General features: G+C 38.9%; 1 protein-coding gene across 2 annotated transcripts; it reads right to left on the reverse strand.

Moving 5' to 3' along the window:
- Positions 1–10,987: 10,987 nt before the first annotated feature.
- WFDC1 (WAP four-disulfide core domain 1) lies at positions 10,988–55,206 on the reverse strand. 2 transcript variants are annotated; one of them, XM_074201965.1, is made up of 6 exons: positions 54,725–55,206; positions 34,499–34,694; positions 27,221–27,304; positions 22,152–22,289; positions 15,587–15,628; positions 10,988–12,723 (listed from the first exon to the last, which is right to left on the reverse strand). In XM_074201965.1, the coding sequence occupies exons 1-6, from the start codon at positions 54,878–54,880 to the stop codon at positions 12,665–12,667; spliced, it is 675 nt and encodes a 224-aa protein (XP_074058066.1). In that variant the 5' UTR covers positions 54,881–55,206; the 3' UTR covers positions 10,988–12,664. The 2 variants fall into 2 exon arrangements, with proteins under 2 accessions (XP_074058066.1, XP_074058064.1); XM_074201963.1 differs by having other exon boundaries at positions 10,991–12,723; positions 22,152–22,292; positions 54,725–55,204.
- Positions 55,207–72,089: the final 16,883 nt, after the last annotated feature.

Raw genomic sequence — 72,089 nt, forward strand, 5'->3', positions numbered from 1 at the left:
TCAGGGCAGTGCCTGTTCCCAAAGATGAAAGTATCTGAAGAGACTAAATGTGGAAGGAACTTAGAAAAGATCTAGTCCAATCTCATTTCACAAATGAGAAAGCTGAAGCCTAGAGAAAACTAGAAGTGATTTATCCAAGGTCATACAAATACTCTTGCCAGAATTACTTTACAGCTCTCATGGCTCCATGATCAGGTCTGTCTTGTGTGTATTGTTATTCAGTAGAACCTTCACTGACTTGGAGTCCAGGAAACATCTGATTTCACATCATAACCTGAGCATTCTTTTTGTGATTGCAAAAAAATGGAAATTGAATGGCTATCCATAAATTGGGGAATGGTGTGGAATATGATTGTGATGGAATAACATTGTTCTATAAGAAATGGCAAACAAGATGATTTCAATAAAATCTGAAGACATATTAATTGATGCAAAGTGAAGTGAACAGAACCAGAATAACATTGTCTACAGTAATAGTAATATTGTAACAATGATCAACTATGAAAGACTTCACTGCACTGATCAAGAGAGTGATCCAAGAAAATTCCAAAGTACCCAGGAGAAAAATGCTATCCACTTTCAAAGAGAGAGAACTGATTAATTCTAAGTACAAATTGAAGCAATACTTTTTAAACTTTATTAAACTTTATTTTTCTTGGAGTTGTTTTTTTTTTGGTCTGTTTTCTTTTGCCACCTAACTAATATGGAAATATGTTTTGTGTGACTTCAAATGTATAATCAATATCAAAATACTTGCCTTCTCAAAGAGATGGAAGGGATGGGAGGATAAAAATAATTTGAAGCTGAAAACTTGTGAAAACGGATGTTAAAATATTTTTTACATGTAATTGGCAAATATTTAACAAAATAAATAAAAATATCTTTGAAAAAATAACGAGTGTTTACAGTCTAATTTACTTACCCTTCTTGGAGCATCAGTTTCCTTTTCTGTAAATAGGGATAGTAATACTTCTATTTCCCACATTCTTCAAAAGGTTGTTTTGAGGAAAGGGTTGGTTTTATTTAAAATTAACATTCTATGTCAGAATTTTCATGCTTTAGGTATACTTCCTTTTGGAATTTTATTTTTCAGTTTGCTCTTTGCTGATAAAGGTTATACATGTATAGGTTTTAAGCTTTTTTTTTTTGCTTTTATTCTTTCCAATTACATTCAAAGATAGCTTTCAAAATTCATTCATTTGCAAGTTTATGAGTTTCACAGTTTTCTATCACTCTCTCTTCCCTCTCCCTCCCCATTGCATCTAACAATCTGGCAAAAGTTGTATATGTACCAGTGTGTTTAACAGTAAATATATTCTTTAAATTATACTGAAAACATTCATTATTAAAATTCCAAAATTTGCCAAAACATTTTAGAATAAAAATCCCAAGCCAAATATATCTGAAGAGAATTCATGAATCTTATACATGAGTTTTCTTTTGATTGACAAAGGCAGCTGTGGTATAGTAAAATTGCTCATATATTCAAGAGACCTGAATTTGACTACTTGTTCTGCCACTATTTCACTATGTGATCTTGGAAAATTGAATCACTCGTTCTCTCCACGACAGTTTCCTATTTGTAAAAGAGGGATAATAATGATTTTACTTGTAACTTAGGTTTATGAAAAACTTTTGTTTTGATTATCAATACTTTTGTCTTTTTGTCTAATAAATGTTTCATGTTTAAGAGATATTAATGTCATTGTGACTGATTTGTATAATGGGAATAACACTGGTTGGGGTTAAGAAGTTACAGTTTTTTTCTGCATATATGCCTTAGATCAGAATTAACTCTGGGAACCTGAGAGTGAGTTATAAGTCAAGTAAAAGCCATGACAGGGGTGGCTAGATGGTGCAGTGGATAAAGCACCAGGCCCTGGAGTCAGGAGTACCTGGGTTCAAATCCGAACTCAGACAGTTAATAATTACCTAGCTGTGTGGCCTTGGGCAAGCCACTTAACTGCATTTGCCTTACAAAAACCTAAAAAAAAAAAAAAAAAAGCCATGACAAAACCTTTCCAAAAAAGAAAATCTCCCATACTTAACATTTTGAGCATTTGAGTTTAGAGTGTCTAAATCAATCCATTAAAGAGAGAGAAAGGGAATATGAATGTCACACCTATTGTATAATGTTTTGGCTTATCTGGTATTTACTGAAGTGCCTTTTGCATTGGTTAGGGATTCATTGGAAAGATTCTCCACTCAAGATTTATTGATTACCCTACTATCACAAGGATCCATTAGAAGAAAAAAATTTTTTGAATTAAAAATAAAGGCTTTCCAGTGAATTTTCCTCTATAAATTGGATATTTTGGGTGATATAACTTGGATTATTTGAATATTTAAGTATTTATAACCTTTTTGAATACTCTCATTTACATCTCTTCTCTTCTCATTCCTGTGGTACAACTTTCATCTCTTTATAGCTGGACTATTGCAATACTCTGCTTGACTTTTTCCACTTAATCCATTCCTACTCAACTATCAAAGTCATTTTTTAAAATCATAAACCTGATCATGTCACTCTCTCCCCCCACCCAATAAATTTCATTGGTTCCACATCATTGGCCAAAATAAAATATAAAATATTCTATTTGGCAATTGACACATTTCAAAATCTCTTCCCTTCTTATCATTCCTGCCTTCTTAGTCTTTACTCCCCTTTATACACGATATGTTCTAGCAACATAGGTCTTTTTGCTGTTCCTCACACATGGCCATCCATTTCCTGATTCCTGAGGTGGTTAGGTGACACAATGGATAGAGTACTAAAATCAGGAATACATAAGTTAAAATTTGACCTCAGATACTTAATAGCTGTGTGACTCTGGGCAAGTCACTCAATCTTGTTGGCAAACCACTTCAATTTCTTTGCCAAGAAAACCGCAAATAGGGTCATAAGGGTCAGTCATAACTGGAACAACTGAACAAAGCCTCTTAAGCTTGATATAGTTTCCTTCCTCATCTCCACCTACTAGCTTCTTCTATTTCCTTCAAGATTTAATTCAATTACCATGTTTTATAGGAGGTTTCCCCCATTTGCTCTCCATTCCAGTGCCTTTCTCCTGAGATTACTTTACATCTTGCATGTACTTATCTGTACGTAGTTATTTGTCTTTTTTGGTATTCCCAATACAACATAATGCCTGTCATGTAATAGGCACTTAATAAATGTTTATTGACTGATCATCATGATTTGATCTACCTATTATTAAGGATGGAATCTATTATGGGTAATAACCAAGTAGCATCCCTAAAGCAATGGCAGCAACATACTGAGAATTTTTAGATAAGGGAATACCATCTGACCAAGGGATAAAAATATTTCCAATATTTTTAAAGAGGATAATGAAAATATAGCAAACTGTAAAATACAAGTAGGAAGCATGAGAGAAAAGCTAAAAATCCTATCCTTTTTTCTGTAAACTGCCTAAAGATGTTCAACATTCTAAAATAGGACTTTCAGAAAGTAATTGGAACCTGATTAGCGTGTCTTTCACAAAGGAGAAAAAGATACTACATAGTTAAATGCCAATTAATGAGGGAGTATCTAGAGATTAAATTATTATAATTAAATTGAAAGGAAAAACTACTTAAAACATTAGAAACCACTCTAGATGATAACTAGATGAGGAATAAGTGACTAAAGAAACAGCATCTCCTAAAGAGATTAGAGAAGCCAGGACACAGAAGGCAGAAGAACACTTTAACTTTCACAGAAGTGAGGCTGACCAGGAGGTGCTGCTGTTGAGGCAGAGAACTAATCTCATTGGAGCTCTGCTATTTAGAAGAAATGATTGGAAGAAGGATGAACCCTTTGTGAGGAATGAAGAGTTGACTCCTTGGTCTCTATCATCTTTAGTTTGGGTGAAGGGAAATCCCTCAAAGACTTGTCTCTTTTGTCATTTTCTGAATTCCGTGGTTTAAGAATAATTTTACAAATCACATGTGTAAAAAGTGCCCCCTTTTCCCTGAATGAAGGTCACACTCCCTCAGGAACTAGCTAAAGGAGTAGTTTTGGAAGCTCTGAAGACCTTAGTCCAAAGACTGCTATTAGCTAAAGAGTGTAGTGCTACTTTAGTGATGGAATAATAATAAAGAAGGGTCTTCAACTGTCAGACATGTCTTTCTTGTTTTGAGTTTGTCTTTTACCCATAGCCCCTCTGTTGAAATATACTTTTTTTGTCTGTCTTAGAAGGAGTACAATTCTCAAGGATGGGTTGATTGATAGATTGATTCATATGTGCCTCATAGTCATTTCATATGCACAGCCTCTGACCAAGTATACTCCCCTTTTCTGTCCCATTAGAAATACACTTCTCAAAAGTCATAAATAGCATTAAATTACAATCAATTTATGACACATCTCTTTTCAAATCTCATCTAGAGACATACAATTCTCATGAGTTAAAGAATCATATAAAACAAAATCACTTCATGAACCATTTATACCCTCCCCATCTACATATACTCCCTCTAATTCTAGCTAAAGTATCAAATAAGCAAAATTACTTCATTTATGTTCAGACCCTCTAAGAACACTGTTTCCCTCCAACCCTATATGGGCCCTCATTAACTAATTCTCATTAGCTAAAATATCAAGTACACTCACTCCAAGAGAAGTGGTCCTAACCAGGAGGGTATATATGGTGCAGGTTATTCCATAAAGATAAGTAGTCCCACAACCTAGAGTCCTATTAGAGTCTTGGCTTGTGGATTTCCCTATGCATGTTTCTTCCTGTTAGGCTTCTGTAAGTTTTGTCCACTTCCTCTCCCTGGCCCCCGACATTATGTGCATTGGTAGAAGAGTCTGACCCAGGTTTTTGGGGATAATGTTATCTTTGAGTAGTCTTTTTTTTCATTCTTTATTTTTTAAAAATTTAAATATTTTATTTATTTGCTTTTTCAACTACATGCAATGATAGTTTTGGGTTTTTTTTTGCAAGGCATTGGGGTTAAATGATTGCCTATGATCACACAACTAGGTAATTATTAAATATCTCAGGTGCTCCTGAGTCCAGGGCCAGTGCTCTATCCACTGCATTACCTAGCTGCCCCTCAATGATTTTGCCAATCATTTTTTATATGGTTTTAAATTTTGCAATTTTCTCCCTCCCTTCCTTTCCTCCCCCCTCCCCTGACAGAAAGCAATTTGATATAAGTTCTCTATATAAGTTAAAATTAGATTGATATTGAACATGTGGTGAGAGAAGAGTCAGATTCAAATAGAAGAAAATATTAGAGAGAAAAAAGCGACAATGCATAAGACAATTTTTAAAAACTGATGATAATATGGAGTGGCTAGGTGGTGCAGTGGATAGAGCACTGGCCCTGGAGTCAAGAGGACCTGAGTTCAAATCCGACCTCAGACACTTAATAATTACCTAGCTGTGTGGCCTTGGGCAAGCCACTTAACAAAAAAAACTAAAAAAACAAACAAACAAAATTGATGATAATAAACTTTGGTCTTCATTTAAACTCCCCAGTTCCTTATCTGGATATGAATGGTATTTTCCATTACAAGTCTTTTAGAATTGTCTTTGTTGTGCTGCTGCAATGAACAAGTTCGTCATGGTTGTTTTGAGTAGTCTTGATTTGGTTTTCTATTGTAATTTTCTATGATATCCTTGCTTTTCTTTCTTCATTTAGTAAATGTTTAATTTAAGTAAATGGGGGTTACACCCATGAGCATAAACATGTAATTCTTCCATGCCGGAATTATCCCTAAGACTGACCTCTAGAATGAATTGCATCTGTAAAGTGGCTATAGTATGTCTCCCCCCAGAAAAACCTTTTTATATCTGGCATCATAAGAGCAGGTTGGAGGGAGTGAGCCAATACAGAGAGTGTTCAGATGGGAATGTGAGCATCATCTTGTGTACTATATTTGGGTGACATGTGACCTACTTTATGGGGCACATTTTATAAACCTTTAAATTTTTAGGAATGTAGTTATTATTAGATGTGGGATTAATATTTCTTCCAAGTGATGTAATAGAGTTGAAAAACACTAGACTTTGTACCAGGGAATCTGGGCTCATAATATAATGGAAAGAGTAATAGATTTGGAATTATAGAAGTGAAAAGTGGCGGGGGGGAGCTCCTTGGAGGCCTCCAAGTTGAGACTGGACTGAATGATAACATGCTGGGTATGATATAGTGAAGATTCCTTTCATGTATGGTGTGCGTTAAATGGCAGCTGAGATGATGTCCAATTCTCTGTGAAGTTGAATGGGGTGGGAATTCCAGCTCTGTAAGTTACTTCTTATAGGGCTGGAAGAAGTCACTAGCTGACCACCCCATCAGACATATGGTAGTGGACAGGCATTCAGGAATGGCTTGGACCAGGTGACTCTTTTCTAGTTTTATAGTCTTTTCATTAGATGTTAATAACTAACCAGGAAAAAAACCCTCGATATCCAAGTGCTGTTGATTTTATTAAGATTTTAATAAGAGATATACAAAGAGGTGTTTTGATGCTCAATGTCAGACTCTTTCCCTTCAAGGTCAGAGTTGAAAGTGTCAGGAGATTTCATTCACTTTAATTATTTGGTCCTCGCCTTTCTTCAGAATAGTGGGGCAGGTGAGTCGATCATATATTCTGGTTTTGAAAATCCTAATCCCTTTGCCTTAAATGACTTCCTCTTGCTACATCAAGGGATATCAGAGAAGAGGAAAAATTAATGCCCCATTGTTCTCATCCTCATCCTTCTCATCCAAATCACACAAGAATCTCAGACTCTCTCTGTCTTGGAATCACCCTGAAGTTTGATCATTGAATTTTGCTTTTTTTTTCCAGAAACCAGACCTCTGGGTCACATCCAGGCCACCATTGCTGCCATATCTATGCCTTCACCTCTACCAATCAATTAATCAATCATTAAACATTTATTAAGCACCTAATATATTGCCAGACAAAAGACAGTTCCTATCCTCAAGGACCTGATAATCTAATGGGGGGGGAGACAATATGCAATCAAATATCTACAAAACAAGCTATAGGCAGTATAAAGAGGAAATAATTAACAGAGGAAAGGCACTAGAATTGAAGGGTTCAAAAAGGCTGCCTATAAAAGATGGGACTTGAGTTAGTACTTAAACAAAGGAAGAGAAATCAAAGGCAGAATTGAAGAGACAGAGGGTTGCAGACATGCAGAATCTGTCTCACAGATGTCATCCCTTTTCTGTACCCTTTACAGATTGTCTTCTCCCATTAAATTATAAAATCCTTGGGGGAAGGAACTATTTTTCTTTCTTGTATTTATATTCTCAAAACCTGGCAACTAGTCATTACTTAATAAATGTTCTATCAATATAATCAGCAGCAGCAGATTCATCCTTCAATTGCCTTCTATATGGAACTGTTCTACTTATTACACTACACTGTTGAGGGTCTTGATTCTTGGACAAGGGAGGATAAAGCCCCTTGCCTGAAGGCCCTGGTACTCTGGTTTGGTGTCCAGCCATGAGAGAACACATGTACAAACAAAGGACTCTCTGAAGCCAAGTCTTAATTATTTGATGGTATTTAGACAAGGGCTGATGTGAGACAGGCATCATAGGTTAAGCTGAAAGTCTGTCTTGGGAAGAAAAGGATGAGTTTAAATAGAAGGATCTGACACACACCACCCTGACCCATCCCCAGGTAACAGATGGCTAGATGGTAGGATATTTGATCTACTGCTTTCTCAGGGGGAAGAGTTGGGGAGAGTTGAGCTAAGGGACCAAGAGTTGCAGGTCAGACCAAAGGCAAGCAGGCAATTCTCATTTAGGGCTAGCCCAGGAATGAGGCAGGAACTCATAAAAAGAAAAACATCTTCAACTATGTAGGGGCCGACGGGAGGAATTCTTTCAGGGTTGCTCTTCCATATCACAAGGCTTTCCTCAAGCATACCTTATCACAAGGTCAAATGGGGAGGAAGGAATTTTCTCAAGCCTATGACTTAGACAGAGGGAAATTTTCCCCACATCTGTATTTCTATATCTCAAGGCATCTCTCAAATTATAGTTTACCCCATCAACAGTGTGCTTGACGTAGGAGTAGCATGAAAAAGAGGAAATAACTTTCTGGCCAATAAGATAACTCAATTCTAGCCCCGGCTCTGCTGTAAACCATCTGTGTGACTTTGGTCAAGTCACATCCCTCTTCTGGGCTTCACTTTCCCCATCTGTAATAGAGGTAGAGGGGTTGTACAAGATGCTTTCTGAAGTTCATTTTAGTTCTTACATTCTATATGGAGGAGGCATACTTGGGAGAGAGTTGATTAAAAAGAAAGAACTGGTTTTGTGCCTTTTTTTCTTTTTTGGTCAGTTTTAAATATCAGTAATAACTTTCTGCTGTTAACCAAATCAAGGAACTCAAAAATGGCTGTGTCCATGATTCTGTGATTCTGTGAGCTAGCTCTGTTCTGCATCTGAGAAAGAACTGAAGAGATCATGTAACAGGGATCAAAGAGAGTCTCTGGTATGGAGTAATGAAAGGAAGGTTGGGTCTAGCATTGCAGGACCTGGAGTTTAGATACCACTTCCACTATTATTTTTCCCTTACCTTCAGAAAGTAATTTCCATTTTCTCAATGAAAATTGAATTCTAAATGGAAATTCTGAGTTGGTCCTTCCATAAAGATAAAGGAAATTGAATTATGTATGGAAAGTCTGAGTTGGTTCTCCCATAAAGATAAAAGTATTTGATTAGATGGTGTTAGGACAGAGCCAGTGTAACAAAAAAAAAAGGCAGATTGAGAGATAAACTACACAGGGTGGTTTGAGAGGATCCATCTAGAAAGGATACCCCATCCTCAAAATATCTTCCCAGAGGTCTGGAATTCTATCATTCTAAATGCCTTATTAGGCCAAAACTCCAGAGAAAGGTTATTTGTTGTTTTTTAGTCATGTTCAATTCTTCATGACCCCTTTTTTGAGATTTTTTTTCTTGGCAAAGACACTAGAGTAGTGTGCCATTTCCTTCTCCAGCTCATTTTACAGATAAGGAAACTGAGGCAAACAGGATTAAGTAAAAGTTCATACTTGGGGAATAACACAGGAACAGACTGATAACTAGCTGACTGATGAGACTCAAGATGAGTAACAGGGAAGCCAGAGTTACTCATGGGGAAAATGAGACAGGAGGGAATGTTGTCTTCTTCACCATGATGTTGGGGGCCAACATTCAAAGTGGCATATAAGTATGTGTGAGCCTTAGGGCACAGCTACCTGAATGTTAAATTTAGGTATTCATGGATAGAAAGGCAGTTTGAATGTTGGATTTGGCGGGGGAGGTTCATGGAGGGGAGGAAATTTTCCAATTTTATGAATTCATTGTTTCTGTAAAAAAAGTCTGAGCTTCCCAAATACTCCTTTCTTTATGATGTACCCCTGCCTGGAATTCCCTCTTCTCTGTTTTCTACATATTGTAATCCTACTCATCCTTCAGGTTCAATTTAAACTCCCAATGCTCCATAAATCCTGGCCCAACTACCTCATTATCAGGAGCACTCTCCTATCTGTACTATACTTTGACACTTGTCACATCTGATTTTTTAATTTTGTTGTCTCTTCCCAAATTAGCTTCTGTAGTTCCCTAGATTACAAACTCCCTGAGGAATCCCTAGTTAGACTACAAACTTCCTGAGGGAAGATACTGCTGTTGCTGAGCCTCCAATGCTGACTGCAGAAGAAGCCTACATTCAACTGAGAAGAACATCTGAGCAAAAGAAAAGAGCACAGATCTGGAGTCTGGAGTCAAAGGAGCTGAGCTGATATTCTAGTTCTGCTATTTTCCATGTTTATGACCTTGGAAAAATGCAAAGATTTCTTCCTGTGAAAAATTTGGGAGGCTGAATTAATTCAAAATCTTATCATCTGATCTAATTGTTAGCTCTCTCATTGCCCTTGCTCACCCCCCCTGCCCTGCAATCCAACATTACCCTCTCAATCCACCTGCATTCCAAATTTTATTTAATATGAAATAAAATGTCAAAGTGGAAGAGGTAAACATGATATATATATATATATATATATATATATATATATATATATATATATATATATATAAATAGAGAGAGAGAGAGAGAGAGAGAGAGAGAGAGAGAGAGAGAGAGAGAGAGAGGTATAACAATCTTTTTTTGTCTTCATTTTTGGCCATTGTCTAAGTAGCCACAACTTAGAAACTCGATATTCTCAAATATTTGACCTTAGGAAAATCCAGTCTGGTATGGTTAGCTCTTCATTTTGTCAGAGAGAGCAACATTATCCTTAATAAATCATACTGGGTGGAGCAGGAGGGGGAGAGAACAAGTATTTATTAATTCTCTATTGTATGTGAAGTACTATAACAAAGACTTTGCAAATATTAGCACATTTGATGCCTGTGACAGTAGGGAGAGATAGGTGCTATTATGACTCTCATTTTACAGTTGAGGAAACTAAGGCAGACAGCAGTTAAATGATTTGCCCAAAGTTACACAGGTAGTACCCAAGATAGTTTCAGAGTTCAGGTCTGACTTCAGGTCCTTCCTTCCTTCCTTCCTTCCTTCCTTCCTTCCTTCCTTCCTTCCTTCCTTCCTTCCTTTCTTTCTTTCTTTCTTTCTTTTTCTTTCTTCTTCTTTCTTTCTATCCAGCCAGCCAGACAGGCAGCTAGCTATCTAATATTTATTTATGCAGTATATCTATCTATATAGCATATCTATATCTATACTATATCTACTGTATATTTATACACTATTTATCTATCACTATATTTTTATACATTCTGTCTATATATACTATTGACTATATATTTATATACTATAATATATATTATATTACTATTTATTCATATATCTCTCTATATATAGTATTTACTATATATGTATTATATCTATTAACTATATATTTATACACTCTATTTCTACTATACATTTATACACTATATCTAATATTTATTTATGCACACTATATCTATATATACTCTATCTCATTTATTTATACACTATCTATGCATTGTATCTATTTATACACCATATATACACTATATCTATCATATATCTTTACTCTATCAAATTATATTCATATACCATATCTATCTTTACACTATAAATATCTATATATTTATGCACAAGATCTAATTAACAATATATCTATAATTTTGGTGTTGTTGTTTGTCCTTCATTCTCTATTTTTTTTTTAGGTTTTTGCAAGGCAAATGGGGTTAAGTGGCTTGCCCAAGGCCACACAGCTGGATAGTTATTAAGTGTCGGAGACCAGATTTGAACCCAGGTACTCCTTACTCCAAGGCCGGTGCTTTATCCACTACACCACCTAGCCACCCCTTGTCCTTCATTCTTTTTTTTTAAGGTTTTTGCAAGGCAAATGGGGTTAAGTGGCTTGCCCAAGGCCACACAGCTGGATAGTTATTAAGTGTCGGAGACCAGATTTGAACCCAGGTACTCCTGACTCCAAGGCTGGTGCTTTATCCACTACGCCACCTAGCCACTCCTTGTCCTTCATTCTTGAAAAAGACCATGATGACATCGGGGAGGTGATGCCATAACAAGCATATGTATAGGATTTGAGTGAGCAGTTTCTGTGCTAAGTCACCAACCTCACTTTCTCCTCCAGAGTCATCTGAGTCCAGTGGCCAGATATGGATTAGGATGACTGGAAATGGCCCTGGATGGGAGGCAATCTAGGTTAAGTGACTTGCCCAGAGTCACACAGCTAGTGAGTGGCAAGTGTATGAAACCCAATGTGAACTCAGGTGTTCTTGATTCCAGGAACTATATGCTCTATCTATCTATTTATCTGTCTGTCTGTCTGTCTGTCTAGCTATATATCTATCTACCTGCCTATCTACCCACCATATATTGCTGTCTCCTGCTAGAAAGGAGATAAGAATTCTTATAATCTGGGTTTCCATTTACCCCAGAAGATGTGGGAAGCTTAGTAAAATGGAAAGAACTGGGAGTTCAAAGATTTAGAAGACTCTGGTTAAGATCTCAATTCATATTGAGTACATGACTATGGCCAAGTTATTTCCCCTCTCCTGTTCTCAGTCTTCTCAAGGACAAAATAAGAGGGTTGGATAAGATGGCCTTTAGAGTTGAAAGAACCTAAGAAAATGTCCTAATTTAGTCTACCCTTTTGATGGAAAAAAGAGATCAAGATTCAAAATGATAACTAAACTTGCCCAAGGATTGAAAACCAAGGTCTCATTCCAAATCCTTTGTTTTCTATCAGGTTTACCTGTATGAAAGTTGTCAGCTCATTTAGGAATCTCCAGAGTGATGACAGAATCTTCTATTACTCTATTGAACAACAAAGATTTTAGGTTTTCTCTCATTGGTCAAAATTTCTCCACAATGAAAATTTCTTCTTGATACTAAAATTCAAAGCTTTTGATTTTAAAATAATTTTATTGATACCTTTGTTTTTATATCATCTACATTCCCCATATGCCTTTCCCTCATAGTCATCCCTTAGAATAAAGAATTAAAAAGTGGGGAAAAAATAAATTTAGCAAAACTAACAAACAAAAGAATAAAGTTCAGTGTTGCATGATGTACTCCAAATTCAGTCTCCCACTTCTACAAAGCAAGGAGGGAATTGCATTTTCATATCTCTTCCTTAGGGCCAAGTTTGCAAAACTTTTCACTTGTTCACTCATTTTCAATTCAGCCGTTAGATTAGTGCAAATGCTTCTGTTGTTCTTTCTCATAGCCAACCACATAATTTGAATTACTTCCTGTAAAATAAACCATAGCTGCATCAAAATAATTGTATCAACATTCCTCTCCCTCTCTTTAGTCTCCCCTCAAATAAACAAAGCCTTCATTATCTTCCTCCTCCTCCTCCTCCTCCTCCTACTACTACTACAGAACAGGATAGTGGAAAGTTTGAAAGACCTATTTTTGAATTGAAGTTCTGATATTAGTTGTATGATTTTAAGCAAGTCACTTCATGGTTTTGTGACTCAGTTTTATTGTCTGAAACATAGACACTTTAGTGTAATAATAACAATAATAATTGTTAAGTTCCTGTTAGACTAACTGCTCAGGAAGTATTAGGTTCCTGCTGGCTAGCTCATCTTTACCCAGGTGAAGGCTGAAGGGGTGGGAGACAAGGATGACAAATTCTCCTGGGTCTCCTAGTTCTCCAAGTACTCCATTTATTGAACCAAATACAAGTGCTTAAATATCCTGGTCCACTCCCACTCCTGTGGCACTCTACAATCAACCAGTAAAACAATGCTCCTCAGGTGCTCGAGAACATCAGGTGATGAAAGTTTACAGTACTTCCAAACACACACAACAGTCCCTTACAAATAATAATAATAATAATAATAATAATAATAATAATAACCTTATTTACATAGCATTAAAGATTTACAGTGCACTTTATGTATATTAACCCTTTTGATCCACACCACAACCCATGATTTAGGGATTATTATTCATATTTAAAAGATGAATAGTGGATAGATTTCAGGAAAACCTGGGTTCTAAATATTCCTTCTGATATTTAGTAACTATGCAACCAACAAAAAGTCATTTTGTTAAAAATCTTTAAGCCTCAATTTCCTCATTCTAAAACTAGAATAATATCTGTTCTACCTACACTTCATAGGGTGGTGGTGAGGTTCAAATGAGAAAATGTATGTAAAGCATTTGAAAACTTTAAAATGATATACAAATATCAGATAATTATTATTACCAAACTCATGGGGTGGTGGTGAGAAAATTCCTTTTGTAAACTACAAAATATTACAGAAAGTGAGCTACTTTTACTACTATCACCAAAGTAACTCTTGAGCTTAACTTTCAATGCCTTCCTTGCCCTGCCCTCAATTTACCTTTTCTATTGCGCTTTATACTATATACAACCCAGTTTTTCTAGACTAATTACCATTTCCAAAACATTCCTTATTATTCCCCTTATTTTCATTCTCATTACTGGATTTCCATTCCAAATTTCTGCTTATCAAAACCTTCTGAGGCCAAGCTCAAATGCTATCACCTCCATGCAGTTTTATAGTTTGTGATACTTATAATAGACTTTATCACATTGTCTTGTACTTGTACTAATCTTGTGTTTTTTTCTCCTATTAGACTGTCTCAATATATCCCAGAAGTTCTAAGCTTCCAGAGTTCATTTCTAGTACCTATATTCTCTAACTGATGCACTGTTTGGAAATCATGAGACACCATGATCCCAGAGGAAATCAAATGATACAATGGACAGATAGGAATGTGGTACTTGGAAGTAGGAGGCAACCTGTCCCTAAGACTCATAGATCTAAAGTTAAAAGGGACTTCATCTGGTTGATGCCTTCATTCTACTGAGGCCAGCAGGTTAGGTGACTATTTCAAAGCATGTAGATACCAAGTAGCAGTGGGAAATTTTAACTCAAATCTTAAGTACTTGGTGGAAACAACATCCTGAAGGACAGGCATATCTGGGAAAGAAGACAAGATGACCATGTAGGGTCAGTCAGTCAAGGATAAGAAGACTGACAGCCCATATGCCATGCTGGTAACTGTGTTCTATTAAAGGAACCATTGGAATTCATTGTCTTATATCAGTCTCCAAGGAAGACTTGTGGAAAGGCATAGAGGAGAATCACTCATAGTAAGAAGACATGGAGGGGGGTAGCTAGGTGGCACAGTGGATAGAGCACTGTCCCAGGAGTCAGGAGCAAGTTCAAATCTGGCTTCAGACACTTAACAATTACCTAGCTGTGTGACTATGGGCAAGTCACTTAATCCCATTGCCTTGCAAAAAAAAAAAGACCTGGAGAAAGTCTGATTTGCATTTAAATAAATACTAGATTATTATGTTCTGAGAGGACCCTGTCTTAAACAACTTTAAATCCTGAACAGTGCCCAAGATAATGCCTTGAGCAAAGCTCAAATAATAGAGATAATGACTGAAAGAGTGAAAGGAAGGAAAAAAGGAATGGAGGTAGGGAAGGAGAGGAGGGAAGGTAGGAATGAGGGAAGGAAGAAAGGCAGGAAAAAATGATGGAAAGTAGGAATGAAAGAAGGAAGAGAAAAAGGAAGGGAAAAAGAGAAGTGAAGGGTGGGAGGGAGGGAGGAAGGGAGGGAGGGAGAAAGGAAGGATAACTAAAAGACACAAATGTAATTTAAAAGGTACTGTGGTACCTTTGGAGATGAACATTATCCTTGTTTATTCTTTTTTTTTTAAGGATTTTGCAATGCAAATGGGGTTAAGTGGCTTACCCAAGACCACACAGCTACATAATTATTAAGCATCAGAGGCCAGCCACTACCCCACCTAGCTGCCCCTCCTTGTTTATTCTTAAAACAACCCAATGAAGGAGGTTTTTTAAAATGTAACCACCACTTTATAAGTGGGTTAAAAAGGCTCAGAGAAATTCAGTGACTGTCTAGAAAACCAAAGCTAGTAAGAAAGAGAGCTGGGCATCACAATCAGGTCTTTTGGACTTCAAATTCTGGTTTTGTTCCACTTTGGCAATTGTCATTTCTTTCTCTAGGTAAAAAGAAAAACAAAAAAGAAAACACTCCCCCCCTCCTTTCATATGCTCACAATACAAGAATAAACAAAAGAAGATCACACTCTTGTCTTACCTACAACTTCCTTGAAAGATTTAGGTTTTAGGTTTTGTCCCTCTGAAAAATCAACAAGAAAGACTTCTGGTTAGAATAGTAATTTGAAAGGTTTTAAAGAAACCTAACTCCCCCCATAAACACCCCAGCAAAAATCTAAAAGGGCACTGATGGAATAATGATAATGGAGAACAAAGAGAAACATCAATAAACTCCCCCATGCAGTCTAAAAATGCTCACAAATATGGCCAAAAGCCAGCAGGCACTTGGAGAAGGGATGGAGAAGTGGCGGGTAGAAATGGGAATCCAGAGTGGGTACTGATACATAGGACCTAAGACCAGATGAAGAGTTTGGTGGGCGTGGGGTGGTGGGAAGGAAAGCACTTCACTTGGGGAAGGTGAGTTGGTGGAGGCGGCATGAAAACTAGGATAATCTTCCATAAACAGGGTCTTAAGCCCATGGGAACTTGACTCTGTCTTCTTGGAACCAGTCTCTAGTAGATTATTGTGCTGGTGTACATACTTTGGAGCACTCACAGCTATTAGGAGGAAGCAGAGAAAGTTCAATGAACAGGCACAAGCTCAGAAAGCCTGAGATCAGTAGAGTCTCTACTATCACAATGTAGTTTATCAGGACCATAGCAAGGGATGAAGCCCACTTTTGATAGCAGATTGTGCAAGGTTAGATAGAAAGAGACAGGTCAAAGCAGGCACCAGCCTTTGACCAAGAAGAGATAAAAGCAGATACATAGGATTAGAGCAGAGGGTGTTGCTCAGCCACCCAATCCAGGGCCAGAGTGGCAATTGCATCTAGACTAAGAGAGGCATCTACACTAGATGGACCTGACCATCATCTCTAAGAGCTTGGGACAGGGGAAGAGCCTGGGATTTCAACTCTGGGACCTGGAAATATGAGGAAGTAGAGTAAAAATTTCAAGTACACTGTAAAAATAATATGTATTAAGAGAAGTCTGAAAGGTAAACCAAGAAGAAAAGAAATTGGGAGCAGAGCCTCAGAGAAATGAAGAAGAGAAATTAGAAGAAATGAAACAAAAGAAAAAAATGAAATTAGAGTACTTAAGGGAAAAATTGGTAAGATAATAAAATGGTTTAGAAAAGAAGGCAGGAAAGTTTATCCAAGAAGTAGATTTCTTGAAAAATAGAATTGGAGTAATCAAAGCTCAGTGATTTCATGAGACAATTAAAAATATTAGAGGTCAAAAGATAGAAAGATTAGATGAAAATGCAGGGTATCTACTATTTAAAACAACTGACCTGTTAAAAAAAATTTCAAAGAAAGAAAATTTAAAAATTATTGTACACCCTGAAAACATGATCAAAGGGAGGGGAAAAACATGATAAACAGACATGTTTAAAAGAGGGAAGCTTATTATGGCTTAAGGCACCATAGGTAATAAAATAATATCAATTACATATATATATATATATGCATATATACATATGTATATGTGCTCCACACAGGGAATGGCACAAAACCTAATTGGATTATAGGGAGAAATAGCAAAGCTATGGTACTAACATGTTAAATTCAATATATACTTTAAATATATGTGTGTGTGTGTGTGTGTGTGTGTGTGTGTGTGTGTGTGTGTATGTATTTAGTTGGAGACATCATTGTACTTCTTTCAGATTCAGACAATTTGAACAAAAAGATAAGCAAGATCTGAAGGATTTTGAAAAGTTTGAAGGTATATTTAGATATGATAGAACTGGGGAAGGGGGAAAAAGAAAGGAAAGAATAAGCATTTATTATATTATTAATTAGGCAGTGTGACAAGCACTTTATAAATATTATCTCATTTGATTCTTATAGCAACCCCTGGGAGGTAGGTATTATTATTTTTCATTTTACAACTGAGGAAAACAAGGCAAAGGTTAAATGACTTACCTGGGATCACAAAACTAGAAAGCGATTGAGGCTGGATTTGAACTCAACCCTTCCCGATTCCAGGTCTAGCACTCTATTCAGTGTGCCACTTATTTGCCTCTAGCAAAGGAATGTGTGTGTGTGTGTGTGTGTGTGTGTGTGTGTGTGTGTGTGTGTGTGGCAAGTATTGAAAGAAATGTATACATTTTTCAGTAATACATGGCAAAAACTGACCATGTAAGAAAAGAATGAAAATAACTTAAAAATAAATAAAAGAGAGCAACAGAAAGTTCAGAAAGGGTCACACACAATCAGGGCAGTGATGGTACTAACATGTTAAATTCAATATATACTTTAAATTCTTAGGTTTTCCATTTCTTATGCAATCCTCTTTTTTTCTGATATTCTTTGTATATAGAAATGTTCATGTTTGTTTGAGGTTTGTCAAGTTCTACAAGGACTACATGACTAACTAGGAGAAGAGAAGAAAATAAAAAAATAAAATAAAAATTCTGGAGGAAAGAATTGGAAGGAAAATCCCTAGTTTAGAAGAGGAAATAGTAAATGTGAAATAAGAAATGAACTCCCTGAAAATCAGAATAGACTAAAAAGAATTCATTAACTCCATGATATAGCATTTTTAAAGACCAAAATTAAAAGAGAGAAAAATTTAAGGTCTAATATTAAAAAAAAATTGACCTAGAAAACTAGTCAAGGAGAATAATTTAAGAATGAGTGGATTTCCTGAAAACCATTTTTTAAAAAAAACTGGATGTTACATATCAAAAAAAATAGAAATGAAAATTGCCCAGATCTATTAGCGTCAAAGGCAAAGTGAAGGTAAAGATCCCTGATTGCTTCTTGTAAGGATCCAGGAACCAAGAACCAAGACCAGAACCATGAAAAAAGTCCTAGAAATGTCATAGCCAAAATCCAGAGGACTCACATTTTAAAAAATGCTGCTTACATCTTGAAATAAGCAATTCAAGTACCAAGGAACCACAGTCAGAATCCCTCAAGACCTGGGAACTTCTACTATAAAACAGAAGACATCTCATAATTCAATCTTCCAAAAAGCAAAAGACAGGTTTACAGCCAAGATTAATTTGCCCTGCAAAACTGAGTCTAATCCTATGAGAGTGGGGAGAAATGAATTTTTAGTGGAATAGAGAAATAGAGAATAGGAATAAGGAAAAACTAGGAAATAGAGAAAACATGTATGATGAAAGACCAGAGCTAAAGAGAAATTTTGAAATACAAATAGAAAGGGGCTTTAAAAAAATTGTACAAAGGGAATGGAACTGTATGATAATATATTCTTCAGTGGGCAACCAGAGAGTTAAATAAGAAAATTGGAAGTCCTAATGTTGTTCTGAGGATTTGAAGAGGAAAAAGAAGATAAGGCAGGGGCAAGGGGAAGGAATTTCTTAATACAGAAAGATGAAAGAAGGGGGTGGACTTTGTTATTTCTCATAATTGGGGCTATAAAAAGAAAAAATATATAACATGGAGTAAGGAGTGGGAGATGAATAAGCAAAGAGTGAACATACAGATAGACACATTCAAACAAACAGTTTAATATAGAAATACATCAATCTTAATAGAAAACACACAGGAATGAGGAAATGAACAAGAGGTAGACTAGTACCTAGTAGGGAGCAAAACAAACTTCCTGATCTTAAGGGAAGGATTATAAGGAAAAGAAAAGAACAAGAATCTAAGGAGGCGTCTTAGGTCATCTCTTAGACACCTGGGGAGTGGCTGAACAAATTTTACTTAATTAGTGTAATGGAATATTATTGCACCATGAAAAAGGATGAAAAAGATGATTTCAGAGAATTCTGGGTAGTATGAATTGGTATAGGGAAGTGATCAGAATCAGAAGAATTATTTATACAAGCACAGTAACATTCTAAAGAGTAAAACAACTTTTGAAAGACTTAAGAACTCCATCAAGGCAATGACCAGTCATGTCTGCTGAGGACCAGTAATGAAACATGTCATCCATTCCTTGATGGAGAGATGATGAACAGAAGGTACAGAAAGAGATCTATATTTTTGGACAGGGCTACTGTGTGGCATGATTATATTCTTTGTTACAAGGGATGTTTTTTAGTTTTTAGTTTTTAGCTGGAGAGGAGGGAGTTGAAGGATAAAAGGATTAGCAACAGTGATTTAAAAGGAGGGGCCATGGAATTATTTTTAAATGCATAGAAAAGAACAGAAGGAAATTAAGAAGGATGTATAAGTTTTGAAAGTTAGGCATGAAATTTATTATATGTTTTTTGAAAAAGCAAGTGGTAGAATGTTGACATTATGCTGTATGAATAAAAGTTCTCTTTTTTTTGGTGTTTAAGTTTCAATTTCAAAATTTTGAACCCCCCCCATTATCAATTATTTCTTAATTGTCCAACCTAGTGGTCTTTTTTTCATCTTCACCCTTCTTGGCCTTCAGCAGCATCTGACCCTGTGGACCAACCCTCTCCTCCTGTGTTTTAGCTCCTATCTGGTTTTTTGCACACTATTTTTTTAGGGTTTTTTTTTTTTTTTGCAGGGCAAATGGGGTTAAGTGGCTTGCCCAAGGCCACACAGCTAGGTAATTATTAAATGTCTGAGGTCAGATTTGAACCCAGGTACTCCTGACTCCAGGGCTGGTGCTTTATCCACTGCACCACCTAGCCACCCCGTGCACACTATTTTGTCTTGATTCTTCTCCTACTTGTTTGTCTGCTCCTGCCAATTATTCCGACTTTAGGGGAAGCTACCTAATGTACAGATGAGCTCCCCTCCCCTCCCCTCCCCTCCCCTCTCCTGCCCTCCCCTCCCCTCCCCTCCCCTCTCCTTCCCTCCCCTCCCTTTCTTATTTTTTTAAAGCCTCAGCTGGTAAAGTTACTTCCTTCTCCCCACTGGCTGTCCCTGTCAGTCCAGCTATTAGCCATCATGATGGAGAGGAGGAAGGAAGGGCAAGTGCCCCCATGCCCGGAGACACTTTGGAGTGCAGCAGAAATAAATAAGAAGAAACTGGATGGGGAAGCCCCTCTAGACTATGTTTTTAGATTTCTATTATTTCCCACAGCATCTAACACCCTTTAGTTAAGTATTTGATGAACAATTGGTCATTGGTTGTGATTGTTCTGTAGAACTCAGGAAACAAAAGCAAGCCTTAGGTTTTTAAAGACTGTATTATTTGAATATGTTTTCAATGAACTTTTATTCATTTTTAAAAGATTCCAATTTCTGAAGTATTATCATGGTTTTTCAGTGAAGTTATGGCAACAGAGGGGGAAATTTGAAGTCAGGAAGTCTTGAATTTAAGTCCTTCCCTAGATGCTGTACTAGTTGGGTAACCCTGAAAAAGTCATCCAATTGCTCTCATTGGTAAAACAGGGATGATGATAATAATAACAGCAACAGCAACATCTCAGGTTGTTGTGAGGATCAAGTGAGGTGACGCACGTCAAGCACTTTTGAACCCTTAAGGGGCTGTTGTTAATGATTATTAATGGTAATTAACAATAAATAAAATTAATTATTAATAATAGGAAAGTTGAATGATCTCTAATAGAAAATACAAGTAATAGGGAAGTATCTAGAAAGGTTCCTATAACACAGACTGTTGCAGTTGGAAGAAATTTTCTGACATCTGGATCAAATCCCCCATTTTACAGAGGAGGAAACCGAGGCCCAGAGAGGGGACATAATCTTCCCAAAGTCACATAGCAAGTGAGTGGTAGAGCTGGCACTAGAACCTATAGCACTTAATTCTGGTCCTGCCCTCCAAACACTTACAGTCTGTCTGGGAGGTGTTTGAGACCTAAAACAATTAGAGGAAGGGATTTGATCTTTGACTACAAGAGTTCAGGAATGTGAGGTGGAACAGAAGTGTTAGGGAACTCTTCACAGGAAAGATAGAAACCTAACTCCTTTTATCCTGTGAGTTCAAGAAAGCTGTGAAGGATGAAAGAATTGACAAGAAACAAAGGTTGGGGGGGGGTCTGCTAGGTGATGCCTTAGTGCATAAAGCACCAGCCCTGGAGTCAGGCCTCCGACACTTACCAGCTGAGTTACCTTGGACAAGTCACCTAACCTTGACTATGGAAGGAAGGAAGGAAGGAAGGAAGGAAGGAAGGAAGGAAGGAAGGAAGGAAGGAAGGAAGGGAGGGAGGGAGGAAGGAAGGGAGAAAGGGAGGAAGGAAGGGAGAAAGGGAGGAAGGAAGGAAGGGAGGAATGAAAGGAGGAAGGGTTTGAGCTATTGAATACTGGAATTAAAAAAAGACTGGAGAAGGACTAGATCAGTGTTTTCTGACCTGCTTTAAGAATTAAGACTTCGATAATGGTCAAGTAAAAGATCTTTGAAATTACTGCAGGAGAAATTAAACAGGTCACATTGAAGGTCTTCTCAGCTCCCCATCTTCTCCTTTTTCACCCAATACCATGCCTTTCCCAAGCTTTCCTTCCTGCATCCCTCTGTTCCTCCATGTTGCAATCCCTTCTGTTCTTAAAGGTTCAGCTCAGATGCTTTCCCATCCATCATGCCTTCTCCATTCCTCCCAGTGAGAGTGTTCTCCCCCATTTTCCTTTAACACTTTGTCTGGATCTTTCTGCCTCCCCCCCCCCCCATTTAGGGCAGGAATTGTTCCAGCTCTATCTCCTCTGTGCTGAGCTCAATGCCCCTCCATGTGATGTTAATGTACTGACCAGAAGCCTTCCGTTGCTTGATGCACTGTCCTCTGTTGGGGATGCCCTCTGCAGAGTTGCCAGGATTTATGATGTGGCACTCGTAGCCTGTCGGGCAGTGGAGAGGTTCTGCCCCATCCTCTGTGGTGCTGCAGGCCTCTGCTGGAAGAGACACAGAGAGAAGAGCCTACTTATTGCACAATGCAAGATGCTGATGAGGTCAGCCTTTCTCCCCTTTCTACAGAGTTGGCTTTCATGTCATTCAGTCAGTCCCTCAGGCTCCCAGGGGCAGGACACAAAATTGGAAGGATGCTGGGGATTAGCCAGACCAAAAGTTCTTAACTATTTTTTGTGTCTTGGTGAAACCTGCAAAAGCCCTTCTCAGAATCATGTTTTTCAAATATATAAAAGAAAATATGTGGAATTATCAGGAAAGTCAATTCTATTGAAATAAAGTTTTCAAAATATATTTTTAAAATTAACCTAAGTTCATAGATCTCAAGCTAAGGACTCATGATTTCTAATCCAAGTTATACCTAAGCAAGTATTCCCACCACAATATTCCAAAAAGAGGACATTTGGCTTCTACTTGAATGCCTCCAGTGATGGGGAACTCCTACCACCAAAGTAATACACATCATTTTTAGATAGCACTGAATGTTAGGAAGTTTTTCTTTGTTAAAAAAAAAAAAGCTAATGACCCCTTTCTGTTTCTACCCAGTATTCTTAGATCAGGTAGAACAAATTCGATTCCTTCTTTCCCATAAGAAGGTAGGGATTGGATTTATGATTTCAATATTACATATACAGAACACTCTAGATGAAAAAAATTCCCTTTGATCATGCAGATTGGTACCTTCTCTGCAATTTACAGGCTCAAGTTGTCTGGGGACACCAAGAGATTTGCCCAGGATCACACAGTCTGTGTCAAAGGCAGGTTTTGAACCCAGATCTTTCTGACTCTGAAGTCAGCTATCTAGCCACTGTGACCCATTAGCTTTCTTGAGAGCCTTTCAACTACTTGAAAGCATTTCTCATCTGCCTCCCTTGGCTTTCTTCAAGTCTCATCTGAAATTCTAACTTCTATAAGAAGACATTCCCTATTCCCTTTAATTTTTGAGTCTATCCTCTATCACTAATTATCCTATCAATATCTTGTTTATATGAAGTTGTTATACACATGTCGTCTCCCCATTAGGTTGTGAGCTCATCTTGGAAAGGGACTGCCTTTTGTTTTTCTTTGTATCACTAATGATTAGCATGGTGTCTAGCATACAGTTGGCTTTTCACAAATGCTCAGTGACTGTAAATTGCTACCATGAGAGCCTCATCTTCTGGCTTAAGATTTTGATCCCTATTGCAATGCAAGTGTCTCCAGCTCCTCTCCTCCCAGGATTTTTCCCCCTTTGAGTTGTTCTCATCCATCTCTACCATTCAGGTAATGAATTTATCAACCACTTTCCAGAGAATGGCTTCTGAGGAGGCTCTAGACTCTGAAGTCTCTGGAGGACAGCATGAGGCTGATGGCTTTGAGCAGCCTTGCCTCATTTGAATCTAATTCAGGTGCAAGTCAAGATATCACCTCCTGATGGCATTGGTCCTCTTCGAGAAGGAAGGATGAGCAACAACAGTAGTTAATAATAGCTAACATTTCTCCAACAATTCCTCTGTCACAGACACCATGCTAAACTCTACAATGATTATCTCATTTGGTCCTCACAACAACATTGGGAGGTGGGTGTGGTTATTATCCTTATTGTGCAGATGAGGAAGCTGAGGCAAACAGAGGCTTGCCTACGGTCACATAGCTAGAAAGCATCTGAGGTTGGATTTGAATTTAGATCTTCCTGATTCCAGATTCTAGGAGAGGATGCTGACTCCCCTATGGATGAGGGAGCAAGAGGGGGAAATGAGAGAGAGTTGTCAGAATCCTAGAATGCCAAGGACCTTAGTAATTAACCTGTCTGAGAAGGAAAAGGACCTGAGCGCATGGGATGTCAGTCAGGGCTGGAAGCCACCCTAAAGGTAGTGCAATTCACTCCTGAAACTGAGGGAAATGAAGGCAAACTTCCTCCTCTGAACACTCATTAATCTTAAGGAAAAACCCCAAATTAAAAGACACACCAGAGCAAAGAGAAATGTTTTTCTCCTTAAGAACAAGATCTGGTGGGGCAGCTAGGTGGCACAGTGGATGGAGTACCAGGACTGGAGTCAGGAGGACCTGAGCTCAAATCCGGCCTCAGACACTTAATAATTGCCTACCTATGTGACCTTGGGCAAAGCACTTAACCCCATTGCCTTAAATAAAGACAATTTTTTAAAAAAAGAGCAAGATCTGGGTGGTATGTGTTTTGTGTGTGTGTGTGTGTGTGTGTGTGTGTGTGTGTGTGTGTGCACATGAGCCTTGCACGCATGCCTTGCACATGCTTCTATTTGCGGTTTGGCAAATTTTGATGTAAGAGTTCAAGAAATCCTTAAGGACCAAAAGGGGGCATGAGATTCTTCTCTTCCCTGCTCCTCCTCTTTCGCTCATTTTCTCGGCATCATCTGTCTGAAGGCAGTGTGTTATGGATATGCAGCCCAGGAACTTTTTCTTTTAAAGGCACCTTGAACAATTTCTTTCTCCCCACTGGCTGCCTCCATCCCTCCCTCAGCCCCAGTTCCCAACCACTAGGATGCAGAAAGAGGAAGGAAAGAGACAAGCATCCCATGAACCCACCCACATCACTAGAGATAATTTTGAATACAGAAAGTGATCCAATCAAAGTTTCAAAAAACTGTCAATTCTTAACAATCGAGTTAAGTAAATCAGAAAAATTAGGGCCCAATAGAGGCTGACTTAGATTGGAAACTAGGACCAGAGATGGAACTGGGAATTTTCACTACAAATTTAAATTCAGTTTAGTAGAGTTGTAGGGGCACAGAAAGAGTTTGACTATGGCTTCATTTGTGCTGGAATGGGAGCATCCCTTCCCCCAAAGGCAGCTAGGTGGGGCAGTGATTCTGGAATCTGGAAAGACCTGAGTTTGAAAGCTGGCCTCTAGCTCTGTATGCCATCTAGCCTCTGCTTGCCTCAGTTTCCTCAATTGCAAAATTGGGATAATATACTAATACTTATTATTAAGCAGCTGGATGGTTGAGGGAATAGAGTGCTGTGTCTGGATTCTGGAAGACTCAGTTGAGCTCAAATCTGGTCTCAGTTGCACACTAGTTGCATGACCCTGGTAAGTTTGCCTCAGTTTCCTCATCTGTCAAATGAGCTGGAGAAGGAAATGGAAAACCATTCCAGTGGCTTTGCCTAGAAAATCCCCAATGGCATCATGAAGAGTTAGACAAGACTGAAAAACAAAGGAACATCAACAACACTAGTACCCTAGGAAAAACACCAGGTGGAGAGGTGAGTGAATTGTGTTAAGTGAATAAAAACCACTGAATCTTATGCCAACTGTTTGATATTTCAACCTTTGCACAAGGAGGGTATTGTTCATTTATAACAAGCAAATGCCATAAGGAAGATACACATATCATCTCCCAAAGGTAATATCCAAAGTATGATACCAAGGCTCTAAGGGCATCAATAAATTGTAGCCTGGGGCGGGGGGGAGAAGACTCGGAGCTTATTTAGTTATTATTGCCCCCCCCCACATTCATCCTTGGGGAAATGGGAGCAAGACATTCTAGGAATATCCCTAACAGGTGACCATCCAGCCTCAGCTTGAATACATCCAATAACAGGGAACTCATTTTATAATGTGGTAACCCAGTTCCATGTTCCTAGGATGAGCATGGATCTGTATTCTCTGGATCTGCATTTAAATCTGAGTAACTGGTCAGGCAAATTTGGTCTAGTATTTCAAATCCAAAACTCAAGTTTTCTCATGCAAAAAAAAAAAATGCCAAGGATCGAATTAGATGACCTCTAGGGGGAAAAAATATCTAACATTAAAATGTCTATTATACTGGAATACACTTCCTCTGAGACTTCCTTTTAAGAAAGGGGACCACATCAGTCTTGCCTTCATTTCCCATTAGTCATCTGAACTTCCCCCTCATAGCCATACACCAGATACCTCCCCTCACCCCACCTCTCACTCAGCTTCCTTTAGTGTATCATCTTGCACATTAGAATGCAAGCTCTTTGAAGGCAGGGGCTGTCTTTCTTTGTGTTTGTATCCGTATAGCCCAATGTCTGCCTCATTTTGTTGTGGTTTAGTTGCTTTTTCAGTCATGTCTGCCTCTTCATGACCCCATTTGGGGTTTCCTAGGGAAAGATATTAGAATGATTTGCCATTTTTTTCTCCAGTTCATTTGACAGATGGGGAAACTGAGACAAAGAAGATTTAAGTGACTTACCCAGGGTCACACAGCTGGTAAGTGTCTGAGACTGGTGTCTTCCAGACTCCAAGCTGTGCCCCTTAGCAGCCCTGTCTGTCACCTAGTAAACTGCCTCTTCACAACTTCTTCCATTGTGACTATTTCTGCCCTTGGGGTCAAGCAGAATAAATTTAATCTTAATTCAATTTTGCTCTTTAGATACCTGAAGACAGCTGTCATCTCCCCACCTCCAAATGGTTTCCTCTCCAGGCTAAGTATCCCTTCAATGAATCCTCAATGGCTCCTTACTGATCTGGTATGAGTGGTACCCAAATATGTCTGCAAGCCCCACCAAAGAACACTTTTCTTTTTGTTTACTGGGTAACTCAGAAGTAGAGATCTGGATCTGGAGTCAGGAAGACCTGGGTTCAAATCCAGCCTCACAGACTTACTAGCTGTGTGACCTCACACAAGTCATTTAACCCCTGCCTGCATCAGTTTCCTTATCTGTAAAATGAGGATAATGGCAGCAGGGTTTTTGTGAGGATTCAATGAGATAATATTCACAAAGCACTTTGTATGCTGCCTGAGACACAGTAGGGGTTTCATAAATGTATATTCCTCCTTCCCTTCTTTCCCTTCTTCCTTGTTGATATACTTTACAATGACTCCCTAAAAGCTGCCAAATCCATTCTAAGTATTTCACCTGGTAACTCCAGAATATCTACATCTTATCACGTGATGTCTAAGCTAAAAACAAGTCTAGTCCATTGTACCTTGTAAAACCTCCTCCGGTCCATCCAGCAGCCAGCCATTGCCACCTAGCCAGCGGGGTTTGGGCTGCACCAGCCAATCTAGAACTAATAAAACACAAGGTCACATATTAATTACTTATCGTGTCATGGTAATTCCAATGAAAAGTGCTTTTTTTGCTGGTTGGGCCCTAGAGGCATTTCCAGGAGCATCCCCCCCACCGCCCCCCACACACACACACCATGACCCTTCTAAGGCTACTCCTAAGAAGGAGAAAAACTTAGAAGCTGGGAAGAATCTTTGGCTAGAACATTGGGGAATCATGTTCTCCCAGAGCAGGCTAGCTTCCAAAAGGAAGACAAGCATCTCAACTGAGGAGTGAACAAGTTTTTTATTTTTTTTTTGCAAGGCAAATGGGGTTAAGTGGCTTGCACAAGGCCACACAGCTAGGTAATTATAAAGTGTCTGAGACCAGATTTGAACCCAGGTACTCCTGACTCCAGGGTGGTGCTTTATCCACTGCGCCACCTAGCCGCCCCGGCTAGAGTGTTGGGGTGAAAGATCTCAAAGGATGGTGGGAACAAAGAACAGTCTGCCCACAGAGTCTTAAAATTCGATCATCAAAAGAATGTAGGATTGGGGATTCAAACTGGACATGTCATTAGACTTCTCTGAAATTTGGTTCACTTATAACAAAAAAAGTATTTGCATAAACTATATCAAATTGGTTATTGTCACAGGGATGAGGAGGTGATGGGCATTAGAAACTCCATTTTCAAAAAATGAATGTTAAAAATTATCTTTAAATTTCTTGGGGGGAAAAATAAAATATTTAAACTCTCATACATCATTTTATTATATATCAAATAATAAAATATTATATTTATGTATATATAAACGTGTTGAACTAGAATTTGGTGAGTCATTGCTTTTTAAAAATACAAATAATTCTGGAGTTTTAACCCATGAAATTCTCAGCACCTTAGTAGGAAGATCCCTAGCACACAATAGCTGCAAATAAGATTTGTTGAACTGAACAGAATGAACCTACCAGAAATAAGTTATCACTTATTAAATATCACTTATTTGGCTCTTTAAGCTTTGCAAAAGGTTTTATGTCTTGTCTCATGTGGGCCTCACAGCAATCCTGAGAGGTAGATGTTATCACGGTTTCCATTTTAAAATAAGGAGACTGAGGCAGGCAAAGGTTAAATGACTTGGCCAACATTACACAGCTAGTAACCACTTGAGGTAGGATTTCGAGTTCAGAGAATGAGGTGATCTACTTGGTAACAATACACACACGTATGTGTATGCACATGTGCCCCACATGTGCATATCTTTAAAGATGTGTGTGAATAAATACATGTATGTAAACATGCACGTGTGTATAGAAAAAGAGAGAGGGAGAGAGACAGACAGATAATACTGACTGTAAAGTTGGGAAGATTTGATTAGATAGGTGTTATTATCTCTATTTTACAGATGGAAAACGTGAGGCTAAGAGAGCAATTATGTCTTACCCAGAGTCCCATAAAATAGTGTTTAAAAAGGATTGAATTCAGTTCTTACTGACTCAAAAGTTCAATCCTCCATTCATTCCACCACTTAGTTGAACAAGATGGTGCCACTGAACATCCCATAAAGGAGAGCTGGGGATTGAATTTTGCCCAGTTTCTGATTTTGCCAATGTCTGATCCTTCTTCATTCCTCTTTCTGATGCAAATAAGAGGAGAAAATGAGCTAGTGACTTAGCACAGCCCCCCTCACTCAAATCCAGTTCAAATGCTTGTCATGACATCACTTCCCTGAAGTCTTGGTCTTCTTCTAGAAGGGAGGACAAACAACAAATCCCCATAGCACCTCTAGCTTGTGCTTCATCTCTTGGATCATGGGACCTGGAAAAACTTCAGAGATGATATAGGGTGTCCCAAAATTCTTAAGGCAGTAAAGTTCAGAACACCCTAAATATTCCAGGTCTCCTTTGAACATTAGGCTAATAAGACTGAGAGGAGGGAAGAATTTGTCTGTTCAAAGTAATCAGGAGGGAAAGATTAAACTCAGTGGATTTTTCAGCCTTAAAATTCTCTGACTTTCCTTTGGGTCCTTTCTAATTCCTTTCCTACTCCTTTCTTAAAATGTATAACATCCAAGATCTAACAAGGAAGTCGCTAACACTTTAGTAAGAATGTATCCAACATGGTGTCTTCCCCATAGAAAATGCATGATTTCATCCAGAACTCTCCCTCCTAAAGCTTTTCTCCCAGATTTTATGGCATAGTCTATCTGTATGTCTAGGGTGGAAACATTCTTAACTTTTGAGTTCAAGGAAATGACCCATGGAGCAAAAATACCAATGGAAACAATGCTAATGTTTCAGAGCTGATTCTACCACTAGGCACTCCTTCCCGGAAGACTTCCCTAGTCCAAAACTTACTATGCAACCCATTCATTTATTCAGGACTTACACATGTGTGCTGGTGGTATCCTAATATACATTACCATATGTATATGAATTAAAACCATGTTTATCCAGTCCTTGAGGCATGAAATGCCTTGTTTGAGGAATAACCAGTAGGCCAGTGTACCTAAAAGGGAGGGTGCTGAGGAGAGGAGACCTAAAAAATAACAAGGCTGAAAGCAGCCAAGTTAAAGGACTTTAAATGGTGAGCAAAAGACTTTGTATTTGATACTGGAGGTCATAGGGGCCCATTGGAGGTGATGGAAATTATGACCTGATCTGAGCCCTTAGAAAAATTAATCTGGAATTAAAGTGGAGGATTCATTGGAATTGGGAAGATATGAGGTTGAGAGCTGGTCAGAAAGCAACTTCAATAATTTGGATGAGAGGAAATGAGAGACTGCCCTAGGCTTGTAGTTGTGAGAGTGTAGAAAGGAAATCATAGATGAGAGATGTCATGAAAAAAAGAAATGATGAGGCTGGACAACAGATTGGATATGTGGAATGAAGGAGAGTGAGGAGCCAAGGGAAACAGCAACATTGAAAGCCTGGATGAATCTAGAAGAGGGACCCCTAGACTGGGGTACCATGAAACTCAAACAAAATACTGATTATAAAGCATTTTGCAAACATTAAAGTCTAATTATTATTATCATCATCATTGTAGTTAGTAGAAAGTCTTCCTAATAGGACTGCCATGCCTACAGATGGAACTAGAGACAACTACAAATCACTCTAATCCTCGGGTCTCCCACTCTGGTGATGACTACTTTCCCAAATCCTTCTACTGTATTCCCACTGAACCCAGAGCAATGTTCCTTTCTTGCCTAGGGTAAGCCCTTCCCCCAGACTGCTTCCCTTAGCCTGGCGAAACTATCTAGCACTTGTGGAGCCTACGAATGAAATTCCCTGCCAATGACAGGTTAATGGAATGGAAAGATCAGGTTCCAAAGGAAACACAGAGTTGCTGAAAGCAAAATTGAAAGCCAAATGATATTATGTTAGACACTGAGGGTCCTTAGAGATCATCTAGCCCAAATCTTTTTTTCCTGTTTTGTACCTTCTCCTTTGACAGTCTGGGGAAATCTTTGACCCCTTCTTAAAATAATGTTTTATTTAAATGGAGAAAATACTAAATTTCAGTCAGAGATAATTAAAATAAAGATATGATTTTTTTCATACAAAAGTTACTAGACCCCCTGCTATCTATCCATATATCCCTTGGGGGTGGTCTATGAACCCCAAGTCAAGAATTCCTGATCCAATCTAACCCCCTCCATTTTACAGTTGGTAAAATTGAGGTCCAGAAATGTCATTGAATTGGCTAGTGACAAAGCTCTGGTCTCAGCTCCCAATTCCATTCTAAGTTTTATCAAATCACTATCCCTTCCATCCCTCCATCTCTCTGCCATTCTTCCTCCTCCTCCCCATCTTTCTGCATATGATATTCCATGTGTCCTAGAAAGAAGCCACACATGATTGATTGGATCACCTCGGGAGTTCTGAGCTGAATCAGGGCTAAAATTCTTACTAAGTCTGGTACCAATGTGGTGAGCTTGCAAGGACACCTGGCTGCCTATAGAGGGGAGAAGGAGATCAGGCTGATAATGAAGCAGGTCAAAGGTTTTGTGTCTAGGAGTAGGGAATTGGCCTAGGTGAGATAGAGAAAAGGAAGGAAGGAAGGAAGGAAGGAAGGAAGGAAGGAAGGAAGGAAGGAAGGAAGGAAGGAAGGAAGGAAGGAAGGGAGGAAGGAAGGAAAGAAGGAAGGGAGGGAGGGAGAGAGGGAGGAAGGAAGGAAGGAAGGAAGGAAGGAAGGAAGGAAGGAAGGAAGGAAGGAAGGGAGGGAGGGAGGGAGGGAGGAGGGGGAGAGAGGGAGGAAGGAAGGAAGGAGGAAGGAGGAAGGAGGGAAGGAGGAAGGAAGTAGGGAAGGAAGGAAGGGAGGGAGGGAGGAAGGAAGGAAGGAAGGGAGGGAGGGAGGGAGGGAGGAAGGAAGGAGGGAAGGAAGGGAGGGAGGGAGGAAGGAAGGGAAGGGAGGGAGGGAGGGAGGAAGGAAGGAAGGAAGGAAGGAAGGAAGGAAGGAAGGAAGGAAGGGGGAAGGGAGGAGGAAGGAAGGAAGGAAGGAAGGGAGGGAGGGGAGGAGGAAGGAGGGAGGGAGGGAGGAGGAAGGAGGGAAGGAGGAAGGAAGGAGGGAGGGAGGAGGAAGGAGGGAGGGAGGAAGGAAGGAAGGAAGGAAGGAAGGAAGGAAAGAAGGAAGGAGGAAAGATGGAAGGAAGGAAGGAGGGAGGAGGAAGGAGGGAAGGAGGAAGGAAGGAGGGAGGGAGGAGGAAGGAGGGAGGGAGGGAGGAAGGAAGGAAGGAAGGAAGGAAGGAAGGAAGGAAAGAAGGAAGGAAGGAGGAAAGAAAGAAACAAAGAAGGAAGAAAAAAGGAAGGAAGGGAGAGAGAAAGGGGAAAGAGGGAGAAAGAGGAAGGAAGGAAGGAAGGAAGGAAGGAAGGAAGGGAGGGAGGGAGGGCGGGAGGAGGGAGGAGGAAGGAGGGAGGGAGGGAGGGAAGGAAGGAAGGGAGGAAGGGAGGGAGGGAGGAAGGAAGGAAGGAGGGAGGAGGAAGGAGAGAGGGAGGGAGGGAGGAAGGAAGGAAGGAGGGAGGAGGAAGGAGAGAGGGAGGGAGGGAAGGAAGGAAGGGAGGGAGGGAGGAAGGAAGGAAGGAAGGAAGGAAGGAAGGAAGGAAGGAAGGGAGGAGGGAGGAGGAAGGAGGGAGGGAGGGAGGGAAGGAAGGAAGGAAGGAAGGAAGGAAGGAAGGAAGGAAGGAAGGGGAGGAAGGAAAGGAGAAAGGTAGGAAAGGAATGAAAGAAGAAGTGAAGAGAAAAAGGGTTTTTTACCTCAAGAGGAGTGAACTGGGCATGGAAAGGCAAACAATCAGAAGTATGAATTAAATGAGTGCTGTACCCTTCCCCATGCCTTTGAAGTTAGGCTGAACATGAGCTCCTATTTCTAATTCTGTCACCACCTTGCTGTGGAAGCTGATAATGATTTCTTCTAAATGCACCTTCTCAAGGGAAAATATCCTTTTCAATGGGAAACATAAATGGGGCTTATGGAATGCTCTCAGCAGTACTGTGATGAACTTTCCACAGAGACAAGGTATTGTTTGTCTTAAGGTATTATGAGACATTACTCTTAGTGAGTAGGTCAGTCCTTTGGAACTGGGAAGTAAAGATCCTTTGTCTTCCCCATTCTGGACAATGGGTATCATAATATCTTCTGCCTCCCAAGGATGCTGTGAGGATCAAATGAGACAAAATATATATAAAAGACTTTGCAAATCAGAAAGTGTTATCTCAGTGTTAATCAGCTCCTCACCAAAGGGTCCTTCTTGATCCTCTTTAGGATCTGGTGTCCACACATTGACTGACCACCATGCTCCATTACACTCTCAGAAATGGCCATGATAAACAACCATCCTAAAGCACCTCAGTGGCTAACTGCAATTTAAAGAAAGTGTGACTAATATTCTCACATTCCCTTTTGTCAGCCCTTATGTTATCTAAGCATCTCAGAGTTCCCAGGCATCAGTCAGTGAGGAGAGAGTTTAGAAGAGGGTGAGGAGATGTTTGGGGCCAAGGATACCTGAAACCATGGGAAGAGGACTGGAAACTGACTGCAGTCCAACTGGTTTCATGATGGACATTCAAATAGAAAAATTCAGTTCTCCTCATTCATTGGGATTATGGGATTTAGAATTAGATTGGATCTTAATGTTTATCTAGTTCAACTTTTTCATTTCACAGGGAGGTACCGAGGTCAAAGAGGAGGCAGTGACTTGTCCAAAGTCATACATAGAGTGTTCAAATTTGAAATTCAGATCTCCTGACTCTAAATCCAGAGCTTTTGCCATATCAACATATTATCAACTGAATGCATTAATTTTTTTTCTTTTTAACATTGCCAATTAGTCATTTTCAGTCATGTCTGACTTTTAATTTGGGGTTTTCTTGACAAAGATACTGTCATGGTTTGGTATTTCCTTCTCCAGTTCATTGTACAGATAAAGAAACTGAGGTTAATAGGGTTAAGTGATTTACCCAGGGTGACAGCTAAAAAATATATGAGACCAAATTTGAACTCAGGTCTTCCCGGTCTAGTGGTCTGTGTAATATGGCACCACCTAGCTGCCTTCTATTTAATCTGTATTCCTCGTGCTCATCTATATGATGGCCGGGATCCTGGCAGAGACAGGACAGACAAGACATTCTAATGACCCAGGTAAGGTTCTAAAATTATGTACTTTGACACTGGGTTTAAAAAGTTTACTTCCTAAATATAACTGATTTCCCCTCAGATTTTGAACCTCCATTGCAACTCATGGGATTTGGCTTCTTTCACTCATTCATTCATTCATTCACTGTTAGGTGTATCATATTTTCAGGCATTAAAAATGATGCATTGGATCAAAGCATACTATTTTCAATTTTTAAAATTTGTTTTATACTTTATGTTTTTTCTCTCTAATGTTTTTTCTTTTGTTCTTATTCTTCTTTTGAGACATAACTAATATGGAAATATGTTTAACATAGTTTTATATATATATATATATTAATGAATTGGGGCAGCTGGATGGCACATTGAATAGAACACTGGTCCCAGAGTCAAATCCAGCCTTAGACACTTAATAATTACCTAGCTATGTGACCTTGGGCAAGTCACTTAACCCCATTGCCTTAAATTAAAAAAAATATTAATGAATCTACTATAAGCTTCATTAAAGGGTTTCTATCCTTGCCCCAGTCCCCACCTTGACTCTCATTGTGCAACTCCCCTTGACCCTAGCTAGCTCTGACCCTTACCTGGTGGAGGCTGCACTGATTCCAGACAGGCATAGGTGCACCCATTGAAGCAGCAACGTTTGTGTCTTTCACACACCGAATCTGAGCGGCAGCTGGTAACTTCACAAGCCCCTTTGGGTAATGTTTGGGGGGGTGGGGGACAACGTTCATTCCTGGGATGGTGACCACCATGAGAATGGAGAGGGTATTCATAATCCTTGATCCCCCAAACAGAGAGAAAAAGAGACATTCATTCTTAGTAAAATGAAAATAATTGTGTATTCAGAAATAGTTTAAACTTTTTCATACTTATCATTTATGAGGGTATGGACTACTCTACTGCAAATATCTTAATTTAGGCTCTCTTTCCCCTCTCCTTGCCCTAGTCCACTATGATAGATTCCCAACTGATCTTCCTACTCCAGTCTCTTCTTATTTCATGCCAGTTCCACTTAAGAAATCCCCCTAAATCACAAAAGTCTGAATTTTTCATCTTGGCATTCAAGATTTCCTAAAACATGGTTCCGACTTACCTTTCCAGCTTTCTTTCAAATGACTTCCCTCAGGTTTTATTAAAGTCATTATGGACTATGGCAGGTAGGTAAGAATAGACTAAGAATCCCAGAGATGAATTCAAAGCCTGCCTCACATATTAGTTATGTAATCCTGGGAAAGTTAATTTTAATCACTCAGTCTCAATTTCCTCATTTGTAAAGTGGGAGATTAGCAGTACCTATTTCATTAGGATGCTGTGAAGTTCAAATGAGATAATATGGAAAAATATTTTGTAAGCCTTATGATATTATATAAATGGTAGCTATTATTATTATTTCTATTTTCAGTCTCTGGTATCAATCCTGCCTTATCTTGTATCTGCTCACACTCTCATGTCTAAAATGGTTTTTCTGTTTCTCAAGATCTGTTTCTTCTTTTCATTACTCAAGGCAGATGTCACTCTCTCTGCAAAGTCTTGCCTGAGCCTTCCTAAAATGAATGCCATTATTTCCTCATTACATAAATGAGTACTTTGTCTGGTCTCATTCACACTTAGATCCGTACTTATGTGCTCATTAACTCATCATTCTATTTGTACAAATCATCTTGTAATTTAGAGTTAAAAGAAAAATCAAATCAATTTGTGTAATTTCTTCATTTACAGATAGGAAAATCAAGATCTAGAAAGACCAAATGGCTGTTTTGTATGAATATAGTAGGTCTTTCTCAACTATTAAAATATAAACTCCTTCATGAGAGAATCTATCTTGACATCTCTTGTGGACCAGGGTCACATGCACCCCCATTCCTATTGGAGTTTGACACCTTTGTTGTAGACAATAGCTATTTGATGGAGATTTGTGAGTTGATTTTAAAAAAGAAACCTCAATTTATCTTTGGCATTAGGGAAGACTATGTCTTTTATTAGAAAGGAAAAATGGAACCATCATTCCCTCCTCTGCCTCTAAATTTGAGTAGTATGGTGAATAAAATTTTTAATGGATAAAATAAAATAACAGATAAGATTACAGATTTCATCAGTCCAGAGACCTTTGAGCTCAAGAACCTCGACTCTAAATCTAGGATCCTTTGACAAAAACAAGAGACCCATGCAAGAAACTGAATTTGAGAATAGTTGTAGAGCATATAAGGAATTAGGGATCTGGGTATCCCCAGAGCAATGCCCTTTCAGTATACTTCCTTGTTTGATTCATTCATTTGTTGTTTATTTATTTATTGATTGATTGATTTGTTTATCTATTTATTTATTATTCATTCATTCATTCATTCATTCATTTATGTAGGCAATCGGGATTAAATAACTAGCCCAGGGTTATAAAACTTGTAAATGTCTGAGGTAGGTTGGATTTGAACTCAGGTCCTTTTGATTGTTCTATCCATTGAAGCCACCTATCCCCTCTTTTACTTATTTTAAATTTTTCAAACAAAGTCAATACAGAGTCATAAGACAGCAAAACTGAATGAAACTTTTGGAGACTCTCCAGTTTATGGGTTCTAAAACTGAGGTACTCCATTACGTGACTGTGAATATGTATGTATATATTTGCTATATATATTTATATATCTGTTGTAGATAGTAGCTATTCAGTGAAGATTTGTAGGTTGATTAAAAAAATATATATATGTATATATGTATAAAAATATATATATGTTTCCTTTGTAATCCCATACATTTTATTTTATATCTTTGAAATCATTATTTTGAGAAGGGGATCTATTGGTTCCATCAGACTGGCAAGACCATAGTATGCAAAGGTCAAAAAAAGGGACATGTAGACTCCTGATCTAGAGGATACTCAGGCAGCTAAGTGTTTTGTTACTTTTTAAAGTAATGAATTGTGACCTATTTTTCTTTCAATAAAAATCTCTTCCCTCTTCTCTCCTCTGAGGCCTTCCCTCTTATCTCTGGTAATGGGCTGAGAAGTCAGCAGAACTCTCTTGGTTCACATGTGGAAAGGACAGAACAAGGTGTCTGTGTCCTTGACTGTCCTCTGACCCTGGAATCCACTCAAAGATGACTGCAGGAGGTGCCATGAATGGACTCTGGCTTTCTTCCTGGGGAGCCTCCAGGGAACTCTGGTTCCATATTTGCTCCCAAACCTTCACATCTCTCTGAGGAACACAGCACAATGGTTGTCTGAGCTCATTTGGCTTATCGGTTATTAATAGCAAGCAAAATTCTTTCAGAGAATTTCTGAACCTCAGCCACACCAGGAACTCAAAGAAAGTGCCTGATCCCATCATGTTATAAGGAAGAGAAATCTGAAACTCTCTTCCCTCCACTTACCTACCAAGGTTTATTCTAGCTATTTTGTTCCTAAAGGTCAGTCCTTCAATAAACACATATTAATCACTAAGTACTCTGGAGATACAAAAAGAGGCAAAAGATAGTCCCTGTCCTCAAGGAGTTTACAATCTAATGAATGTACCTGGAAGAATTGATTCCTTTGAGGGGGACTGACATTGAAGTTAAATGTAGGGATTTCAGGCACCTCTATCCACCAAGTGAGCAGCTCCTGACTGGTTTTTATCTCTACTTCTGGAAGGGTTGGGTTCCATTGATGACTGTGCCATCTAAAGCGACAAACTCTACCACCTTCCCACTATTCGTAGTCCGTGACTACCTGGCTAAGATACTGGAAGAACTCCAAGAAAAACTCAACAGGGCTGAAGTTTTATCCCCTTTTTATCATCAACTTTGAAAAAACCGAGACAATATGGACATGTTTGAGTTTAGAAGGAACCTTTTGTTCAGGTCCTTCTAGTAGATGAAACTGCTGGAAAGGCCAAGTGATTTACCCAAGGAGTCATAAGTAATAAGAAGAAGAATTAGAATTTGTTCTTCAGAACATACCTAGATTTGAATCCTGCCTCTGGAAGAGTGTGACCTAGAAAAAGTCACTTCTACTTTCCCATTTTATAGATAGGGAAACTGAGGACCAGGATAGTGCAATGGAAAAAGTACCTAAGTTTGAGTTTGGACTGTTACTACCTGAGCAAATTATATAACTTCTCTGAGCCTCAGTTTCCCTATTTTTAAAAGGAAGGAGTCAGAATATATTGCTTTTGATGGTCCTTCTAGCTGTAAGCCCATGATTCTTTAGTCTAGAGGTGAATCCTCTCATCTCTTGGGTCCCTTCAAGTACTAAATATCATGATCCTGCATCCTATCATCTCAGCCCCCAAGCATCGTAAACTTGGGAGATGCATGTATCAATAGGAAGTCCTAAGGGGGAAAGCCTACAGAAAATTAAGCAAGAAGAGGGAAAAAAGTTTTTATTTCCTGAAACTTCAATTAAACTTTTAAGTTAAATCAAATAAATTTTAAATTAAAAAAAATTTTAACTTGTATTTCCTGGGAAAATAAATATCCTGAGGAAAAGTTCATCTGCTACAACCTAGGATGAGATAACTTAAGAGATAAAAGGGACCTGATTTCTTGCTTTGCAAATGGGGAAACTGAGAATCCAAGTAAAGCAATGAATTATCCAAGGTTTGATAAGTAGCAAACAAAAGAATCAGGTTTTACACTCTCATTGTTGGAGTCTATGATAAAGGACTGCTCCCTGTATTTTTTTTTTGCAAGGCAAATGGGGTTAAGTGGCTTGCCCAAGGCCACACAGCTAGGTCATTATTAAGTGTCTGAGACCGGATTTGAACCCAGGTGCTCCCTGTATTTTAAAGGAGGCTTGTGGGACTCTACAATGAGAGGATTAACTGATCCCCTCAGCTTCACCTTTAAAGACAAGGAGCATGTGAGAGGTGGTGCTACTAACAAATCTGGTGGGATGCTCTCAGATCCTTACAGATGCTTCAGGTCACAAGTGAAGGTTTGAGTAGCCCTCGATTTTGTTAATGACTGGAAACAAACTCATAAAACTGGAAGGAAATTTCCATTGAGTTCATAACCTAGGTTTTGCAGGAAATGATTGAGGTCAGCATAAACCCAAGAGAAGGAAAATGACTCCAACAATGAGAGCTTTCCCAACATGAAATAGGCAGCCTCCAGAGGCAATGAGCTCATCACCATTGGAGGTCTTCAGGAAGAAGATGCTTGATATGTTGAGTGAGATTCTGACAAATAACTGGGTGGCACAATGGACAGAATATTCAACTTTACCTCAAGAAGACCTATTTTTTAAAGCCAGCATGAGACACTACCAAACTGGGGAACCCTGAGAAAGTCACTTAATTTTCCTGTTTCTGCCTTTTAAAATAGGTGTAATAATAACACTTTACAACCTAGGTATACTGTAAGACTCAAACTGGTTTACATAATGTAAGGTTCTATGTGAATATTAGTTATTTTTATTTATCAAGGGTCAAATTGGATTAAATGGTTGCTGAGGTCCTTTTTTTAACTTTTTTTTTTTGCAAGCATTGAGGTTGAAGTGACATGCCCAAGGTCCCAGAGCTAGGTTATTATTAAGTGTCTGAGGTTGGATTTGAACTCAGGTCCTCCTGACTCTTATCTACTGCACTATGAGGTCCTTTTCAATTCTGAAATTCTAGGATGCTGTAATTTCCCCATAATCACACAGGCAATGAGGAGAAAATTCATGATTTGAGTTCAGATCTTCTGCTATTATAGTCATTGTTTCCCTATGCCCAAGATGAATTAAACTGAAGTAACTCATTCGAAATCTTTGGCTAAGCAGGGATTGATTCTGGGAACAATTGCTATTCATTTGTTTCAGGCACGATCCCATTTGGAGTTTTTTTGACCAAGTTACAGGAGTGGTTTGCCATTTTCTTCTCCAGCTCATTCGACACATGAGAAAATTGAGGCACTGATGGTTGTCCTTTGTTCTTAAAGAAGACCATGACAAGCACATGGACTGGATTTGAGTCGGGGAGGGGAGGGGCTGTGCAAAATCACCAGCCTCACTTTCTTCTCCAGAGTCATCTGAGCCCAGTGGCCTGATGTGGATCATGATGACTAGAGATGGTCCTGGATGCAAGGCAATGAGGGTTAAGTGACTTGCCCAAGGACACACAACTAGTAAATGTCAAATATCTGAGGCCATATTTGAATTCAGGTCCTCCTGATTCTAGGACAGATGCTCTATCCATCACACCACCTAGCAGTCCAAAAAATCCTGAATCTGGTCTCAGATACTCAATAATGTTTATCCTTCATTTTTGAAGAAGATCATGTCATCACGGAGGTGGTGCCATGACAAGCACATGAATTGGATTTGAATGAGGGGGATGCTGTGCTAAGTCACTGGCCTCACTTTCTCCACCAGAACCACCTGGATCCAGTGACCAGATATGAATCAGGATGACTGGAGATGGTCCTGGATTCGAGGCAGTCAGGGTTAAGTGACTTGTCCAAGGTCACATAGCTAATCTGAGATCAGATTTGAACTCATGAAAATGAGTCTTTCTAACTTCAGACTGAGCACTTTACTGTTTTCCCACTGCTTAGACAATTAGTCATTTATTGCCTGATTGTTAGGTTGTAGTCAGTAATTCTAAGATGTAAGCAGGAGAAACAATTCAATCCTTTTCTCTGTTAGCTCATTTCCTACAGAATTAGTGAAATGGGATTCAAACAAGCTGATCACAATATTATTTGCATGTTAATCTGACAGGTTAAGCTTCCTGCTTTGGAGACAATTGAAGAGTTCCTTCCTAGATGAATCTAGGAGAGAGAGGCTAGCTTTTCTGCTTGATGCATTTTTATCAAGACTCATCATTTGAAAGTTCCAAGTAAATTAAGATTAGAAGTTAAAATAGTTTTTAATTTCCTAAAATGCTGTGTTAGTTTTCTGTGCAAGAACAGCAAAAATGAGCCCATGAATATTATCCATTTGGGACAATCCCTTGTCCTTTAGGGAAAAAAAATCAAATTTGTCTTCTCTGACTTGATGGCACAGATGAGGTAAGCATCTGAAAAATTAAAATCTCCACCAGTGATTTACTATAATAACAAATGGTTATGAAAGACCAAGAACTACTGCAGTCCAGGGAGACATGATGAAAGGTTTGAGTATTTCTTGCTATTTCATGTCCTGTGAGATTATGTTCTAGTAATAGATTTTTTTCCTATTTTTTTATCTTAACAGTATTTTTCAAAAATATGTAGAGATAGTTTTCAACATTGGTTTTTGTTGGGGCGACTAGGTGGCATGGGGTGGCTAGGTGGCGTAGTGGATAAAGCACCAGCCTTGGAGTCAGGACTACCTGGGTTCAAATCCGAACTCAGACATTTAATTACCTAGCTGTGTGGCCTTGGGCAAGCCACTTAACCCTGTTTACCTTGCAAAAACCTAAAAAAAAAAAACATTGGTTTTTGTGAAATTTTTCTTCCTCCCTTCATTTCCTCCACCTAACTTCCATTGGCCTAAAGACTAATCACTCGAATCTTCTGTGGTTTCAAAAGGTTTCACACCACATGCTCTCATGTCATCCTCCAGTCTTCTGAGGTTGTGTAGGACAGGACCTAATATATCCATTTCACAAGTGGGAAAACTGAGTCTAAGAAAGATTAAATGACATTTTTCAGATCGGGCAACTCTTAATTGGTGAAGGCAACACACAGGATTAGGTCTGACTACTCTGCCTGTGCATTTTCTATTATTCACTGTCTTCAAACGAATAAATGAATTTTTGCTTCTGAAGACTAAACAGATTATTACAGATGGAAGGACCTTTCAAACTTGGAATGTTAAAGCTGGAAGGGGTCTGAAAACATAGAATTCGGAACTGGAAAGAATCTTAGAATATTGAAAAGATCTTTCAAATTCAGAAAGTCAGAGCTGAACAAAGAATGTCAGAAATGAAGAGAATCCTTACATTAGAGATCTGGATCTGGAGTCAGTTTAAATCTGTCCTCAGACACTCAGCAGCTGTGTGGCCCTGGGCAAGTCACATAACCTTTGTCTTACTTAGTTCTTCAACTATAAAAAAAGGAATAATAATAGTACCTCCCATCCAGGGTGGTTGTGAGGATCAAATAAGATAACTTGTAAAATTCTTAGCATAGAGTCTGGCACATAATAGGAAATTAAGAAATGCTTATTTCTTTCCTCCTTCTTTTCTTCTTTCCTTTTCTCCTTTCTTCACTCTCTTCTTTCTTCATTCCCTTCCTTCCTCCCTTTTTATACTTTCCTTTTCTTTCCTTCTCCCCCTCCCTTTTCCCCTTCCTTCCTTTCTCCCTCCCTCTCATGACTTTCTTCCTCCCTGCCATACTTTATTCCTTCCTCCCATTTCTTACCTTTTTTCCTCTCTTCTCTTTTCCTTTCCTTCCTTCCTTTTTTCCTTCTATCAATAAATGAAAATTTTAGAAAGGTCCTAAAAGTAGGTGAATGGAACAGAACATCCTCAGGCAGAAAGTTGAAAGCACATTGTACCCTATGATGGTAGCAACCACAACATAGAAACTCAGAATTCTTATAGGATTCTAGGTCTTGAAAGGGAACTTAAGTAATTACCTCTTCCAACTTCCTTTTTTGATGTATCAGCATGGCTTAAAATTGTTGCTTGATGGACCAGGTTCCTAAATCTATGTAATCTCCAGATAACTTCACCTCAGGAAACTTATGGAGAGGGTGTCATAAATTCATATGGGTAATTGAATATAATTTTAGTGATAGTAGAAAGATAAGTTTTATAAATGTGATTTAGTGATTTTATAAATTCAAAGGATGGAACTGAGCATAATCCAGAATTTCTGACTCCTAATCTAGCACTTTCCACTCTACCACATCTTTCTAATGTATGACTTGGAAACTGTGCTCCTAATTGACTTCATTATATAGTTGTAACATCCCTTTTGGAATATTCCCTGCACTCTAGGGTTGAATCTCCAAAGAGAGATTTTTATCTTGGTGAGTTCTAGGAATAACCTTATGGGTGACCACTCCTATTCCTGTAGTTCATGAGCCTCCAGCAGTGCTTTTCCCATTAGCAATTACCCAGTAGGATTAATTAGTTTTGTTTTGTTTTGTTTTTTAGGTTTTTACAAGGCAAGTGGGGTTAAGTGGCTTGTCCAAGGCCACACAGCTAGGTAATTATTAAGTGTCTGAGACCGGATTTGAACTCAGGTACTCCTGACTCCAGGGCTGGTGCTTTATCCACTGCCACCTAGCCGCCCCGGCTTAATTAGTTCTTAACTAAAGCATTGACTCAAGGGGAATGATAAAAAAAAAAATGCCCTTTCCCTAACCTGGGCTATACTCTAAGATAAATATATGTCTGTGGAAAAAATGGACACAAATTTAAAGGAAGGAGAGATGTTGGTCAAAATAATTCATGACTCAATATTGCAGAGCTTGGTCTGCTTCCAGAAGTTTCACATAGCTCCCCTAGGGTACACCAGTTCTACTGGGTAGGTCATACAGCTGTTGCTTTCAGGGGCTATCCTTTTCTTAAATGCAAAGCTATCTCTCCACTTTGCTGTAAGGGTTCCCACTCTTTGAAATCTACCTTGTCCCTTGGGTGATTCTCTGTATTTATATTAGTCCTCAGTATGTGTCTCTGCTCCCAGGTAGATGCATTATTTGTGATGTTATTCTGATGACACAATCAATGTGGGGAGCAGAAAGGGAAGGAGAGGAAGGGTTTCCTCTACAAAGCCCCCAAATCAAAACTCTTCAAGGGTGAAATGATTGGTTTCTTTCTTATATCTGGTCAAAGGGTATGACACATGTCCTGAATGATGTCAATTGCCTTTATCCAATGACCGAGTTTCTAGAATCCTCTCAAGATGATAAAGGAATTTATTCACACATTGTTTTGAGACTATAGAAAACTTTCTATTTAATATTTCCTTTGCATGTTATGATTATATTCCAGGATTTCTATGATCTCATCAATGGGATAAGGTTTCGCCAGATTACAATCCATCATACCTACCTATCCTGCAGGGTGACCACAGGCATCCAGGTGACCTGGTGGTCAGAGTACAGGGCTTGGAAGAAAAAATCTGTGCTCAAATCCAGCCTCAGTTTATTAGATTTGTGATCCTGGGTAAGTCACTTAGCCTGTGTTTGCCTCAGTTCTTCTCAACCTATAAAATGGGGATAATTGTACCTATTTCATAGGGTTGTTGTTGTAAGGTTGATTTGAAGCTCTATTTGTAAACTGCTTAACACTACCAGATACAAAACTGTTACTGTATAAATCAGGGACAGGGAACATCTGACCCACTGGCCATATTGGTCTGGTGCTGCCAAGGCAACCGCAGATAGGATTTGAAATTCAATAAATCTGGGGAGGCTAGGTGGTACAGTGGATAGAGGACCAGACCTGGAGTCAGAAGGACCTGAGTTCAAATCCAGCCTCAGACATTTAATAATTACCTAGCTTGTGTGACCTTGGGCAAGTCACTTAACCCCATTGTCTTGAAAAAAACACACAAAAAAAGAAATTCAATAAATCTGAGAGCTTTTTAGGGATCAAATAATAAAACGTGTGACCAAATATAGCCTATGAATGATGTTATAAATATCCAATGGCCCTTAGCAGAAAAAAAAGGATCCCCATCCCTGATATAAATGCTTATTCCCTTTTCTTCTCCCTCCTAGTTCTCTTCCCCCTGTACAACTCTCATTCATATCTTTCTTCCATAGTTGAAGCCTTCTTCCTTCTATAACTAAGTATATAAAGTTTTCCTCTGATTTTTATTTCTCTCAAAAATCTCATTTTCTCTTTTTGTACCTTATATTAGGTTTTAGAAGTAAATGAAGTCCTATAAGGACCTAATCTTAAATTCACCCTTCCCTATATATCTCAGGTTTAATTCAACAAAAATTCTGTGTAAGGAATATGAAATTGGGCAAAAGGTATAAAATCTAAATTCCACATGGAACTAACAGTTTGAGTAAAATGGAATGCTATTAAGGGATAACTCAATGACACAGTTTTAAAATGTAAAAAATCTATATTTTACTTATTTCCACTTAAATATTTCCTAATTACATTTTAATCTGGTTAAAACAAATTTAGGAGTGCTGCAGGTGCATATGGCCATGTTTAACATCTTTGCCAAATCTAAGAAAAAGCCACTCTAAACTGCCTCGTCTTATATGTGGATATGTTGCTGTTGTGTTTTCTTCCTCAAAGGAACCATGATTCTTCATTGTAGGGCTAAGAAATCATAAGTTTTATTCTCTAGTTTGCTTAGAGTATTTCTTTTTCTTTTTTTAGTTTTTTTTTTGTGTTTTTTTTTTTTGCAAAGCAAATGGGGTTAAGTGGCTTGCCCAAGACCACACAGCTAGGTAATTATTAAATATCTGAGGTCGGATTTGAACTCAGGTACTCCTGACTCCAGGGCAGATGCTCTATCCACTGTGCCACCTAGCTGCCCCAGAATATTTCTTAAGGTATAAATAGCTTATATGACCATTTGCGATGGAGATGTCTCTAAATTTAAACACCTCACATTTATTTTGTGTCACTGCATAAAAGGGGGTTAACAAATGTTTATTGATTATTGACTAGCTGTATAATCATAAGCAACCTCTCTGGACCTCAATTTACACATCCACAAAATGAAGATAAGAATTCAAGTACCATCAAGGCTGTTAGGAAGTAAGTGTTCCATAAATATGACTTTTTGTTCTGTCTAACCTGTTTATTATTTAGAGGAGGAGATTAAATACCAAAAAACAAAAATGATTTTCCCAAGGTCATACACAGTGGCGTATGCAAAGCAAGGACTAAAACCCAGATCTGATTCTTTTCTCAATGGATCTTTATGACAGAGTTTCTTCCAAGATATACCAGGATGCCCTGACAGGTGGACTGTATATCATTACTTTAAAACACATCTAACAGACACATCTCAGATAAAATGAAATGCATCTAAAATTGCATGCATCTAAAAATCCACTATTCAAACCAGACAGATAAGATCCTTTATAAAAATACATTCCAATGAGCAGAGAAAAAAAGATACACATCAACTACAAATTGAAATTTGTGTTTGTTGTGCAATCATTTTTAGCTGTTCAACTCTGTATGACCCTTTTAGGGGTTTTCTTGACAAAGATACTGGAGTAGTTTGCCATTTCCTTTTCTAGTTCATTTTACAGATGAAGAAACTGAGGCAAACAGAATTAAGTGACTTGCCCAATGACAACCAGCTAGTAAATGTCTGAGGCTAAATTTGAAATTTTGAACTCAGGAAAAGAATCTTCCAGACTGTTCTTTCCACTGCATCACCTAAAATTATAATTTGCAATACAGTAAATGAAAATAATACTGAACCAAACTAACTGGGGTATAATCTTGGACCTGAGGAAGAAAAGAAGAATATTCTTCTTCTCCCTTTCATTAGTGAGGTAGAGGAACACGGATGGGAAATGTTAGAAGCCCAATCACTGAAGTAGTAACCATTGTTCTTTGTTAAAAGGTTACCGTTTTTCCCTTTCCAAGAAAAAAGCTAATTGAATATATTATTAAGTAGGTGGATATGTCAAGAAATGATTGCTATGCAAATAAAGGAACCAATAATTTTTAAAAGAAAGAGATAAAATTCAATCTGAACATTTAGTCTCAACATTTAATTTCACGTACTTGCATTCCATTTCCCATCTCTGTAAATTTTGTACTGACTCTCTTGAGTTTGGAATTTTCCCCTTTCAGAGGCTCTAGCTCCTTAACACTCAGCTCAAGTATCACCTGCTCCACTGAGCCCTTTCTGATCTTCTAACTGCCAATGACATTTTTCCAAAAATTGATTTTGATTATATATAAATATATTTAATGGGGATTAAACAGGACAAGTACAACATTCCTCTTTCTACTGACGACATGTTCTGTCATGACTTAGTGCTGGCAACATCTGTGCTTTGAAATATAGAAACATCCTTTTAGTGACTGTTGAGCAGGAAGAACCAATGATTCACTGGACCTTTAAAAAGGGGGATGACTATGCCTTTGTCCCTCTCTTCTTTCAACTCCCTAGGTGGTGTCATGTAACACTGAGACTTCCTCCAAGGGGTAGGGGCAGGGTAGGGTTGACCCTTCTCCATTTCAGCAAGAAATGTCAAACACATCACAACTAGAATATGTCTCGTCCAGGTGAACCTGAGCCAGTTATTTGAGGCTGCCCCTTTTCATTTTGATCTCAAGTGGATGAGAATGGATTTCAATTTGAATGTGTCTGGGCTTGAAGGGCAACTTATGAATTTGAAAGGTTCAGAGGTCTTTGATCCTTCAAGTGGAGATGACTGGTAGCAGGGGACATCCCTGGCAGAGAAAGTTCCTGCATCAGAAAAGAGACCACCAGCAGGAGGAGGAGTTCAAGATCTGACTTGATGGTTCAAGGACATAAAAGCTGAGGTAGACAGCACAGAACCGAGGTGAAATGGGAAATATCTATACCGTGGTCTTACAGATTGCTTCCTAGTCTGATGTTTATGACTGAAACTCCTGGAAGATTTTAACAGAAATTAGATATTAAGCTTAAGTCTTATGGCTGTTATAGGTAAGACTTTAGCATCTTTGAGCATCCCTTTCATATAGATAGGAAATAAATTTACCATACCTGTGAGTATCTTTCTATTCTCCTTTTGGGAGACCCTATTAGTCTTCCCTGGGATACCACTGTGGAGGTGCCAATGAGCATAATAAGAATATGAGAAAACAGTCTATTCTTCTCATTAGAGTCAGGTTCTCCAAACTTTGCATATGGAGAAAGGACCATTAGCAGAAAGGGAATAGGTTTGGTGCCTCAGTTCCTTGGGCCTACTACTTGTTATTAGAATTAGACCTATATAGGTCATCCCCTCAAATGGAATGTAAGCTTTCTGAAACCAAAGACTATTTTCCTTTTTGATTTGTGCTTGCAGCACCTACCTTAATAAGGGCCTGTTGATTGACCAATAGAGCTCAAAGGAATCTTAGAAATCATTTAGTCCAGGGGGGTCTTAACTATTTTGTGACCTGGAACCCTGTGGTGGCCTGGTAAAGTCTATGAATCCCATGTTAGAATCAAATTTTTAAATGCATTACAAAAAATACATAGAATTATAAAATATTTAAAAGAAAAAATTCATGAATCTCAACATTGAGGATCCATGTCATTTTTTCAAAGGAGAAGCCTGTGGCACAGATGGGGAAATGATTTGCCCAACATCACACATCTAATGCCAAAGTCCAAGATTCAAATCCAGGTCCTCTGAATTCCAAATCCAGGATTTCTCTCACCAGCTCACACTGCCTCTTGAGTCTTCAATTTACATACCTGCCTTGGAATAGCTAGATGGTACAGGAGGACCTGAGTTCAAATCCAGCCTCAGACACTTAATAATTACTTAACTGTGTGACCTTGGGCAAGTCACTTAACCCCATTGCCTTGCAAAAAAAAAGAAAAGAAAAAGAAGACCTTGCCTTGCAAGTTTATTTTCAAAATGCCTTATGAGAATGAGTATTGTATGTCCTTGATCTGGATTTCCTAGCCTTAAACTCTGGGCTCAGGTTTACTCAGAGTTTGTAGGGGCAACTAGGTGGTGCTGTGGATAGAGCATCGGCCCTGGAGTCAGGAAGACCTGAGTTCAAATTTAATCTTAGACACTTAATAATTACCTAGCTGTGTGGCCTTGGGCAAGCCACTTAACCCCATTGCCTTGCAAAAACCTAAAAAGAAAAAAAAAAGTTGTGCTCAGAGTTTGTAACCTTCTGGATATTTTTCATTGGTTGGAGGCCTTGAGGCTTGGGGAAGGACCAATCTCAAACTCCAAGGAGACTCCCAAAGGGAGTTCTTTCTAGAGGTATTCAGGAAATCATAAAGGGGAGAAAGAGTTCAGTTAGGGAAGGACTTATTCAGTTACTTAACTCTTCTCTCTCTCTCTCTCTCTCTCTCTCTCTCTCTCTCTCTCTCTCTCTCTCTCTCTCTCTTAGCCACAGTTACTTAACTCTTAAGGCAAGTAAAGAGGCCACATTTGGATGAAACCATAGGAAATGATGACCTGCTGCACCCAGCCTCTTCACCTCCCCCGTAGGAGGCCCTTGACCTTCTTTGGAAGATCATAACAGATTTAACAACCCATCTAATAAAAACATAACCCAAGAGAATTTTTCTTGATTGAGAAAGCAAACCCCTTTTTTTCCTTCTAATATTATTTACTTTCCCTCTGGAATTCAGACGTCAACGCCTGAATACTTTTCTCCAAAGAACAAAAGTCTCACCAGTCAGAACAAATTCACAGACACTTCTTCCCAATACTCACTACTATGTTATTTTCCCAAGACAAGGATTTATCAGAGGGCTGATCTGGGTTGGAGCCCACACAGGGAGAAATAATGTACTCACAACTGTGAAAGACTAGAAATCAGGAGAATTTGTTCTAGCCCAACATCTCCCCTCTCCCTCCCCTCCCCGCTGCTGTGTGACCTTGAGTGAATCATTTCCCTTCTCTGGGACTTCCTCAGTTTACTCATTTGCAAAGTGAAGAGGGTGAGCTAAGACCCTATCTAGTTCTAATAGGCTATGATTGTGTGACTGTTCTCATTCTCCTGTTCCCACCCCAGATTGCCCTCCTGATTCTCCAGACCTCCTCTGTGATGCCATAGAAATCTCTTCAACCCAGACTTTTCCTACCCCTTCAATCCCTTTCTCTGATTGGCTGCTTCCTTCCAGATCTTCCATAGTAAGGAGGATTGCCTTGGCCAACCAGTCCTTCATTTTTCATCTGTTCCTTCACATTATCTTATCTTGGCAAATCATTTGAGTACCTTGCTTCCCCTTTGCAGTTTCCTTTTATTTTCCATTTATTTGTACTTTGATTTATATTCTCAGCACTCAGCACAGTGCTTGAGAAAATAATGCAATTAATAAATGCTTATTGATGAGTTGATGGTATGAGTATGGGAGACAACATTGTAGTAAGATTCAATGTACACAGGGACAGCTAGGTGGTGTGGTGAATAGGTTTTTGCAAGGCAAATGGGGTTAAGTGACTTGCCCAAGGGCCACACAGCTAGGCAATTATTCAATGTCTGAGGCTGGATTTGAACTCAGGTCCTCCTGACTCCAGGGCGGGTGCTTTATCCACTATGCCACCTAGCCACCCCTGGTGGTGTAGTGAATAGAGTACCAGCCCTGGAGTCAGGAGGACCTGAGTTCAAATCCAGCCTCTGACATTGAATAATTGCTTAGCTGTGTGGCCTTGGGCAAGTCACTTAACCCCACAGACTTGCCAAAAAAACTAAAAAAAAAGACTCAATGTACATATTACACAAATGATAGTATTATGCATTGGAAGAGATTTTAGAAGTCATCTCATTCAAAGCTCTTTATTTTACAAATGAGAAGACTCAGTCATAGAGTAAGTAATTTTCCCATTCATAGAACAGACTTGAACCCAGACCCTAGGACTCAGCAACATGTTGACATCTACCATACTTTAGCTAGAATTTAAAGTAATGAGTTTCAATCATGTGACATTTGTTTATGAATAACTTTAACAAAGAGCTTTTTTGATTGTTTTCTCACAACTCTGTGGGGTAGAATCATAGATCTAGAATAATATAATCACATATATAATTTCTATATGATAATTACTGATATTATAGTAATAATTAAAATGTATGTAGGACCTATATATATTTAAAATATATAATAATTATTTTTTCTTATAATAATAAAGGTATTTATAAAGAACTTAAATATTTTATTTAAAATTATAATTATAATAATTATTATAACAATAACAGATAGTATTTATACAGGGGTCATATATTATATTATTTAGTATCTAGTATTTCTCATATATTATATATTCAATTCCTATTTATAATTCTATTTAATTATAATTATCTTTATTATAACAATAACATTCAGTATTTGTATATAAAGTTTACAAAGCATTGTACACATTAATTTATTTGATATTCATGGTCACCCTGTGCTTGAGATGCTACTGTTATTTCCATTTTAATATAAGGAAACAGTTAATAAATATCCAGGCAGGATTTGAACTCAGGACTTCTGGACTGCGGGTCCACTTCCATTGTTAAAACTCTTAGAGATGTGCTGGTCCAAGTTTTTCATTTAACAGGCTAAAAGTTGGAGCCACCCAGCTGGTAAGTAGCAGAATTAGGATTTGAATCCAGGCCTGAGTCTCAAGATCTAGTGATCCTTTCCTCAATACCACAGAGGTTCTTTTCATAAAGTCCAATGATTCTGTGTTCACTGTTCTGAGTGAACAAATTACATTAGGAAAAAGGATTTCAGTTTTGATTTAAGCCTTACTTATAATCAAATTTGGTCGTTGTTCACTTGTTTTTCAGTCATGTCTGACTCTTTGGGACCTCATTTGAGGTTTTCTTGGATCATTTTACAGATTTTCTTTTCTAGCTCATTTTACAGATAAAGAAACCGAGGGAATGGTAGTTAAATGACTTGCCCAAGGACACACAGCTAGTAAAATCTGAATCTGAATTTGAATTCAGGTCTTTCTGACTCCAAGCCCAGTCAGAGCCCTCTCTACTGTGCTACCTAGATTTCTTGAAAACTGAACATTTTCCCCTTAGATAGTCTAGGGTTCCCTTTAGTCTAACAAAGACGGTACCAAGAAAATTATAGAGCTATCAGTCCTCTCTTTGGTCCCTCCCAATTTTACTTCCATTTTAAAAATGAGGAAACTGAACTCAAGGAGAGAAAGGGAAAGATATCTTGTCTTTCCCTCCTAACCGTTCACTTCAGGGCTTACCTGTTGTTACTTAGAACACTATGTAAGAAGTTAAGTTTAGGCCTAGAAATCTCTAATCACTCCACTCCATTGAAGATGCTTGAAGAACTGGACCTTGTCTACGTTACAGAGACATACACTACATGAAGAGTCCCGAGAAATCCTGGGAGGCTTTGAAAATAGTAGCTTTGCTTCCCTGAGCCAGCCACCTCCACAGAAAGTGATCCAACCATTTATAAACATGCGGCTTCCTGCTTCATTCAAAGACACCCTCAAGTATTTGGTTTACATTGTAATCCGAAGAGGCCAAATATGAAGATGTCGGCCTTCGGGAGCTCAGGGAGGAGGCAGAGAACACACCCGAGCTTTTCTTCCTGTCCCCTGGTGGGTCCCCCTTTTGTGGTCCTGGGCTGGGCTGGAACCTGAGTAACATGAAAGTAAAAACTTGGAGATTTTGAGGAAATTAACTGGCATGGGAATGTGGACGGTCCTGCCAAATTCACTAATATGGAGCATCACAGCCTTCTGCTGAGGCAGGGGAACTGGGAGGCCTGCTGCCAAGTTCTCACAAGTTTGGGTAAGACAAAACACTTAATTTCAATATACTTTGGTCCTTCAGAGAGTGAATTCAAGCTCCTAAGGCAGCAAGGACCAGGGAGTGGGTCCAGTCACTCTCAAAAATCATCTGCAATTGTGATTACATCATCCTCTCGGAGACTGGACTAGTGAATCCAGAAATCCAGAGCAAACTCTCTTTATTTCTCTTTTCCTTCCCTCCTTCATCCTTTTCTGTCTTTTCTCTCCCTCTCTCATATTTCTTTTCCTTTCTTCTTTGTTCTTCTTTTCTCTTTCCTTCCTGCCTTTATTTTTTTCTTTTTTCTTTCTTCTTTTCTTCCTTTCTCTTTCTCACTTCTCTTCCTTCCCTTTCTCCTTCCCTATCTCCTTTACTTCCTTAGAGGTCAACTGTTTTACACAGGAACAAACTGAGGACTGGGAAAGAGAAGTGACTGATGTCAAGTCCCAGAGCTAGTAAATGGTGGAGACTAAACCAGAATCTAGGTATATGAGTTCCTGATTTAGTGGGGTTTTTTTTTCCTTTCTGGCATATCTATTAATTAATTTGGGTCACAAGTTTTACATTAGTCATCATTTACAAATGTTATCTCCTTTCTTTTGGATTTCTCTGCCTTCTTTCAATGGAGATAATAAAATCTGTTCCATTGGGGATATGTTGGAGATATCATTGGATGATACATGAGAAAGCCCTTGGAATTCTTAGGAATAAAGGACTCTATATAAATCATAGAGATAAATCTTCTTATCTGAGAGAAAGAGGAAAGGACACAGAGGAGACTGAGATTAGAGAACTGATTCTCCACTCCAATCACAATGGCTTCCACATTGCTTTCCCAAATTTTTTCCTTTGAACCTTTCCATTTTTGAGGGATGTTCTCTCCTCTTCTCTTATCACCCATTCTTCAAAGTGCCTCAGGTGCCACTCCCTGACCACAATGTCTTTCTCCTCTCTTAATTTGCTTTCTAACCCCCTCATTTGGCACAGATTGCCCACTATCTTGTACTGAAAGTCTTTTTTCTGTCTAATGGGTTTCATTTCTCTTATAAAATTACAAGATTCTCTAAGGCATTCGAGGAATCGGATATATGTCTATAAACCCACAACACCTGGAAGAAATGCTTTTCACATTGTAGAACTCAGAAATGTTAGTTGATTCTTTGGGTAAGACAAAGCACTTAGTTTTAATACACTTTGGTCCTTCAGAGAAATGGCCTTATTCTTGAACTTCTTAGTCTGAAAATTAGATATATTAGATACATTTTCTCTTTTACATATTTACTTTAATTCCTTCTTCTTGACCTAGTTAGCTTTCACATCACACTTTTGCCACACTTTCCTTCATTCATATATTCATATATGTGTACATACATACAGACATGCTTGTGTGCATATGCAAATAACATATGCATATCAGTTAATATCAACTTTTGGCTCAGAAACTCTTCAGGACAGTTAGGTAGGGGTCATGGTGGTGGATAAAATATCAGTCTTGGAATTAGGAATACGCATTTCCTGAGTTCAATCAAGCTTTGTAACCCTGGGCAAATGACTTAACTCTCTTTACCTCAGTTTCCTCATCTGTAAAAGTGAGGTGGAAAAGGAAATGGCAAACCACTCCAAGATCTCTACCAAGAAAACCTCAAATGGGGTCATAAAGAATCAGAGACAACTGAAAATGACTGAACAATTGCTTACTAAGTCAATCTCAAACTCCTCCACTGAGTTTTCATACCATTCTACCCTACCCTTCCAGCTTAATCTCATATTACTTCTTTCTATAAAATCTATGCACCATTCAATCCAGAATATTCCCTACCCCCAAAAAAATTCCCCCTTCCCAACAAAAGCTTTGGCTCACATCATCCGCTATCCCTGAAATACCTTCTCTTCCCTTTGCTTACTGAAGTTTCATCCATTATTTTTAGATCATTTAGTCTTATCCCTCATTTTATAAAGGAGAAAACTGAAGAGTCAGCGAGGTTCCTCAAACACATAGGTCTCAATAGCAGTTGTGATTTGAATCCAGGTCTTTAGATTCCACAACCATTATCTTTTCCACTGAAGTCCATCTCAAATGCTACTTTCTCCGGGAAGATTTTCTGGATTTTAACAGCCATGTGAACTGAATCTCACAGTCTTTTTTTTTTAATTCATCTCTCCAATGCGCTTTTGTGTAATGTGGTATAGCATAACTGTCCCTACAATCTTATCCCCATGTCTTTTTATTTAATCACTTAGTCAACACTCTTAAATTTAATCCTGATTTTCAATATTTTCTCCATCACTTCTTAGACAATCAACAAAGCAATACATCAAGCCCTGGTTTGCAACTTAGTGTTTCCCAGATGTAAGTGTTCACACTCAGAATTTAAGCATGGACTTTCCAGAGGTTCTGTCACTGGCTCCAGGCCCTGATCATCTTCCCTTTTCCAGCTTTAGGAACGTTCACATGTCCAGGCCAGTTGGCCCAGAGCCGGGTAGCCCATCCTCCCTCAGCCAGGTACTTACTTGGGATTTCTCAGGCATTTTCAGGTGCACGGCTCTTTTCCATAACCCTCTGGCAGAGCCCGTATCTAATAGCAACAAGAAGAGGCAAAGCGTCTGGGGGAAGAAGATCCCCCAGGTCCGGGCTTGTCTTCCTTGACCGTAACTTCCAGGGTCCATTTTCCTCAGAGGCAATGCAGAAAGCAAAGCCCAAGTTGGGAAGGGACCAGAGAGGAGGGAGGCAGCCTGGACTGGGGTGGGCGGGGTGCAGCCTGGGGAGGAGCGGCTCCCACCCACAGCTCAGTTTGGGGGGGGGGGGTCCAGGCGCTGGGGGACTTTCTCTGCTCCCCTTGGATTGAGGGGGGCAGTCCTTGGATCCCGAGCTCTCCCCGAACACGTGTGTCTCCCTCAGGGCTAGCCGGGGAGCTTATTTTTAGTCTTCCTCCACATCTGGCACGCCAGGGAGCTACGTTCCAAGCTGTCCAGCGTCGGATCAGACGACAGCTGCAGAGGAGGGGGGCTGGGGTGCAGTGGGGGTAAAGGCTCGCTTGCCGACAGCCCAGGGCAGGGCCGCCGCTAATAAGCGGGCTTCCCAGGCTCGCTGAGATAATCAGCACTTCCCCTTGGACATTCCGTCCCCTCCCAGGAGTGCGCTGCTCACTGACTTTGTGTGGAGGGGGAGCCGTCACTTCCACAAAATATGAAACCATAGCTATTCATTCAACTGTGCTGATGAAAGCAAGTTGGGCTTTGCAATCAGAAAACTCCTTCAATAAAGGAAAAAGCGAAAAAGGAGAAAGAAACCACCCTTATTCCTGACGATATGGATTCATAAGTTCCATGGTTCCTAGGTTTGCAAGGCCCTTTGGAGATGAGCTTCCCTTCTATATTAATCCAATTATTCCTTCCTTCACATCATCTCCCTATTTCAGATGTTGAAGTCCTTTCCTTTCTCCAAAACTCATTTCTTTTTTTGGCTTTTGCAAGGCAATGGGGTTAAGCGACTTGCCCAAAATCATACAGCAAAGGATAAGGTCACATTTGAACTCAGGTCCCCCTGACTCCAGGGCCTGTGCTCTATCCACTACACTACCTAGCTACCTTAGCTGCTCCACCAAAACATTTCACATGTGCTCTGCTTCATGGAACCTTCCTCCTTCTTCATTTTCGTTCAGTGGTATTCAATTCTTCCTGATCCTATTTTGGAGTTTTCTTGGCAGAGAGACTGGAAGGGTTTTCCATTTCCTTCTTCAGCACATTTGAAAGATGAGGCAAGTGAGGCAAACAGGGCTAAGTGACTTGCCCAAGGTCTCATAGCTAGCAAGGGTTTTAGGGTCAAATTTGAACTCAGAAACATGAGTCTTCCTAATTAGACAGTCCCAGTGCTCTGTCCATTGCACCATCTAGCTGCCCACTCACTGTCATCTGGAAAGATGTATCTGAGAATGTTTGCTCCTAGGACAAACACTGCAAAGAGAATCCAGGAAAAACAACTTAGAAGTTGTTGGCATTACCTAGCTGTATGGCCTTGGGCAAGCCACTTCACCCCGTTTGCCTTGCAAAAACATGAAAAAAATTTAAAAAAAAATAAAAGTTGTTGGTAGCAGGACACAGTGACCCCAGGAAACTATGAAACCTCTGATGAGTAAGCATGTCTGACCCTAGGAATCAGCTTCTTATTTAAATGAATAATTCTTAATCAAATCTATAGTCAGACCACATATTTGTTAGAGCAAAGGTAAAAATTCATACAAACCTAGAAGGAAGAATAAAAATGAGAAAAATAGATGGTGTGCAATTAAAACAAATCTATCCTGTACTCTTTAAACAAGTTAATGATTTAATGGGGAAAAGGGGGGGAATATAGATGGGGCAGCTAGGAAGAGCACTGGCCCTGGAGTCCAGAGGACTTTGATTACTTAATACTTACTGAGCTGTGTGACCTTGGGCAAGTCACTTAACCCTATTACCTTGCAAAAAAAATTTTAATAGGCTATAGACAGAAGAAAAGACATTGACTTAGACTACAGAAGTTTAACTGGCATAGGGTTAAAAACATATTTAACAGATAAAGATCAATTGCCATAATAAAATTATCAAAAGAGTTTTAAAAAACTTGTTAACCAGCAAATGCTTAGCTTACTTATCAAGTAACAGAAAGATACGACAACAAGGATGACATGAGTTTAAAATCTAAACCTATTTGTAAAATCTTATGGAAATAAATGATCGATCAGGGCGGCTAGGTGACGTATTGGATAAAGCACTGGCCCTGGAGTCAGGTGTACCTGGGTTCAAATCGGGTCTCAGACACTTAATAATTACCTAGCTGTGTGGCCTTGGGCAAGCCACTTAATCCCATTTGCCTTGCAAAAACCTAAAAAAAGAAATAAAGAAATAAAGAAATGATCAATCATTCAATAAGTATTAAGTACCTGCTTTATATCAGGCTCTGTGCTATGTACTAGAGATACAAAAAATAAAAGGCAAAAAATAGTTCCTGCTCTCAAGGAATTCACAATCGAATGGGTGGATACATACCCAGGATAATAGAAAATTATAAGTTGTATCATCTCAGAGAATAAAGAGAAGCAATGGAGAGTTGTCACTTTAAAGAGAGTTTAGTGAAGGACCAATCAAGCAGTCACCAGAAAGGTATTTGAGGATGAAAATGGCAAGCTTCCAACAAAAAAAAGAACAATACAAGAATTTTTTTTCTTTGTTTTAGCACTGCAAGAATTTTTAATGCCAACTCTTTTCACCTTCAAGTGTAGTAAAGTCACCATATTTGAACTCCAACACCACAATCCCAGATATGCTTATAAATGAAGCAGACAGAGAACAAAAATCAGAACCATAACTGGATGAGGCCAATTGTACATCAAACAGTTCCATGCTGGAACAGATCACACCATTTTGAGAGCATTGAAGGATCTATTCATAAAGTAGATAAGGAATAGAAAATGCCAAAAGTTTGGAGAATCTCTCAGATGATATTCATATAGTCTATATCCTAAATTTAGAATCAGTTATTTAAGTCTGTTATTTGAATAATAATAATACTCCAAAAAGACAACCGATAATATTTATCAGCAACTACCAATATATATACTTATTTTTAAATCTATTTAAAACTCTAATTAGAATAATCTTCACATGTATGAAGGTATACTCAATGAGAGGGTTAACAAGTAACAGGAAGGGACTGCCAGGTGGCCCAATGGATTGAGCACTGGTGCTGGAGTCAAGGGGACCTGAGTTTGAATATGAGCTCAGATGCCTAATAATTACCTATCTGTATGACCTTGGGCAAGTCACTTACCCCCATTGCCTTGCCAAAAAAATCCCAAAAATAAGTAACAGGAAAATTTGCCCACAATATTACACACTATAGCAACACATAATTATTATCACACAATTGGAGGAAAGATATAGCAAATTATATATTCTACTGATAATGTTGTACTTACCATTTCTTGATTATTTTAGAAAATCATTCAATTTGGGAGAGTCAAATACCTTCTTAATGTTAATCTTCCATCAAAGTGCCTTCCATCCATATGTAAAAATCATTCAAGAGTCTGTGAAATACGTAACAACAGAGATCACTGCATTTGACTTCCCTCTGGCCATCAATACTGGACAAAATATAAAATCAGAGAAACATGCTTAACAAAAATATTTCTCATTATCGTGGGGGAACCCAGAACAGAATCCAACTTAAAGAGATATTGTCTATAAATGGTTCAATCTTCCAAATTATTACGTATAAATCCATTAGCTGGGTCTGGAGAACTTGTCCATCAACACACACACACACACACACACACACAAACACACACACACACACACACAATCACATGGTAAGCACTTTAAAGAACTGCTAAGCTCTTCCTTTATATTATATATATTTATATATATCCTAGCTAACTGTGTTTGTCTTATCCCTCCTATTAGACTGTAAGCTCCATGAAGGCACAAACTGTGTCCTATATAAATCTCATATCTTTTCTAGCTCTAGCAAGGCGCTCCTTACACAATCGAAATTTAATAAACATTGATGCATTTTCTATGTCCCAATTTTATTCGCAGTTTATAGGGTCAAGCTAGGAAGAAGGTTGGAGTTGCAATCAAGAGAAACTTGGATTTGTGACTCATCTCTCACATGCATTAGCTATATAACCATGGAAAAATCATTTAATTTGAGTTGTAATTTCCATATCTATTGAATGGAAATAATGAAAATCTCTATTTCCTATTGTTATGTTGATTAAGTAACTTATGAAAAGTGCTTTATAAATCTTAAATTTAGCCTTCATAAATGTCAGCTATTTTGATGATTCTATGTATTTTATCTTCGCTAATAAAGTATAAGGAAAAGATACCATTTTTCACTTTTTTTTTGAGGGATCTTTGCTTTGCTGGTATAAAGTCTTGCAGCATGGTAAGCACAAAATAAATACTTGCTTAATTTATTCACAGCTACTTATCAGGAGAGACTCACGGCTCTATTGGGAAATGGTGGGACCTGGAGATAAGGAGGGAAACAGGGTTAATTCATGGTCAATAATGCTAAGTGACATTGACTCTAACCAGATCAGGGTCAGAAACACAGAGATCAAGATCTGGGTGAAGATGATGCAGCCAACAGGAAGCGACAAGGACACAAGGGATTAGAATCAAGTTACTAAACCTGAGAAATCTGGAATGCCGGAGGAGTCAGGTTGCCTAACTGAGCCTGGAAGCAAAAGAGAGAAGTGACTTTTCAGACTAAGAATGGGAGGGGATAAGTATAAGATAGACAAAAAAAATGCAATACACAGATATTCCTTTAACCTTGGATTTTCATAAGACTGGGAACTGGAAGGGTCTTTGAAACATAAAATGTCAGAACTGAAAGGAACCTTTAAGATAATCTAGTCTACATCATGTATTCTTTTTTTTAAGGTTTTTGCAAGGCAAATGGGGTTAAGTGGATTGCCCAAGGCCACACAGCTAGGTAATTATTAAATGTCTGAGACCGGATTTGAACCCAGGTACTCCTGACTGCAAGGTCGGTGCTTTATCCACTATGCCACCTAGCTGCCCTACATCATGGATTCTTAACCTATTAGTACATGGACTTCTAAATAGATAGGAATAGATTTCAGAATTCATGAACTTAAAAGAGAAAAAAAGTATCCACTTCTATATTTTCACTAACTTCTAACAGATATCCTGTCTATTACCATCTATTAGTTATGTGACCATAAACAAGTCACTCTACCTCTTGAGGCTTCTATTTTCTTACTTATTAAAAGAAGGGGCAGATATACTTTCTGCCTACCTCCCCTCACATGTTGCTTTTTAACCACAATGTACTCTATGAATGTATACACCTTTATCTCTCCATATGGATATGGATATAATGATACAGATTTGTTTGTAGACAGATAGTTGATAAATAATTATATAGAGAAAAAGATGATAGTTACATAAACAGATGATAGATTACATATACAAAGAGATGATAATAAAACTACATAGGCAAACAGATGATAGAGAGCTGAATAGATATAGATAACATAGATAGATAGATAGATAGATAGGCAGACAGACAGATAGATATTTAAATGGATACATGGGGAGAGAGATAAGAGAGGCAGAAACAGAGAGGCACAGAGAGATTATTATTATCATTATTATTATTATTATTTTGGAAATTTTCTCTTATCTGAGTATTGAGGGGATAACTCAGGGACTCTTTCTTGAATCATTGTAATTTTTATTTTCATATATAGAACCTTTGAAGATTCAGTCAAAGCATCGAAGAAAGGCTGGCAGAAAATAGCACTAAGACTAATAATGCTTCTTTTTCCACTAACATCTTTAACTGAAACCATATCATGGCATGGAGGTGATTCTGGGTTCTTGAAGACTGTCCAATGGCATGGAAACTTTGGAAAGCTTGCCAAGCTGGAAAGTTGTCTAGCAGGTGACAGATCATGGGCCTACCATTTGAGGATCAGCTGCATGTGGCAATACTCATTACAATGTTGCCCACAAGTGATAAATATTTTGACCCTAGTAACTTGCCGGAAAATGGTCTGCAAGGGCATGAATGGGGGTAATGGGAAGAGTGCTCTCAACTTTGGGAGTGGTGCCAGAGAAATAATGGTTTCCTAGAATAGTATAGTCCTTTCTCCTCAAGGTGAGAGGGAGAAAATAGAGGGGAGGGGTATTGCAGGGTAACTACAAAGATACGATTATTTGTAACTGATTCTTCTTAATTCTAGGATCTCCTTTTGCTGGGTATTTCCAATTTATTCTTTTTTTTTTTAAAGTTTTTGCAAGGCAACGGGGTTAAATGGCTTGCCCAAGGCCACACAGCTAGGTAATTATTAAGTGTCTGAGGTCTGATTTGAATACAGGTACTCCTGACTCCAGGGCCGGTGCTCTATCCACTGTGCCACCTAGCCGCCCCCTCCAATTTATTCTGTATAAAGTTTGTTCATACAAAGTTATTTGCCAGTGTATGAGCACTTAGAGGCCAAGGACTGTCCTTTTCCTTTATTTGTATCCCTAGCACAGTCCCTCTTCAATCATAACCTTATTTGGGCTTTCCTTGCAAAGATACTGGAGTGGTTTGCCATTTCCTTCTCCAGGTCGTTTTTTTAAATGAGGAAACTGAGGCAAAGAAGGCTAAATGATTTGCCCAGGGTCACACAGCTAGTAAATGTCTGAGGCCAGGTTTGAACTCAGGAAGATGAGTCTTCCTCCAAGCAGATTGACTTATTGGGATTCAGGAGAATGTATTCTTGTTGGAGCTTCTTGGAAGCAAACTTATGGTTCATTTTTAACATCCTAAATAATATCAAATACAAAAGTTTGTACTCTTTGGAGTCTTTCCAAGCATAAGAATGTCTATAGGCTACATTCTTCTGCCCTCTGGTTCTGATAGTTAATGATTCTAATCAACTGCTAAATGCTCAGTATTCCTGAAGGACTTAGAAGAAAGGGATGGGATGGAAAGAGAAAAAGTAAAATATAAATTTTAAAATTAAATTATTTAAAATAAACTCATTATATATACAATTAGTTTATATATATAAATAATGAATTTATTTTAAATAATTTATTTTTTAAAGTGAAGACTTTGAAATATATATATTTATAATGAATTTATATTTCTACAAACTTCAAAAATATATGTGTGGGGGGCAGCTAGGTGGCACAGTGGATAGAACACCGGCCCTGGAGTCAGGAGTACCTGGGTTCAAATCTGGTCTCAGACACTTAATAATTACCTAGTTGTGTGGACTTGGGCAAGCCACTTAACCCCATTTGACTTGCAAAAAAACCTTTAAAAAAATATATATATATATATATGTGTGTGTGTGTGTGTGTGTGTGTGCTTGTGCACATATACATACATGTATATGGATATTTACCCATATATGAATATTGAAATATCTATAGATATTAATAACTATAGATCTATAAATCTCTCAATATACATGTAACTATAGGCATACATGCATACATAGGATATGTGTGCTATATAAGAATATATATAGTGTAGATATATACTACATATAGCATATATACTATGTAACTTACATATAACTATATATGTTTCTATGTTTGCACATATGTGTAAATATACAATATTTTATATAAAAATATGCCTATGTATGCATATATTATTCAGTCATTTCAGCTGTGTTCAACTCTTCATGACCCCATTCGGGGTTTTCTTAGCAAAGATGCTAGAGTATTTTGCCATTTCCTTCTTCAGCTCCTTTTACAGAAGAGGAAATTGGAGCAGGGTTAAGTGACTTGACCAAGGTCACACAGAGTAAGTGTCTGAGGCCAGATTTGAATGCAGGAAGACTTCAGATACTCTATCCACTGAGCCACCCAATTGCATTTGTATAAATATAAATATATACACACACATATAAATGCATGCATATATGTATGTATATATGTATACACACACACACACACACACACACACACACACATATAAATGCATGCATATATGTATATATATACATATATATATATATGTTTAAAATAATAGTGGATAGAATTCCTGCAATCCAGAAGACTTGAGGATCTGAATTCAATTGTGACCTCAGACACTTATCAACTACATGATCCTGGGGAAATCATTTAACCTCAGTTTTCTCACTTGTAAAATCGGGATGATAATAATAACAGTACCTCCCTCTAGGGCTGTTGTAAGGACAGTCATTGTAAAATGATTTGCAAACCTTAAAAGCATGGTATTAAGGTTAGTTCTTGGGGTTATTATAGTTTGTTTGTTTAGACTGGGTCTTCCTGCTGCACCCCCCATGAAGGAGCAAAGGCCACTCTTGGCTCAATCCCGCTACTGATGGGTTTGGAAGTTATGATTGGTTCTATAACCAACAGAAGATGATTCATACCTCTATGGTCAGATTCATGTCCCACTGAGTTTTAAGGACTCACTATAGTGTTGTAAAAAGGGCCGATACCTATTGGGCTTTAGTTCATCTGTTATCCATAACCTGGGAGCACCAATGATCCAGGAAACTCACTATCCCCAGAATTAGAGATTGCAAACATTGGTCACCAACCACATCCAGTCAGTTTATATGTTTTTAATGGAAGTAAAATTCTGTTTCTCCCCTTGGAAAAAAGTCTTTGTTGCAAAGCCCCATACCATTTTCCTTTGATCCTTAGCAAATTACAATTCTCTGCTCAGTAACCAATTTAATTGCATGTAATCTTTGAGGACTTGGGAAATGAGAGGATAGGTCCTCAGAGGTCTGGTTTAGGCCCCCTGTTCTCCTAAAGCTAAAGGCTTTCTTTTCAAAGGGGGGGGGGGGTCTAGGGCTTTTTTTTTTCAGGGTCATTCAAGCTGTAAGGACTCCTATGTGATTTTTAAGATGAGAGTCCAAGCCCTCCTGCAGAGTTCCCTCTGACTGAGCTCATTAGTGCAATTTCCTAAAGATTAACCAGGCTTGGATTCCTCTAAGAAACCCCTGGGGAATATGAGGAGTCTCTTTCATCTCCTCTGCTCAGAGAGTACCTGATTGTAAAGCCTGCCCATGTTTCTGACAGCTGCTCATTGCCAAAGACTTTTTTGTTCAAAGAGAAGGAAATGGGCTTCCTTCTTAATAAATGGTGGGAAGACCTTGGGGTCCTGTTCCAGCCAAGACCTGCCCACCTACCCGGTTTTGAAGAGGCAGCTGTATGTATGAATTGGATTTGGAAACATGGCATCATAGATTGAGAGCTGAAGCAACTAAGGAGGTAACCTGGTCCAAACTCCCATCTCATTAGTTGGTTTTCATGGAGGAGGGAACCAAGGCAAGATTATAAAAATAAGTGACAAAGGCAAAATGTGAACCCAGATCCCCTGATTCCAAAGCTAATACTTTCTGCACTAAGAGTTTAATCCTGTCTCTGACACTCATGAGAACTTGGACAAGTCGCCTCCTTTCTTTGGGTCAGTTTCTGAATATGTAAAATCTAAATGTAAGATGACTGGACTAGATGACCAATCAGGTCTCTTCCAGTTGGGGACTACTTCCTACCCCAAATAAGGGTTTTTCTCACTCCCTGATATTTGAAATTCTATTACCAGGAGGCTGAGGAAATGAAATTTCTTTCATAAAGAAAGGTGGGTTATGGGGCGGCTAGGTGGTGTAGTGGATAAAGCACCGGCCCTGGAGTCAGGAGTACCTGGGTTCAAATCTGGTCTCAGACACTTAATAATTACCTAGCTGTGTGGCCTTGGGCAAGCCACTTAACCCCATTTGCCTTGCAAATTATCTGATACTAAAAACCAGATCATTCTCAAATTAGACTGGAAACCCAGAGTCCCTAAAGGCCTTGGGGTGCCTGGGGGGAACCCAGAGTCCCTAAAGGCCTTGGGGTGCCTGGGGGAATGAGACCAGCTGAGAATTGGGGTCGAGGAATTGTTGTAGCTCACCTTATCCCCATATTTGGACAGAGGAAGGACATAGATGTAGGGGAAGAAAGGAATGGGATATATATGGGTAAAGACCAAAAAGAGGAACCAAAGACAAATGTAAATCTTAGCTCTGTTGATCTGCAAGAGACTACCTTGGTGGTACGTGAATATTATGGAAGACTACTGGTCTATAAGAAACCATAAATGGTCAGACTCTAGAGAAGCCTAGAATGACTTACAGGATCTGATGCTGAGTGAAAGGAGTAGAGCCAGGAGAACAATGTACACATCAACATCATTCCGAGAGGAACAACCTTGATGGAAGCAGCTCCTCTGAGCAGTACCGAGAGCTAGGACAACCCTATTAGACTGATTTGGGACTATATTATTCCCATCCAGAGGAAGAAAAACAAAACAAAACAAAACAAACACACACACAAAACAACCTTTCAGAATCTGATGAACATTTTGTAAAAATGATCTCTTATGTATCTCTTTCCCTTAATCCTAATTGCCCACACCAAAAATTACTGCTCTGTAAATATGTTTATCAAAATACAAAGCTAACCTGACTGCTGTTGAGGGGAAGGGGGTGGGAAGGGAGGGTAGATGGAAATTTTGTAACTTAAAAATATGTATGTGCATATGGATGAAAATAAATAAATAAATGTGTTTTTTTTAAAGAGCCTACCTTGGGCAAATTCAGTTGGCATCAATGTAGAGGAGTCTGAGCACAGGGAAAGCTATGGCAGCCAACTCTACTCTCCCCAAGATATTCCACCTGTGCTAATTCAGTGATAGAAGGGTTAGGAGGAAAGTGACTTTGTGATAGTATGTGACCTGGTTACCCAGAGCGATGGATGGCACAAAACCGGGACCCAAGGGTGGTAGCCAAAGTTCAGTTCCCAACAGCAGTGAAAAGACCACAGGACAAGATCAAGGAAAGCCTATCCTCCACATGAGAGAAACGACAACTTAGGGAGGAAGACCCCCTGCTCCCATTCCCACTCTTCATGCCGACACCCTGAGACAAGCCTCTATGACTCTTTGAGGCTATGCCACAAACTAAGCTGAAAAGGCCTCAGATGTGGTCCCAGTATTAGACTATGAGCCTGTTGTACCAGAGTGAGGTTTGGAGAAGCTGATCCCCAGGAGACTAGCTGCTACAACTCATGAAAACATCTACTGAGGCCAGAAAGATTGAGGTTGGCAACAATGGAATGAGTTCCTCTGCCAACAAAATCACAGATCCTAAAAAAAGGAAGGCAGCATTCACCTTGTGGGATTAAATTTTATGAGAGCCTTGTAGATCTAAACATTTTTGTTCAAAGAAACAGATTGTTGTGGTTTAGTCATTTCAGTCATGTCTGACTCTCTGTGACCATATTTGGGGTTTTCTGGGCAAAGAAACTGGAGTGCTTTGCCATTTCCTTCTCTAATTCTTCTTACAGATGAGTAAATTGAGGCAAACAGGGTTACATGACTTGCCAAAGGTCATACAGCTAGTAAGTGTCTGAGGCTGGGTTTGAATTCAGGAAAAGGAGTTTTCCTGACTCCAGGCCCAACATTTTATCTACTATAACATCCAGCTGCTCAGTGAATCAAACTTTTAGGGTTCGAGGGTAAAAGGTCTTCCATCTTGTATCAAGTTCATAATTGAACGTAGTTTGGGGGAAGAAATGATTGTCTTCTCTAACATTAAATTCTAGTTCAGCTCTGGAATGCAAATCCTCCCTAATATTCTCCTGCCATTGTATCTCTAGCATTCTTTATTTATCCGTATCTTTCTTAGGAGAGCCATAGGCCAGTGTATTTACATAGCTCTCTAAAGTCTGTGCCCAAAATCACACTGCCAGTAGGTAGTAGATTCAGTCCTGGTTATTCTAACTCCAAATCTAGTAATGACCATTTATATTGTGTCATGTGGTCCTCACAACAATCTTGCAAGGTAGTTTATCCCCATTTTACAGATGAGAAGGGCAGCACTGGGACTGAAGTCAAGGGGACCTGAATTCAAATCTAGCCTCAGAAACTGACTAGCTGTGTCAGTTTGCCTCAGTTTCCCCATCTGTCAAATGAACTGGAGAAGGATATGGCAAACCCCTCCTGTATCTCTCTCAAGAAAACCCCAAGAGAGGTCACAGAGAATCAGATATGACAGATTAGCAATACTTACTCAAGTTAACAAACTTACTCAAGCAGTAAGTTTGAGAACAATGGAAAAACAAGGTGGATAGATCAAGTAGGGAAAAATGACAGAACCCTCTGAAATTTAGACTTAAACCTGGAGCCACTAAAGGTGCTGAGACAGATGGGAAATATGACATCATTGGTGACAATGGTGCATATGAAATAATATTTAACAGCAATAACCATAATAACATCTGATATTTCCTTGAAGCTTTATCACTCCAGTGCTCTGCGATGCTGTGATCCCTTATCTTACTTCTTTCAAACTGGTCCCATTACTCTGACTACTGGTGAGTAAATTGCCATCCACTCTAGCCACTTACCGGTAGTTTTATAGACTTTGATCTTGTCTCACAAGGATCTAAAAAGTACTTACAGAAAATTCTACTATTCATATTTTACAGATAAGAAAACTTGAGACACTGAAGGGTTAGGTAACTTGCCCAAGGTCGCAAAGTCAATCAATGGTAAAGCCAGGGTGAACCCAAGTCATAGCATCTAAAAATCGATGATCCTAAGATTTCAATTTGGAAAGTTACTTGATTGTTAGGATGAAGATGAAGAAAGATGAGGCACTGGGTGGTTAGCTGACTAGTCCAAGGTCTCATAGCCAGTCACCAACAAAGCAGGGATTTGAGATCTTTCCTCTACATTATGTTCTCTCAAGAAGTTTGAATTGCAGAGGAGAAAAAATGGAGGAAAGGAGAACCAGTTAGGAAGCCATTTCAATCAACCATCTTAGAGTGAAGAGACTCTTGACTTGAGGGCAGGCAGTGAGAATAGAGGGAAAAGGATGGATTCAAGAGTCATTCAAAGAGCAACCAATGAGTCACCCACTGACTGGTGATGAAAGGGAAAGGAGTCAAGTATGACTTCAAAGTTTCCAGTCTGGTGAACAGGAAAATGGCACTACCCCATCTACTCCACTTAGGAGGTTTGGAGAGGAAGAAAAGTCTTTCTGAAAACAAAACATTTTTCATCTGAAAGTGAATGCGAACAGTTGGGCTAAATGTTGACAGTTATCCAAATTGGCCTAGCCTGGAGGTTGGAGATTAGGGGAACTGATGCATTGAGCCCCCATGTTGAGTGGGTGTCTGTATCAGGACATTCTCAAGCCCCGAACAGAATTTCTTTTTTCTTCCTTCCTCAGGTTCAAAGACTGAGACAATCTGGAAGAAAGCAGCAGCCAAAGGTCATTCAGGACTTATAACAACCTAGTCTTCCCAAGCCATAGATCTGGACAAGCATTTTAATTTGTCATCAGGTTTTTTGGGGGGGGGTTTTAAAAAAAATCTCCTTGACCCTTTTTATTCAACACCTAAAAGCAAGAAATGCATCACTTGGCAGATACATATTGTGCTGTAATAAATCATTATCTGACATGTGCCTAAATTCAGAAAATGATGAACTTAACCACTGGCTGAGTTTCTAATGTCCCTCCATCACAGAAGGGTGACATTATATTCTTCCACCTCTTCTTACCCTCAGGAATATACTTCTTTTTCTCCCCCTTTTTACTCCTCCCTTCTTATTCAACTATTTTATCTCCTTTCCTCCTCTCTTATTTCTTTCTCTCCAGCATTTTTCCTTAGTCCTGAGATCCTTGAAGGCATAACTTTTCATCAATAGAGCAATGATTGATTGGACAGACCCTGCCAGGTTATCTTTTGGAACCTGTACCACTGTAGCAAGGAACCAGGTCTTGGGAATCAGGAGGCCTGATTCTCCTGCTAGCTCACTATGGGACCTGGGGCAAGTCACAACTTCAGTTTCCTCATCTGTCAAATGATGGATTAGTAATATTTAAAATGGAGGTAAGGATGTAGAATATCAACCTGTCAATCATGGTTGATGCATTAGTTGGTCTTGTTGAAAGTCTTCTTTCCTATTTTTCTTTTTTAATCTTTGCTAATGGTATTATTCAGAGGAGACCCTTCCAGAAAAGAGACTCCTATTCTGGACTCATATTCAGCCCAAATTCATCCTGAGGACAACCTTAGAACAACCTTACAACAAATCAAAGAATCAGATTGACTTGATACACCCCTAGAATTGCAGGGGAAAATCATCAGTCCAGTGCTCTATCTTCTTTGATGCTTAGCTAAAAAGAAAGAGAGGGATAAAGGCTTTCTGTACCTCTTATAGTTCTCCAAGCAAATACCTGCATCATCAATTATATTCTGAACCTGGAATTAGGAGAAGATCTGAATTCAAATTTGATACTTTCTTGATGTGTGACCCTGGGAAAGTCATTTAGTCTCTGTCTATCTCAGTTTCCTCATTTGTAAAATGGGGGTAATAGTACCCACTTCCTAGGATTACTGTGTAAATATCTCTTTCCTTTCCTCCTTCATAAGGAAAAATAAGAACTTTCTGAGTCATCTCAAATGACTCTTTCATGTCCCATGAAAGGAAGTCACTGTGCATGTCTTTTGGTGAACGGTAGGGCTCCCTCCTTAGGATAAGGGGGGCAATGCATACCTCCATAAGAGGTTCATTGGATAGGAGTCAGGGCAAGGATATATTAGGAAATGCAGGTATTTTTAAAAAGACTTCTATAGAATTAAGAAAAAAATTTGAAGATACTCTCAGAAGTCAGCGAGGTGTGAAGTGTATAGTGAGCAGCCTTAGGAGTCAGGAGAATCTGAGTTCAAATCCAGTTTCAGACACTTGACTCTCACTAGCTGTGTGACTTTAAGCAAGTTACTTAGTCCCAATTACCTTGCCAAAGACAAACAAACATACTTACTTTAAGTGTCCAAAAGTGATGACACCATAGGTCTGGCAAGAATGGAAGGAAAATAAGAAGGAAAGAAAGAAAGGAAGAATTCCCCCCCCCCCCAAAAAAAAGGTTGCTTTAGGATTTTGAAGTAGATAGAACCTGCAAAATTAACTATCCAGTTATCTTTGTTTTACAATCAAGGAAAAAGAAGCCTAGAGAAAGAAAGTAATGTGCCTGAAATCTTAAAGGTAGAAAAAGATTCTGTCTTGAATCTTTTCAAGTGATTCCTAATCCAAGGGTCTTTACATTGTACAAAGCTGTTGTAGGTTTGGTTGATGAAGGCTCATTGTAAATTGTGAGGCACCAGAGAAGCATGAATTATCATTATCAATTTGATTTAGCTCACATTTCCAAAGGGCTTTTTTTTAGGTTTACAATGGTTTCTTTTTAGAAATCCCTGGACCCATAATGTGGCTCCCATCTTCTCTTCTCTCCAGTGATTTATTTTGGGTTGCATTTCCCATGATGGAATAAACATATGCATTTACTTGGTCATGGCAGAATAAGAGGCTGAGGCTTGAGGCAGAGACAGAATATGAGAAAAACAAAAGTGAGAATAAAAGACTTTTTTTTAGAATATAGACATTTAGAGAATTAACACATGGCAGAGACCAGAATGGACTTTAAAGAACCCCTACTCCAGGGATTCTTAACCTAGAGATCCATGGACCCTTTAGGGGTCCTATGGACATATTTCAGAGGGTTCATGAAATTAGCCCGGAAAAAAATTACATCTTTATTTCTGTAGAACTGCAATCCTCCAGACTGGCAAAGGAGAACATGGCACAGGAAAGGTTAAGAACCAATGGCCCTAGTCCAAAGCACCTCCGTTTACAAATAACGAAACTACAGTCCAGAAAGAGACAGCAACTTGCCCTAGGACACACATTTAGTTAATTGTGGAGTCAGATTGGAAACCTTTTGGGTCTCCTGACACCTCGCCCACATGTCCAGCTGCCTAAACATATTGGCTGCAAGGGAGATTAGTTTCCCTGACAGTTCTAGTTGGTCCCCGAGGTCACTCCCCCCACAGGTCGGGCCATCTGTTTGGCAAAGGCCCCATATTTCCTAGAACTCCCATCCCAAATCCCAACAGACCCTCCTCTCACCCTCCCCTTTCAAGGAAGATAAAAGGAAGGCCTGGAGCTGTTCACAGGATAAGGAGCTCATTGCAGGAAAACTCAGCAGGCAAGAACTCATCTGCCTTATAAGGGCCAAAACACACTTCAGCTAACCCTGAGGGGCTTGGCCCAGCTCTCTGGGATTTAGCTTCCTTGGAAAAACACAAGGAGTTGAACTGTCTTAAGAATTTCTTCCAGCCACTGTTATTATGATTAGAAATCATTAAAAATAGGGATGCACATTTCTATTGGATCTTAGGTTTGCGAACTGTACATGGGAAACATGTCACCACAAGCCCATGAAGTCGGAAGTAAAAGAATCATCATGCCCATTTTATGGATGTGGAAATGAGGTTCAGAGAGAGTAAATCATTTTTCTCATGACATGATCCAGTATTTGAACATAAGCCTCCTGACACCAATTTGAGGGTTATGTTCACCACATTGACTCTCTTCTGGTTATTTCCCCCTTATTCCCCAAAACATACTCTTCGGTCCAGTGACACCAATCTCCTGGCTATTCCATGAACAAGTCACTCCATCTCTTGACTGGGTATTTTCTCAGACTGTCTGCCATATTCTTGGAATATTCTCTCCTTCCCTCATCTACTACTACAATAAGTTCCATTTAAAATCCCCATCCCAATAGGAAACCTTTCCCAACCCTTCTTAATTCCAGTGTCTTCCCTCTATTAATTATTTCCTATTTGTCCAGTGCATTGCTTGTTTCTATGCTCTCCCCCATGAGAGTCCTTCCATTCTGACTTTACTTCACATCCCAGCACTTAGCATAAAGTCTCATATGCAGTAGGCTTACGTAATGCTTGTTTAATTCATTGAAATCCCAGAATTCAACATTGAAAGGAACTTTAGAGGTCATCTAGGCAATCTCTCTTATTTTCCAAATAGTAAGGACTTAATAAACATTTGTTGACTGATGAGAAAATTGATTCCTGGAGATTTTTCAATCACCTCTATTGGTCCTATCACCCCCATGAGAGTTGAAGCAACTTGAAGGCAGGAAGGTTTCAAAGATCCCCTCCCCAAAGCAGGCAGCACAATGACTTCTTGTTGTCATTTTTCAGCCTGTCCCACTCTACTCCATTTGAGGTTTTTTTGTGGCAAAGATATTAGTGGTCAACTATTTTTTACTGTTAAGAAACTGAGGCAGGGGTGGCTAGGTGGTGCAGTGGATAAAGCACCGGCCCTGGAGTCAGGAGTACCTGGGTTCAAATCCAGTCTCAGACACTTAATAATTACCTAGCTGTGTGGCCTTGGGCAAGCCACTTAACCCCCATTTGCCTTGCAAAAACCTAAAAAAAAAAAAAAAAACAAACAAACAAAAAGAAA

Source organism: Macrotis lagotis, chromosome 1 (assembly GCF_037893015.1).
Source record: "Macrotis lagotis isolate mMagLag1 chromosome 1, bilby.v1.9.chrom.fasta, whole genome shotgun sequence".
Taxonomy (NCBI): Eukaryota; Metazoa; Chordata; class Mammalia; order Peramelemorphia; family Peramelidae; genus Macrotis; species Macrotis lagotis.

What these genes read in the sequence shown, in the direction of transcription:
- WFDC1 (XM_074201963.1), bottom strand. Translation starts at nt 54,880, where the DNA reads ATGGACCCTGGAAGTTACGGTCAAGGAAGACAAGCCCGGACCTGGGGG. An exon ending in AAATGCCTGAGAAATCCCAA is followed by an intron (nt 34,695 to 54,724) that starts GTAAGTACCTGG and finishes TGGGGGATCAAG; the next exon opens with GATTATGAATACCCTCTCCA. An exon ending in ATCTTTCAAGGAAGTTGTAG is followed by an intron (nt 12,724 to 15,586) that starts GTAAGACAAGAG and finishes TTTATTTTACAG; the next exon opens with GAAGTAATTCAAATTATGTG.